General features: G+C 40.6%; 3 protein-coding genes across 3 annotated transcripts; 2 read left to right on the plus strand and 1 right to left on the minus strand.

The window, feature by feature from the left end:
- The first annotated feature begins 7133 nt into the window (after positions 1–7133).
- On the plus strand, positions 7134–13389 carry CTHRC1 (collagen triple helix repeat containing 1). The gene is made up of 4 exons (XM_065668748.1): positions 7134–7408; positions 10096–10317; positions 11552–11768; positions 12917–13389. Exons 1-4 carry the CDS (start codon positions 7271–7273, stop codon positions 13057–13059), a joined length of 720 nt encoding a protein of 239 aa, XP_065524820.1. The 5' UTR covers positions 7134–7270; the 3' UTR covers positions 13060–13389.
- On the minus strand, positions 13280–30971 carry SLC25A32 (solute carrier family 25 member 32). The gene is made up of 7 exons (XM_065668747.1): positions 30330–30971; positions 27130–27280; positions 25976–26061; positions 24758–24918; positions 18107–18220; positions 17536–17681; positions 13280–16758 (listed from the first exon to the last, which is right to left on the minus strand). The coding sequence occupies exons 1-7, from the start codon at positions 30607–30609 to the stop codon at positions 16623–16625; spliced, it is 1074 nt and encodes a 357-aa protein (XP_065524819.1). The 5' UTR covers positions 30610–30971; the 3' UTR covers positions 13280–16622.
- Positions 30583–50583, plus strand: DCAF13 (DDB1 and CUL4 associated factor 13). The gene is made up of 11 exons (XM_065668746.1): positions 30583–30744; positions 33221–33420; positions 34682–34789; positions 36501–36587; positions 37407–37562; positions 38216–38293; positions 39683–39765; positions 40302–40466; positions 42194–42329; positions 48938–49101; positions 49940–50583. The coding sequence occupies exons 1-11, from the start codon at positions 30675–30677 to the stop codon at positions 50025–50027; spliced, it is 1335 nt and encodes a 444-aa protein (XP_065524818.1). The 5' UTR covers positions 30583–30674; the 3' UTR covers positions 50028–50583.
- The last annotated feature ends 4570 nt before the right edge of the window (positions 50584–55153 follow it).

The following is a 55153-nucleotide window of genomic DNA, read 5'->3' on the forward strand; positions in this document are numbered from 1 at the left end:
ACATCAGGTGTTCTAAGTGGAGAGGAACATACTGGTATTTTAGAACTTACGCTTGGCATACAAGATGAAGAGAAATGGCAAGAAGAAATCCTACTTCCACTAAGTAGGTTTGTAAGTTACAGAGGTGGTGGTGGAATCATTAGACACAGCCACCAAAGGGATCTTAACAGGAAAAAGTATGTTTCATGTGAGTGTGTATGAAGGATGACGGGAGTATTTATATATTTATGAAGATAATGTGCCTCCCAGTTTATCTTCCTGTTGTTCTGCCTGACCACAACCTGGATCACAAGATACTACATAGGTACAAAAAGAAGACCTTGCCAGATAAGGTCCTAGAGGAAATGATTTGTAAGTTAGTTAATCAGTTAATGACATAACTGATCTGGGAAGCTGCATTCCCTCCAGCCCCAGCTCTGGTAGTATCATACCTACTGTCTGAGAGTGCATGCAAGTCTTCAATGACCCAGCCGAAGATGGAGAATTTGAGGATGCTGAAGCAGCTGAACAGGTTCCTTGGCACTGGGATTGAGTCACCGATGGTGCCCACTGGACACAGTTCTCTCTGAGACTTGCTCTCCTTCCAGATGCCTGCATGCAGGGCTGTAATCCAGACTTCCAACTAAAGAACAAATGGGTGCATTACAGGGATTAACAATCCAGATGTGTCATTCCATTGAAATGCAAAGAGATGGCACTGACAGGGGTGTGACATGTCAGTGAGAGGATGAGATGCAGATGGCTGGCTGAAGTCAGGACTCACAATGGAAATTAACTGGAGCTATTTTCCTTAAAATGGGATTTTGGTAGGCAAGATCATCCTGAGAATGGGCACTGTGAGAGAAGATGGTAGTCAGGATGAGGTTCCCTATGGAGACAAATGAGGAGTCACCAAGCCAGTACGAAAACCTAAGAGCACACTCAATAAAAACCAAGGGAGGACTTTGCCTTGTAAACAAATACAAGGCCAACCATGTTAGGTATTTTTAGGGCACACATACTGAAAGTTTGTCTACTTGGCAATGAGAAAGTGTTAACTCATAAACAAGATTTTTAACCAACAAGGGCAGAAGTAAGGAACACACTAGAAGCAAAGTCATGCATCACAAAAGCAGAGTTAGATGGGCACCTGCTGTAAAAACTGTAACTCGAATAAGGACCTGAAAAACATTTTTCTCCACAGGAACCTAGTAGGTCTTTCACTGCTCTGGCCAAACTCAATTTCATCTCCTCGAGAGCCAGGGATTCAGTGTTGTGCTTGATCCTTCATTGTGCTTGATCCTTTTCAGCACCATTGCACTAGTCAGTTGTTGCAGGTCAAATAAGATTTCTATTTTAGAAATCTTATTAAAATCTTGCATTAAAATAATCTTAATGCAAGTGTTTCTCTGCTGAAGTATCCTTGGGGCTAGCTCTGGGGTGATGCCACTGAACCGCTCATGGTGAATCTCTCTTCCTGTGCCTGATGCAGCAGCCCCTGTAAATCCATTGCCTTTTGGTGGCAGTGAGTCGTCAGTGAATAGATGATGTAGGTGCTGCCCGGAAGCTCCACAGCCCTGACTGCAGCAAGCTATGGCATTTCTTCGCTGAGGTCTGGGTGGATGTGAGAAGCCAAGTCTCAGGAACGCTGTGGATTCCAGGTTCCATCACCACCTTCAACAGGCAGAGGCCGTAACAACCATGAGTATTCAGATCTGTCAGTGCTCCTCTGTCTCTCCTCTGAGACAGGAAGTTTTGTACAGCTGTTGAGTGTCCTGGGCCAATTAATTTGTTTCTGTGGCCAAATCCTCTTGCATTCACAGGCTTCTATGTATTTTGTGTGTGCCAGCTATGGTGGCGATAGTCTGCTTTCTGTAAACTGAAATGCTACGCAGCCTTTCGCCTGCAGCTCACTCCTCATTGCTGCCTTACTTATTCCCAGGAATGCCTTTAAACAGACTTGCCGTATACAACTAAAATTAAACATAAACAAAATAAACACAAACCCAACAAACATAAACAAAACTTCGAATATCGAATTCCAAGTCTATCCCTGTAATTTTAGGATTATCGCTGACTCAAGGTTCTGTCTTCCAAAACTGGAATGACAGACCTGTGGCAATGCACTCAAATGACGTAGGGAAACCACGATTGTTCCCTTCATTGAAGAAGCTTTAATGTCTGAATGGAGCGGTGTATTTCACATCCTGATAACTATCTGCTTGTGCAGGGTTCAAGGAAAGTTAGCTTCTCAGTCCTGCAAAAGGTGTTTCTATTAACTGAGGATTCATGAGGCAAACAAGTAATTTTTCTACCATCAGCTAATCACAGGCACTCTGATGAGCGAATGTTTCCCCTGAGCTCCAGGTCTCCCCTTGCACATAGTGGTTCGCTGAAAGCCAACTGAATTTAACTAAAAGCTGATGGTCTGAATTAATTTTCCCATTCTACCCCACACACAAGTCCTAGAACAACCTGATCTAACTAGACCTGCTTCAACCTGCTTCAGGTAACCCTTCCAACCCAAACATCTCCATGTCTGCAGCCAGGGTTGCAACTGCCTTTGGGTGACAGAGCCACAGCCCAGAGTCCTCCAGAGTCAGAAATCTGCAATGAACAGTCAATGAAAACAGGGCTCAATATGGGCTTTTCATCATCAAGTTTACGCTATGGAAATGTCTGGACATCCTGTGTTATCCTTCATCAGTGAAGCAGTCCCCCAGATAGTTTTATTAAAGATTATCTAACTCTGTTGGACAATTTGTGAGTGGTGTTTAGTTTAAGATGTTCAATGCTTCCATTATTATTGTAAAAGCCACAGCTATAGGGAAACGCAACTATAAATAACTGATGACTTGGATAGAAAAAAAAGATCAAAGGAGCTGTTTCCACAAGATGAGCTCCTTGGTATCTGACGTATATCCTGGTCTGGACTTGTTGGTAACAATGTTAAAGATTTCTCTCAATAGAAAGCTTAACTAATCTGAGTAATTAAAAGTGTTAATCCTCTCTCTAGTGTTTTCTATTGTGCAAAAATACACTGTTTCTTATGGTAACATTAAGAACTGCCCTGTGCTTACTCAGAAGTAAGGAATTACACCTAGGTCAGAGCAATCCCGGGCACAGCTACAGGTTGAGCAGAGAAGAGATTCAGAGCGGCCCTGCGGAGAAGGACTTGGGGGTGCTGGTCGATGAGAAAATGAACATGAGCCGGCTGCAGTGTGCGCTCGCAGCCCAGAAAGCCAACCGTATCCTGGGCTGCATCAAAAGGAGTGTGACCAGCAGGGCGAAGGAGGTGATCCTGCCCCTCTACTCTGCTCTTGTGAGACCTCACCTGGAGTATTGTGTGCAGTTCTGGTGTCCTCAACATAAAAAGGACATGGAACTGCTGGAACAAGTCCAGAGGAGGGCCACGAGGATGATCAGGGGACTGGAGCACCTCCCGTATGAAGACAGGCTGAGGGAGTTGGGGCTGTTCAGCCTGGAGAAGAGAAGGCTGCGTGGAGACCTCATAGCAGCCTTCCAGTACCTGAAGGGGGCCTATAGGGATGCTGGGGAGAGACTCTTCATTAGGGACTGTAGTGATAGGACAAGGAGTAACGGGTTCAAACTTAAACAGGGGAAGTTTAGATTGGATATAAGGAGGAAATTCTTTCCTGTTAGGGTGGTGAGGCACTGGAGTGGGCTGCCCAGGGAGGTTGTGAATGCTCCATCCCTGGCGGTGTTTAAGGCAGGTTGGATGAAGCCTTGGGTGGGATGGTTTAGTGTGAGGTGTCCCTGCCCATGGCAGGGGGTTGGAACTGGATGATCTTGAGGTCCTTTCCAACCCTAACTAACTGTTATGAATTAACACTTCACTGCAGGATTTTTCTCTCGCACTCAGAATATGCTGTACTCCTGGGTATGGACACAGGAATCTTCTTCTGCAGAGAAACCTCTGAAGGGTTAGCTATACGCTTTCCTGACAGGCACCTTGTCTTCCACAAGCTCTGTTATTATCTTCTACCCTCTGCCTGTCCTTTCTGGCTGTCATTCAGATGATCAACTTTTTCTTTCATGGCTTGCATAGCGAACTATTAGCATGGCTGTCACCTGGAGGTACAGACTCTCAGCAAGCAGAGTATTGATACGGCTTACACTTTAAAGCTTTTCCTAAAGGCAGAAACAGGACATCAAGGAGTATCGTAATCTACTAAAAAATTTACCCCAAACTTGTTTTTGAGACTCAAACGTTTGCATGTAACTGCAAAGCTCTGCTGTGACTGCAATGCCACGTTTGTCACTCTGTGTAGAAGCTTCTGGAAGATTTTTTTTAATAGGTTTATCTGTGCTAGTAAAGCAGCAAAATAAAAGAAGTTTAGGATTATTTTAAAACATTAATGAATATGAATATATCTGAACTAAAAAGTGTTAGAAGGGATCAAGGCCACAATCCCATTGCTTTTTATGCAGTTCCAAAGTTTTTTTGTGGGAGAAAATGAAATCTGTTTCTTAAACCTGTAATAAATTTCCCCGAGAGCTCTTGTTTTGGTTTTCTTCTACAGCAGCACAGATGGCTCTTTGTCTGCTGGGTCAGACAGGCAGGCTGCAAAGAGCCATTCGAGAAAATTCAACAGTCTTCTCTGACCCCAGCCTTTTACACCAACTTACAACTCACCCTAAAATACTGGTAATAAAGTAAATAAGAGCTAATCTATGAACTCCATAATTAAAACCACAGAAGGTAGATCAGCAAGGATACTGAATGTTGTGATGCTGACCGCTGCAGTGCTAACCCTGTGCACTCTGCTTCTTGCCTTGTGGCATGCATGTGTTTCCCAATGCAATGTCTAGGTATGCCTGTCAATCAAAGCCAAAATCCCCAGACACTGCCAGGACAGGGAACTGTATAATACAGTAAGAGTTAACGGCAGAGGAAATGTCCTGGTTTAGGCACTTACCTTACTGGGCCTCATTTGGCTCAGGCTCCTCAGCCTTGAACCTTCTGTAATATTTAGACACCTAAGTCTGGTTTTCCTGGTTGTGAAAAGCCACAAGTAATATAGTTCCCATCTGAGAAGAATCTATTTCCAAGTAGTTAAAGCTTCTCCTCACTGTGTAAGGAGACTCTTCAACCAGATCTGGGTCTGTTCTACTGGATCTTGGTCTCTTCTACCAGATTTGGAATATAGACCTGGTCTTTCATTCCCAGGCTCTGCAGTGGGTTCCCATGATAAAATGCTCCTAGTCTTTCCTACTGTAGTTATTTCACTTAGTGAAGACCAGCAAATGAATAGCAATTATTTACTGGTTGAATTCAAACCAGTGCTGTAATAAATAGTATTCATAAACAAGAAGAGTTTTCACAAGAAAGGTGGAGATAGATACTCAGAATTTAAACGTTTTGCAGCTGAGATTAAATACATGTGTGTCTGATCACATCCTCCTCTCCAGGCTTGTGTTTGGGGATGCTGAGAGGCTGTGTGAGGGGGACAACAGCTCAAGTTGCAGTGGAGAGACAGCAGTCATGGCACCAGCCTCGCGGTGTGAACATCTGCTGTTTATGTTGCACTGATGGTGCCACGATGCACGTACCACATCATCCTTGCTGATGTGTCTGTAAAGCCACATATAAAAGTTATGTATCATATGGCAGTATGGGTAAGATAAAGGAATCACTAGTTGATGTAATACGGATCCTGGTTTATTACAAGTTTATTACAATAGCTCCTTTTGTCTGGGAAATAGTTAAGGCAAAGTAAATCAGTAGTTCTGACTCGAGTATTTCACCAGCATTCAACAACAGTTGCTGTCCTCAGAAGCTTTTAAATATATCAAAAGCCCACAGAGCACAAGCCTAGCAGATGGCAAGGCTTGCTTGGACTGAAGCAGGCTAAGGAGGATGTTGACATTTCTGTTTCCCAGATGGTGATGCACATTGCAAGTCAAATGAGCGCCGGGAACTGCCCAGTGCGCTCACCAGCGCTCAAAGCAGATGTTCCGTCAGCTAAGAGTTTCTTTTACAGCTCTCTCCAGTTTGCTTTCCCTGGCAAAGCCAGCCATTTGGGATTAAAAGCTTCTAGCCCAGACTCAAACTGCTGCACCATGAAGCCTCTGCTTGCACGTGATCCTCATTGAAGCTGTCACGGAAGCAATTGCTATAATTAAGAATTTACAACATTCCATGAATTTTCCCAGCTGGTTTAGGGATCCTTCCCCAGCTGTCAGTGTACGGCTGCCATCCTCACAGGGCAGGAGCCCGCACCTCAGCCATGAGGCTGGTGTTTGTCCCGGTGCCCAGGACGGTGCGCGCCAGGGCTGGTGCCAGCGCCGTGACCTGTTGTGCAAATCTCACCTCACTGCTGTTGTTCAGCCAGTACAGACATGGAGGAGGGAGAACGGCAGAAGTGGCTTAAAGCACAGAAGTAACTAACTGCAGGCAGAGCCACGGAAGAGGTTTAGTGTAAACAAAAATCCAGTCCATCGCAACTGGCTCAACGTCCTGTAACGTGCATTCCTAGAGGAGAAATGTGTGTTTTTGTTAAATACTTGAGAAGGAAAATGTACCAAAGCTTATCTCCCCCCTTCTGGAAACTTTACCTCTACAAACCCCAGGAAGATCGCAGCACACTGAAGCTATCTTTTGAATATTTGCTGTTTCTCTATTTAATGCTTAAGGACATACAGCATCCTTTATTTCATAGTGCTTTAATTTCTAGTATGATGAAAAATAAAGTATTACTTTACACGAAAACAAAATGGGACTTGGGTTATTAAATTGGGCTCTTTCTTGGGTTACTAAATTGACAATGTTCACTCAGGCAACACGGAGCTCTTGGATAAAAGCCCGAATGCCGCTGCTGTTTGGAAGGATTTTGTGCCCTTAACTGGCAGTTCTACATGGAAACCAGTGATTTCTACCCCGCTGCTGCTGTTTTACCACCGTTTCCCCTCACGGTGGAACTCCTGCCGGGCCATTGCGAGATTTCTTGGCGGAAAGGAGTTCCCAGCCGCAGGGCGAGCTCCCGGGGCTCGGGAGGGCCCGTCCGGGGCTGCCGGCGCCGCCCGGGGCGAGCTCCGCGGGGTTGGTCCGAGGGGCGGGAGCCCTCCGGCCCCTTTGCCAATGGCTGCGGGGGGGTGGCTCTGGACGTTCCCGCTCGGTTACAGGATGGAAATTCCGGGCCTCCCCGGGGAGGGAGCTCGGCCTCCGCGCTCTGAAAGGCTCATTTATCCCCGCGCTGCCGCTCCGAGCGGCCGACACGGCTCCTGCGCCGCAGCCTCCGGCCCCAGCACCGCGGCCCCGGCCCGCACCATGCCCCGCTCCCCGGGTGCCGCCGCCCCGGTGCTGCTGCTGCTGGCGCTGCTGCTGGCGGCCGCCCCGCCGCCCGGCGGCTCGGAGAGCCCCAAGGGGAAGCAGAAGGCGCTGCGGCAGCGGGAGGTGGTGGACATGGTGAGAGCGGCGGGGTCGGGGCGGCGGGGGCTGGGGAATGGGAGCCGCTCGGCTCTTTCGTTGGAGAGGCTGGGAAAAACAGGAGAAATCAGAGGGTTTCGGAGAACCTGTGTGCCGCGGGGGCCGGGCACCGCCGGGTCCCGGAGCTGCCTGGGGTCTGTCTTGGGTTGGTTTTTATTGCGCCCTGGTTGTGCCGAATGGGGAAAACGCTGAGGAAGGGTCGGACGGGCTTTGATAGAAACCGCTGCTTTGCGGCGGCTGCGTGCGTGTCTTCCCTTGGTGCTTCCAGAGCCTGCGGCTGAAGCCGGGGTGGGCTCCGCTCCCGGCCGTGGCGGGGACCCGCAGGCCCTGCACGTCGGTGGGGATGCTGTTCCGATCCCAAAGGGCCCGTGGATAATACACGACAAAGAGGGAAACCAGAGGACTGCTCCTTAGCAGCTGTTGGTTACTGCAAAAACCGTATCTGCACACTTACTGACCCCCGCTTTGCCTTGGTGTGGTGTTGATGCATTATCCCTTTTGGCACCTGGGACTGCCGTTCCATTGCAACTAGAAACCTGGATGCACAGGGACTATCCTGTCTCAGAGCTAGAAAAAAAGAGGGAGATTTTCCAGTCTTTGGAATGCAGAAAGCAGACGTGAAGCTATTTCTGTGAGTGGCTGGACTGCCGTTCACCTCCTATAGAAAAGCAGTGACGGGCCCATTTCTGCTATCATCTCCAGAGAGATCCCTTGAAGTGATGTGCTGGAAGCACCACTGGTACAAAGCTCCTTCACTTTCACACCACCTTATTACCCTGTCACTTTAATTGTGGAAATTGGATTGCATTGAGAATAAAGAGTCTGCACACATGGAGATTTTGTTGGAGCAGTGGTTTAGGATCCTCCATTCCTCTTGCATTGCTCCATGCTTTTGGGTGCCACAGAGTAAGCAGCAAAGCTAAAGCCCTTCAGGGCCACATAACTGTATGCCCCAGAGGAGATACGGCCTTCAGTGGACATTTTAAAAGATGTTTTACGCATTTACAGCATACAAAAGCATGAGTCCTGAGCCTCATCTACCCCCAGCTCTCCCCGGTTTCCACATCCTTGGCACTTCTGTGGTGAGTAACCACATGTGAAAAGCCAGAGCCAGTCACTGTTACAAATAGCATCCAATGGAAAAAGAGCAGCAAAAGCAGATAACCAGTGCTGTGTGAAACAAAAATGTCTTTGCATTATTCACATGGTCTCTGAGTCAGTGTGTGCTTTGCCCAGCAGCCTGCTCTCCAGCTAACAACCTCTAGATGTGTCCTTGATTATAGCATCTCACTCTTTCCACTGCCATTTGTCAACAGGGTTTTCTTTGGTGAAGGTACTAAGGGAATGCCAGCATAGATTAGTCCATCTCTCACCTCACTGCTTACTAGACCTCTTCATACACTCACTTGTTTTATTTGTAGAGTGGCTCCAGCCGAGCCTGTGATGCCCATGCTGCTTTTTGCACCAAAGCCCTGGAAAAGGAACAACCCCAGAAGACTAAAGTTGACCAACCTGACAAAGGACAGAGGGCAGGGGCTGTAGCTTACAGCTCCCATGGTGCCATAGTGGTATGGCTTGCAGGAGGGGAATAGTTTGCGTGGTCATTTCGTTTTGAAACGGGTAGGGATTAGGTGGTTTAAAATGGGTGAAGAGAAAGAGGTGTGAGAAAGGCCAGGAGCAGAATGTAGTTATCTGTGTGGCCTTGGGATGAGACGAAGCAGTCAGTCACCAGATGGGTAAGAGCATTTAAAGTGAAAGCCCTGCCATCACCAGCCCCTGCAGGTTCCTGCTGTTTCTTTTCCTGCTCCCCCAGCTCCACACGTGGGTGTCCTCCAGCATCCAGTGCTCAGGCTGCTGGGGAAGGAGCTCTGGGCTGCACAAACCTTCTCTCCAAGGAGGGCAACCCCAAATCTCATAAGGTACAAAGGCAACATGTGTTAACTGTGGTTTGGGAGAGCAGCGTTTGACCTTTTCCAGTACTGTGATTAGGGAGAATGATAGTGTGCTGACACTCCCACATGTGCCTTCCTACTGCTATGAATGAGAATCCTGAGTCTGGGATTGTTCCTGGGTGCAGTTTCCCACATCCACATCAACACCAACTTACTGTGTGCACTCTCGAGTCTGACTTGCGGGGAATGACTGTTGCGACGTGATTCTGTTGCAAAGAAGGGGTAACAGAAAGAAACCGGCACTAAGCTCTGCTCTCTGTGAAATGCAAAGTTTTCTTCACTGTTTGGTTTTTTGTTTTCTTTTTTTTAAAGAAAGGGAAAAATAGTAATGGAAGCCTATTGGCCAAGACAGTGACACAAGCAATGGTGGGGTAGGAGAAAGTAACTGTTAACATCCAACCTTTTTTTTTTGTTTCTGTATTGAAACGTTTCCGATCTTCTGAGGTTTTCCAGCAGGTTTGAAGCCTTGGACACAGCCACATTTTTATTCCAGGATTTATGCATCTTTTTGTAAAATAATCGGCATCTTAATTTATAGCAAATTCTGCTGACGTTGCTTATCTTTGAACTTTTATTTTTCCTTTTTTTCCTCTATGGAAGCAACTTCTTGGTGATCCAGACATCACCTGTCACAGCAGGGCGTTTGTGTTTGTGCGTAACTTGGTTAGCCTCCGAGTGTGGGACGGAAGCAGCAAGATCTGTTCTGTGTTTCAGTACAATGGCGTGTGCCTGCAAGGCCCCAGTGGCGTTCCTGGACGGGATGGAAACCCAGGAGCCAACGGGATCCCTGGGACACCTGGGATCCCCGGCCGGGATGGGCTGAAGGGGGAGAAGGGCGAGTGCATGCGTGAGAGCATCGAGGAGTCCTGGACACCCAACTTCAAGCAGTGTTCATGGAGTGCACTTAACTATGGCATCGATCTTGGGAAGATAGCAGTAAGTTAGCTTTGCCACGGATGCTGCACTGCACCAACCACAGCAGTCTCAACCTGACTCTGTGGGCTGGGTAGCACCAATCACACAGGTTTCTCCTTGGAACCTTTTTCATAGTCGTAGAATGGTTTGGGTTGGAAGGGACCTTAAGGATCGTCCAGTTCCAACCGCCTGTCATGGGCAGAGACGCCTTCCACTAGACCAGGTTGCTCAAAGCCCCATCCAACCCGGCCTTGAGCACTGCCAGGGATGGGGCAGCCACAGCTTCTCTGGGCAGCCTGTTCCAGTGTCTCATGAGCCTCACAGTCAAGAATTTCTTCCTATTGTCTAATCTAAATCTCCCCTCTTTCAGTTTAAGCCTTCCCCCTTTGTCCTATCACTTCATGCCCTTGTAGAAAGTCCCTCCGGATTTCTTGTAGGCTCCTTTAGGTAGTGGAAGGCTGCTATGAGGTTTCCCTGGAGCCTTCTTTTCTCCAGGCTGAACAAGCCCAACTCTCTCAACCTGTCTTCAGAGCAGGCGTGATCAATCACAGTTATGAAGCAATGCCCAGATTGGTTGGAGAAATTTAACTGCTATTGTTGTGCTTAGAGTGAGAATCAGCCTTTCTGAGTTGACATTTCTTATTGCCATGTACTTGCAGAATTGTCCCTAGGCTCCCCCATCCCCTGATATCCAGCATTTTGAAGACAGGTAATAATGACCTCTTGAAAACCTGAAAATGTTTCTTTTTCAGTTGTGGAGCTTTTAGCAGAGTTTAAGCCTCTCACAAATCCTGTTAACTGTCAAATCCAAGATTTCTGGTAACAGAGACAGAAATTGTCCTGTCCTCTCATGCAAGGACTTGCGTACAGCCTTCAGACAGGTCATACCCCTTTACACGAACCCCGAAATGTAACTAGGTTACTATCTTAATAGTAACACAGCAGATTATACAGAATAAATACAGCAGATATTATCTAAATAAAATTAAGAATTTCCATAATCCCCATTCTCCATTACCATTTATGAGGTGCTGCTTCTGATTTGCATCTTTGCACCATACAATATTTGCCAGGCTGTACTTTTTTCTTCTTTTGTTCAATTTTTTCTAGAGGGAAGGGACTAAAGAGAATAGTGAAACCATTCTGAAATAAACGTATTCCTAATATACTCCTAAATCTATTTCCTAAATATATAGAAAATAAATAGGTTAAAACCCAGAGGTTGCTACCAAAGCATTTTTTTTTCTCCTCTCAGGAATGCACGTTTACAAAGATGCGCTCCAACAGTGCTCTCCGTGTTCTCTTCAGTGGATCGCTTCGGCTAAAATGCAAAAGTGCCTGTTGTCAGCGCTGGTACTTCACTTTTAATGGAGCAGAATGTGCTGGGCCACTTCCTATTGAAGCCATAATATATTTAGATCAAGGAAGCCCGGAGCTGAATTCTACTATTAATATACACCGAACTTCTTCAGGTATGTATGCTGAGACTGCATGAACAGAGATGGAGAAGCCAGTAGCAAATCTAGTTACCAAGTGCCCAGGGTACAGTCTGCCTTATAAACTCAAAAGACTGAAAGGAGGAGGAAGAGTGGCCAGCTAACACCTGTTACTCCTACTGTGCTGTCTCCCAGGTGACTATCAATAGTAACAGTGTAAGAATTATTTATTAAGTGGTACTTCTTTACTGTGGTACTTTTCATGGCACTTACATCCTGCAATTCAGAAATGGAAGAGATTTCTGTCCAGACAGTTCTACTGATCTCTGCTACAGACACATTCTGTGCTCTTTTAGCATGTGGAGAAACTGCCTTTTTGCCAAGAACAGTGTCATGTCACACTGATACTTGCACATTATCTGTGCGTAAGATTTATTACTCCTGGAATTTCTATTATAATTTCAGGTGGGCACAAATGTACCTGCAAAGTGAAATAACTGGGAACTATTACTCAGTTGCTAAGCAAAAGGCAAATTAGTGAAGTTACTTCAACATAAAAGGTGATACTAGGAACAGGGGACTAACATCAAGTCTATACTTTCTCAATTTTCCTCCCTATACTATTTCATGACTGTGTGAAATCTAACATCTAGAGTTATGATAGGGTTTCTTCATTAACCCACCTCCAACTAGTGGGGGAAAAAAACAAAGGGACAGCAGAAGTGGAACTTTACACAGAAGCAATGAATTAAGAGTGGAAGAGGTTACAGGGTGGCAATCACCTTTGCAGGCCTCGGCTATGGAAGCCAGTTATGGCTGTGTGCCTATTCCCCCTCCCCATCACTGCTAAAAGGATGGCTAGATGGGATGGAAGCCATATCCCAGCTACCAGGTAGCGAATTTGGGTGTTTACAGATGCAGGTGTACCTCCCATGTAACCATCCTGTGGGTTATGATCTGCAACAGACATCAAGAAGCAGCATGGATAAAGGCAACGCATGACTCTAACCTGTGCTGCCACATCTCTGATTCATAGCTTTTATTTCAAAAAGTGCTTTTCAGGTTTAACTAAAGAGCATGAGCTTGCAATGGACTGCTGTTCTCAAGTGTTGGTGTCCCTCTTCAGTGATGAAATACAAAGCAGTTGTGTCTGCTGAGGTAACCTGATTTTTGTCTTTAACCAGTGGAAGGTCTGTGTGAAGGGATCAATGCTGGTTTGGTGGACATTGCCATCTGGGTCGGGACTTGCTCAGATTATCCGCGGGGAGATGCTTCTACTGGATGGAACTCAGTCTCCCGCATTATCATTGAAGAACTACCAAAATAACTTTCCCTCCCTTTCTATAGTTTCTCTCTTTCCACCCCCCACCCCCCCTTTTTTTTTATTTTGTACCATTTTCTTCAGAATTTATTTCTATGGAGTTGGATGCAAGTATTTGAGGGGAAGGCACCAAACTCTTGCATCTGTAGTCTTTGTCTAGCCTTTTTTTGCACATTGCAGAGGCTTTTTACAACAGTCATTTTAGAATATAAATATCAAACACAAGTTCATTAACTTTTTTAATTTCTTATTTGATGTATGAAAATATACCACCACCATTTTAAGAGTTAACTGTAACTTTTTGTATCAAATAAAGAAGACCTTTTACAAATAAAAGACCCAAGCTATTTTATTGACTATCAAAGTGTTTACATGGTGTTATGAAACAATTTTCTTAGAAGACTTCATAGAAAGTTCTAAGAAAGTAAACTCAGATCTTGGCTTTAGCCTTCAGAAAACGTATGTAACATCTACTCCTGGTAAAACTGACTACAGAATAGGATGCTCTGCTGTTACACTCTTAAGTCTCAACTAACTCCCAGTGACTTAACTGTGACCTACATGATGTGGTAAGTGTTAAATACCTTGTTCTGAATGACTTAAGTGAAAATAGACTATGTAAGCTCTCCTTCCCTCTTTTGCTTGTCAATAGACTGAATTTCAGTGTAAGCATCTATTACTGGTCTCCACTATTAACATGCAGATGCTAAAAAACTTTACGGTTACAAAACTTAATTTAATTGCTCCAGGAAAATAATTCTCCTAGATTTAGTCTTTCAGATTTGTACAATCACTTTGGTGTTAAGTAAAAGCTAGAAATATTAACTAGTTTGGAGGATATAGAACTAAGACAGGTTGAAATGCCTTGGCTTTCAAAAAGTGTATATTGGTAAAGTGAAAGAACTATGCCACAGCTATTTGACTGCAATCTCCAGCGTCCACAAATGACAATTCATCATGGCAGCACCCCATTAGCTTCAGTGCTTTAAGTATTTTCTTCCAAATGCAATAAGTGATAAACTATTTGTTTTTTGGTTGGTTTTTTTTTTTTTTTTAATTTTAAAGATTCTCGAGGGAAACAACAACAGTCATGTTTACATTACAAAATCAACTTTACATTAATGAAATGAAAAAAAACCCCAACAAGATACAGCATGTATAACATGCAGAAATCTACAGTCTTCCCAGAAATGAAAAGGAAGAAACATTAAATCTGAGATAATTAATTTATTTCAGCTATTTAGAATTAAATCTCAGCTTTTTTTCTGAGCAGGTTATAAGATTTTCCCTATACATCTAAAACTAGTAGCTCTTGTCTGCAGCTTTTGTGAAGAATGCTAGAGGAACACACCTGTGGCTAGGAGAGCATTTGGGCTTTCCCAACTGCAAGCTTATGTGTGATACTGCTGTAAACCAGCAAATTATACAGCTGGCATTTTGTTCTGCAGAACTGTACTGTTTTCATTGGCTTGGAGGATGGGTTTTAAGGTATCTGGATACAAACAAGTTACTGTGAGCTGAGCTATGGTGTGAATTTAGAGAATGTCAGTTAACATACAGTAACTGATTGTGTACATGCTTGTAGCCTGTCTATGCATTTATCCTGGAGCATGAGTACACTAACTCAGGCTAAAAAGTGCACAATTTTTATTCATGTGACTTCACAACATTTTTTGGATCCTCAGTGGCAGAGTTAACTTGGTTATTCATTCTGTGTACTAGAAAACACACAAAACCAAGTAAAAACCCTTCAAAGGCAGAAGAAGTTAGTAGCTGTTAGGGATCTACACAGTAATTTTCATGTTAAGCTTCCAGTAAATTTGATCCTCAGCTAAATACACATGGAAACTTTCATAATAAGAAACCAAAGCCAGCCTTAATGGCCCAATGCCCTTTTCAGATGAGATTATTAACTGTATCAGTAGAGGGGATGGGACTGTGGAGGAGAAAGTATAAATGATTAATAAGTATACACAAAATATGGTATGTGGCAATAGGATCAAGAGGAACAAGCAAGTGGATTTCTGAATTAAGATTAAAAATATTGATCTTAATTCAAAAAAATATTAAAATTGTTAGATTTTAACTTAAAACTGAAACCGAATCCCTAATCAGTTACATTTGGGTTTTTATGAAAATGCTTATTTCTGCTTTAGGTCAGTCTTCTGTTAAACAGGAAACTTCTCTGTATTCAGGTGTTTTGCAGGATAGTATCCTTCACTCCTTATGAAACTGATTATTTCCCCCTCTCCATGGAATGATCTTTGCTAATTTACTTCCTCCTTAGTTAAGTGATGCTTTCTACATACTTCTTAATAACTTCCTACTAACAGCAGAGGCAGTTGTTAGTAATGGCCAGTAATGCATTTTCTTAAAGAAGAACTAAAAAAATAAAACAAACCCAAACCTCAAAAAAATACATATCCTTGACAGCAATTATTGGCATACCAGTAAATATCATTATTATACAAATTTACTGAGATGTGCTGTAATTTAGTTTATCGCTAAGTTAGCAATCAATATATTCTTACAGTCCTTTCCTTAGACTACATCAGAAGACATTAATGAATAATTTTTTAAGTCCTGTGCACAGTATTTTTTTGAGTACTTAAGAATATTTCCTTTTCCCAGAGAATATTGAGAATAAGCATGTTCATATTTGTTGTAACACTGGTCTGAAAACTGCATCATTATGGGATTACTAGAAAACAAAAATGTTTAAAACATAAGCCTACATTCAAATACACATTTACTTACTAATATTTGGTCAGATGTATCAGTAACAGACAGAATCTCACAGGGTGGAGTTGAGAGAGAGGGCAGGCAGGGACGAGAGAGAAAATGAATTCAGTAAGTGGCTAGCAATGCACAGAACATATACTTTGGTCTGGTGCTAAAAGCAAGCCAAAAACCACAATGCAAGTCTGTCTGGTATGAGACAAGAACTGGGTTTCATCAGATTGGCAATTATTCAAACCTGAGAATGGACAGCTGTTTTACAAAACAATTCTGAGTTTCCAAACTGCACCCCACTAAGGCAGCATTTTTGTGTTGGACGAGCAATGGAATCTGGAGCATTCTATATCCCAAAATCTGACAAATAACACAGAGGTGGATTCAGAAGACCTTGCTTGTTTCTTCATGAAACTCAGATAAAGATTTAAGAAAGTTCTGCCAGACCCCACAGTTCTTTTATATGAAGTTTTCCACTTCTGTAGGAGTGGAATCTGACCAACAGTTAAGACCTGTCAAAACACATCAATCTATTATTCCAGGCAGGCCAAGATGAACTGAATTGCTGCACAGTTGCCTTCACCCAGTCACAGTGCTATTATTTCACAGTTGCAGAGACATCTGTTTCAAGCAGGCAGAGCTGATTCAGAGAAGGCAGCAGCAATGCAAGAACATCCAGCAGAAGAGATGTTGGCAGGGTTTTACTATCTCCATGTTCTTTCCTCAGAAGACTAGATCATTTCACAGTGTCAAAGATGTCTGCTGAACTAAATCTCTCCCAGACCAGAAATACAAAAAATAAAGGATAGGTTCCTTATGAACACAATCTCCTACCTTTAATTACTTTCTTTCCTAAAACCAAGTAAAAAACCAGACACATTTTCATAAACAACAAAGGTAATGCAGCAGGCAGGAGTCACTCTGATCACATTGGGGACAATTCCTTTGTAAAATCCATGAATTCCTTCTTTCCTTCAAAGACAAAGAAAAATATTTAGTTTTAATTAATGTATTTAATTGAAATCAGACATAGAACAAAGCCTGGAATTTTTCTTCTTGCACTCCAAGAGAGCTACTTCAGGTAAGAGTAACAATTTCAGAGTAATTTCTTCCTATACTGTTTACAGAGCCATAATATATAAAATCTTAACCCATCACTGGCCGCATACTGCACAGGTGGCCAACCTTAGTAACTACAGAATTCTGTGTGAAAACTCTCACATGCCCAGTGGAGCTGAGGGAAGGTTTATGAGAAGATATACACAGGTGTGAGGTAAAGGTTCTCTAAAGGTCCTACCAGAAGCTAGGACTAGACTACAAATGCAGTCAGGCCCCACAGTAACGCAGGGACATCCATATAAAACAGCTGTGGCTAGTTTTCATTTCCTCCTGCCAGGAATTTGGATTACCCACAACTCCCAGCAGCACATCACTGCTGTCATACTGTTTAAGAGCCCCAACACAGCCAACTCGATGTTATTTTTTAACCTGTAAGTGAAATTTGCTGAGGAAGAGAGAAGGGAGACAGAATAAACAATAGAAGACTATCACTGACCCTCTCCTATCTCCTCCCTTGTCCTTAGATTATTGCTATTAGTGGCAACTTACACAAAATGGCTTTGTACAGCTAATATTTTGTTTGCTCTGAACTGCACTGATTCTGCAAGTTGGCATGGAAGCCAGTAAACATAGCTCTGATTCTGTAAGACTCACTTTCTAAGTCATAAGCTTTTAATTCTGCATGCCTACCTCCATGTCCTGCGGATCACGTCAAACACACCAGAATACGTATTATGTTGATCTTGAAGACGAGCTCGCACAACTTGATAGGGATATGTTGCTGACACAGCAAATATTTTGGATACAGCTGCCATCATTATGTACTCCACAGTGTTCTAAAAGCAATAAAAATTACCACGCTTGCTTTAAGTATGGTTTAAATTACCAGATTTCCCCAAATCTTCTTTGATTTTTAAATGTTGAACAATACTCTACATTTTCCCCCCAAATACCTTTGCCCAGCTTGCACCTGACCAGTTTTCTAAGTGTTTAAGACAACCATCTATGGTTCCACAAAGATACAAAAAACCATTCCTCCCTCTGCAATTCTCAAAACACTTGCCAAAATAAGAAATTGGCATCCCTATAGAAAAAGAGCATTAATCAGTTCCTTGACCCTAAAAGGCGAAAACGTATTATTTCCTTCTGTGTTCTACATTCCAATTAAAGTAGCAATACTTTGTATACTTGGTTACACTACAACCTAGACAAATGGAATAAATTTATGCTTATTCATATGCCGCAACACATTTTTATGTACCAGTTTTGTGTCTGACACTCTGTTTCTATACTTGTTGTATCTCAGTTTCAAATCCTCATATGCCATGAACTGAAGTGCTCCATGTGAAGTTCCAAACAGACCAGGCACAAATCCCTAGAAAAAGGAATAAAACAAAGCTAAACAGCAATGAACAAAAACTATATAACTTGACAGAGCTTAGTTTACACACGTAAGTATGTCCTCCATCACTTTACAAATTGCGACTGCACAACTCATCATTGTGCAGTATGACTCAGAGCTGATTCTTTGTTTATATTCTTAATGGCAGGCATCACACAGAAGTGTAATAAATGTACTTTTCTCCAAATGATATACAAGCTAAAAACACCCAAGAAGTGGCTTAGGGACTCCTTCTCATAGAACACAAGCACAGGTTTTAAAAAGCTGGCAGCATGGATCAGGATGCTAAGAATATAAATCAAGCTGCAGTCGTGCAAAAGTGCTGCTCAGTGCCTGCCCCTTTCCAGGACTGACACTGAGCTGGTTCAGTTCCCACCTAAGACTGTTAGGGCAATGACGGAAGCTGGCATCTCAGTAAGGAGGGCCATCAGCAGTGGAGGTACAAAAGAATTCTTGGTCAAGTCCTGGAGACAGATATGCACATGTGTGTGTGTATACAAGTGTGTATGATACATAAACATTTCCATATTAAAAATGTGTGTATGTATAGAATCATTTAGGTTGAAAAGACCTTTAACATCGTTGAGTCCAACCGTAAACATAATGCTGCCAAGTCTACCACCAAACCATGTCCCTAGGCACCACATCTACACACCTTTTAAATACCTCGAGGGATGGTCACTCAACCTCTTCCCTAGGCAGCCTGTTCAAATGCTTGACAACCTTTTTGGTGAAGAAATTTTTCTTAATACCCAATCTAAACATCCCCTGGTGCAACTTGAGGCCATTTCTTCCTTTCCTGTCACTTCTTACCTGGGAGAAGAGGCTGACACCCACCTCACTACAACCTCCTGTCAGGTAGCTGTAGAAATTGAGAAGGTCCCTCGAGCCTCCTTTCCTCCAATGCTAAATGACCCCAGTTCCCTCAACTGCTCCAGCACCTCAATGTCTTGCACACACAGACAGAGTGAAAAGTTCAAGGGCACACAAGGACTTATGGGTGACTTACATTAAAGAAACAAATCTAAGATGCAGATCAGTTTGAGTGCATTCCTCACCCTGCTCAGAGCACATCCCAGAACAGCCCAGCAGGGTTTGCAAAGCAGTCTGTGAAATGTTCCCCATTTGTAAGAGGCAGTAATGGACAGTGAGAGTACAATATGAAAGTATTCAGAAATCTTTTCTTTCAAACAAGTTGAAATGAAGGGGAAAAGCAGGTATTTTCTGAAGCGTTTCTACAAGAAACAGAAGGTTTCTTTTGGAGAAGGATTAGCTCAGTTGAAATGAGTAAGACAGCTGCATGAGTTCTGACAAGCACTAATTCTTTTTTTGAAGAGTTGGTCACTTACACTGGAAAAATACAAATAAATGGGGAATTAATTATCTTGGCTAGAAATGACTTAAGGGAGCCCAAAACGTTCTGAAAACTGTTGCAAAGGGATGATAACAATGGAGTAAGTGATCAAAATGTGAGTAAAAGGACTCAAAGAAACAGAATTTTCCCCTAAATACTGACGTTTTATCTTATTTCCTATGATCCATTCAGATATGACAGAGGAATTAAAAGATGTGTTCAGAAACAAAACTCTGTATTAGACTAAATAGGAAGCCCAGCATGTTGAATAAAGATTTATCAATATACTACTAAAAGCCTAGAAAAGGAGAAGAAAAAGAGAAGGGATCCTGGTAGAAGTCCACTGGAACAGTGCAAGAGGACAAAATGATATATTATTCCATAAACTCCTAACTTACAGGAAAAAAAAACCCAAATCCTAAAACGACAGCAGGCATAAAAATTGCACAGACCTTCTACCACTTCAGAAATTAGCTCTCCTTAAGTTTCCAATAGTATATCCATTCAGGAAGAGATTTTCTTCTCACAGTAGAAAACAATGACAATGAATTAATAATCAGTGACCATGAAAGGATGAAATGCATTAAGGGCTGGCTAAAGTTGTTAGAAAAAAACCAAACCATTTCCCCAAATGAGAACAAATGGAATTAAACCAAACAGTTATGTTTTGTCAACTGTGAGCATAATCATAGAATTTCTGTGAAGTCCAAAGACAAAGGGCCACAGCAGAGGGAAAAGGACAAGTTTGTTTTTCAGAAAACCTGGATTAAAAAAGAAAAATTGACCAGTAACACAAAAACAGAAGAGGAGGAACAAAAAAACCAACCCCAAAATTATCAGAAGTATCAAAGAAAAAATTATTTGGGTCAGCAGAACAAGGACCAGTATGAAATTTACGTAATAGCAGGGAAAATCTTCACAAACATTTGCCTGTGAATAGACAACAAAACCGTTAAAAGACAAAGAAAGTAACTGCTCTTTACCTGGAAAGAATTAGAATGATGTATTTATATCACAGGAGAATGAGGTAATATCTCCCCAACAATAGAAGAAGAAAGTTAAACAACATTTAAGAGTGCTAAACTCTTTAAGCCAGCAGATCCGGATAACTTGCACCCAAGAGTCCTCAAGTATCTACTGATGATACTTGCTAAATGAGTACCAGCACACTCTAAGTCTTGTGCTGATGGAGAAAGCTTCCAGAGACTGAAGGACTTTTAATGCTGGGCCAATATTAAAAAATGCGTGTAAAAAACAATGTGTTCTTATGGAAAAATGTTTCAAAGCAAAACTGCTTTCCTCACAGTAAATGAAATATGTTGGCTTAGGAAGTTTTGGAAATATTCTCCTATTCTGCTTTCTCATTCTTACAATTTTACACAAAAAACTTCATTGCCACAAAATCTGATAGAATTTTATGTTTATTTTTCATCTAAAATATGACTGTAAAGGTAAATTTCGAAATAATTTAACTTTATGTACTTCTTGTTATTTTTTTGCTTTAATATTCAAAACATATCTTCAGAAGATTTTTGCCACGAGGGCTTGACAGATCAGTGGTTGCTCAAAGAAGTCCTGCTTGAATTCTCTTTTGGAGGATTAGAACAATAGACAGAATTAATTTTATAATTAGAAATTTAGATGGTAAAGCATATAATCCTGAACAGTAGACAGTGGGGGAAAAAAACTGTGTTTTAAAGTTGGCTTAAACAGCTGTAAGTGTAGAAGATTCAGGACAAGAGAGAAATGTCCTACGGTTAGTGTTTGTTTCTAAGGTTGCCAATCACAAGGAAAAGGAACATGGGCATATGTACACACTGGAAAGCCTATGCTTCTTGGTAGAGAACAAGCTTCATTTGGCCATGTGGTACCCACATCGCTGCCTGAATGGTTGGAGAGTGCTCACACCAGAGCAGGCCCTGCTATATGTGTCAACAGAATGCAGCAGATTGTCTTTGTAATCTGTTTAATATTGTCTTCATTTGGGTTCTCAGCATGCCAAAGACCAGTGCTATCAGAATGGCCTGCTCTGACAACTTGTGTAGAAAGACACCGGAATTATGTCATTATCTCTATATGTATCTTGATTCCTTCATGGTGAAAAATTCTACCATCTTTTATGTGAAAGTTACTTGTGCTTCTATCTATCTGTAGAATCTGGAAGTAAAGTTAAAATCAAGATGGCCAAATATCAGTAGATTCTGCTGTATACAAGTACAAAGACATAGAAAGTCACTTACCTTACAAGCTACACATTTGCAAGAAGAAGAAAAATAGCATAAGCAAAATAAAGAGAGCTAAGTGCCTTAGGTAATCATGGACTGGAAAAAATACTTTATCATCAGAGTACTGGATCTTGCCTACCAAAGGTGAAATGACAATACAAAAGTGTCCAATTTCATAGAATCATAGAATAGTTAGGGTTGGAAAGGACCTCAAGATCATCTAGTTCCAACCCCCCTGCCATGGACAGAGGCACCTCACACTAAACCATCCCACCCAAGGCTTCATCCAACCTGGCCTTGAACACTGCCAGGGATGGAGCACTCACAACCTTCCTGGGCAACCGATTCCAGTGCCTCACCACCCTAACAGGAACGAATTTCCTCCTTATATCCAATCTAAACTTCCCCTGTTTAAGTTTTAACCCATTACCCCTTGTCCTGTCACTACAGCCCCTGACGAAGAGTCCCTCCCCAGCATCCCTATAGACCCCCTTCAGGTACTGGAAGGCTGCTATGCTTGGTAACAAGCACACATTACTGCTAGGATTCTGTTGTTGTTGTTAGCATACTGTATTGTTACTTGCAGTACTGATGACTACATTTTTTCTTTATCTCCGTATTTTTTCTGCATTTCCTGTTTATTTTACAGTAGCTTTATTTCTAATTGCTGTTTCTACATCTTGGCTGAAACGTAAAATACAAATACAGAAGCATGGAGGCCAGGAAGAATGTTAGCTGCATTCCTGATTGATGTTTTAGTAGTTAGTCACTCCAGATCAGGCATCTAACAGTTTTCCAACAGTTCAGAATTTTTTATGTTTTTCCTAAAGTGCCATTTCCTACAATCTTAAGATTATTTTACATTTGGTCTCTCCTGCCTTACACTTGAAAAGAACCATACAGCACTCAATGTGGATGACATTTAACTTCATGGCAAAGTGATTTTTAGACCTCAGATCTCCAAGAGATCTATAGGTGTGCTCGAATTTCATAACCCAAGCTGTTTTTTTCTTAGTCTGGTATACAGCAGAGCAGCTCTGTACCCAGTCATATAGGGGATGAAGGACAAAGCCTTATGATGGAGGGTGGGGAAGATCACTGACTAGATGATTACTGGGATAATCGGTGAAGGAAAGGCTCCTGCCTTTTCAAAACCAGGCCAAGTTCATGAACAAGTTATTGAGGAACACAGCTTTAGGTGAACTACAGTTCAATGAATGAACAATACCCACAGAGCTAATACAGACAGCTTTGATCCCTGCTAGAAAAAAATCAATGCATCCTGACATTAAAAGTCTTGTGCCCCAAAGTACTTAAAGGAATTGCTCAGACCAGTAACAGCCTCTTCTGCAATACGGAGCAAGATACAGAGATGTTTGGAAAGAAATACCATTCTTTAGAAGAGTAATCTCAAATTCAGCAGAAAGAAACTACTTTCAGATTTTATTTCCAATTTGTGGTGGTATTCTCTGAGATTCCCTTATTTCCTATAAGGAACTCTATCTGCAATTAGGATTATGAGGAAAAAGGAAGACATTCATGTGCACTACAGCTGCTGCAACTTACAGAAATTAACAAAACTTCAGCTGCCACATTTCAAATAAAGCAAGAAAGAGAAAAAATTAAAACTCCCCCAAAACCAGAAAATGGAGGAAGGCTAAGGTATGTGTAAGTCAAAGAGCCACTCAAAGAGGTACCAATTTCCCTAGCATAGACAAGGTTGAGAGAATCTTGACATCTAGTCAAAGTTGCACAGTGTGCATAGATATATAGGTCACTCAGGACCTATGTAGGTCACCTGCTCTGCAGATTTAAGCAAGTAATTTGCTCTTCCAAAGGAAGTACCTGCTTTAATTCCTCACTTACAGATCTACACGACAAAGAAGTGTCTAGTGCCAAAGGCAACGCATACTACATGCATGAATAATCTGAAAAGTAACTCAATAGAAGGACGTCTTAAAGCCTAACAGATGCAAGAAAAACAAATCTATCAACATGGAACAGAACAGAAACCCAGCCAGGCAAATCAGAAATCCTGACAATTTCAATTTAGGAATAAGTGAGGTGCCTTGCTCCTAGTGTCAGAATTTGGCATTCCCTAGTATGTGGCATAATAGTCTTTCAGGATAGGAATGGTTCTGATTTTCACTGCAAAGAAAATAAGCTAATATTCAATAATCAGGACAATTCCTAACAGATAGTGTTCTATAACATTACTTGCAGGAGAGCCAGATCGAACTAAAATGGGTTTCTTCACACCTTCTGATGTCTTGATGTCATGGCCTGAAGGAAGGAGGAGGCAAAATGTCCAAATCCAGTTGCCATCTGTTTCTCTAAATTAAAGGGAATAAAAACCCCACACATACGCAGACCATATTTAGAAGTCTGAAAATGTTATGGATCTAGAGATGACAGATTACAGACCTCAATAACTAGAGGGCAAATGTGCAGTTGTGAAACCGTCCATTGCGTAATTAAAAATTAGCAACTGCTTTAGTCGTATGTTATGTTCCACAAGATGTCAGAAAGCCAGAGATGAGGGATGAAATGGAAAAAAGCACTAACAACAAGACAGATTACACTACTGCTGCCCTCCTTATCCTAATAATAATAATAGTAAGGCTCAAAAAAATTAAAAAGCAGCTTGTGGTTTACTCTCATTTTAGCATTATCATCCAATAGAAGATGGCTTAGTCATAAAGCTTATACTCTATTCTTCAGTGATTTCCTACATTTCAACAGTATAATAGCTTTTCTTCTGATTAAGCCTTTTTGCTGCAGCTCTTCAGTGGGAAAGAAGACTCACAGAATAAAAGTAAGTGAGCTAATACAGAAATGACTTGCATTTTTTCTGTAGATGAGTATTTACAAGTCTCACCATGCTACTGACTTGTGCCAGCCGATCCTGGAATTTTTCTTAAACTTTATTACCTTGTATAAGCCACGTATGCCTTCCACCTTGTATATCTTTATAAGAGCATCAAACATTCCTCTGTACTGCCGCTTTGATGGGTCGACACCAGCATTATATTGTAGCACGAGTCGTGTCTTTGTTACCCATATTGGGTTGGTAATGCAGAGAGTCATGGCTCCTGAGGACAGAAGTTAGAGTGGTTGATATGCTAACTCCGAAGCTTGTCACAGTTTGTTCAGTCCAATATAAAACAGGCTTCTACAATGACAAAGCTACTTATCTTACAAGAGTACTCACACTACTTAAAAGAGGTGATGTTTATGCCCACCATTGTTCCCTTCAAAGCTCACAATCAAGCCCAACCTACTCCTTCTGTAGAGCATACAGTTTTTTGTGTATTCCTAGTACATTCCCTTTTTTGCCTCACCGTTTCACAGTATGTAGAGTAATCTATAGGAACCTAAGTAACTTCTTAATGTACTCCTGATTATTCAGGTTATTCTTCAGGTATACAGTGGTTCAAAATTTAATGGACACCTCAGTCATGAGAAATTTGCTTAATCATATTGGTAGGTTAATAAAAGCAACCTGCTATAGCTTTACAGGTTATTGAAAATACAGCTGTAAATTATTATTTTTCACATTAAACAATATGCCTTATGTTTCAACATAACACCCTAATGAAGTCTTCATAATTGCCTAGATTAAATACAACACAGAAGTATGGACAAGAACATATTAGAAGTCTTGCAGATAGTTGTATTTTTATTTTAGATGTTTAGTTTCTAAGGAAACTTGGACCATAGGTAAAGACCAATTCATTTATTCTATTAACTTCAATAGGCCTTCTCTTTTCCAGGTCTAAGTGTTAAACATTTAATGAGTTAACACACCAATAGCAGCTACAGTTATATTTTGGGACTCAATATATTACTAAGTACGGAAAACACTTATATACAATGAAAACAAGGTCAAACACTTATATACAATGAAAACAAGGTCAAAAAGGATTTTGACAACTGCTGCTTCTAAGCAAAACTGAAGAGACTACAGTGATCCATCTGTTCATCTTAGACATCATTAATTTACTTACAGACAACAAATGACTGCATTTGGACTCGAACACTTTACATTTGCAGCACTGCAAATAAAAAGCAGCACTGACACACGAAGGCAGGGAGCAACATATGGAAAGGCTAGAAGCAAACACTAGTCTTCTCTGCATTTAAACTCACCAGCCTCTGCAGCTGACACTAGGTGTTCAGTTGCACTAAGACTTTCCAGCTTCCCTTCCTTCTTGTAAGCTTTGATGGCATTGTAACTGGGAAATGTAAAATATATTTTAGTAATAGTGAAAACAAATTTACATCACTTAACCCACAAAGAGCAAAACATCTCACGATAATGGAAAACATTAGATGGTACACAGCCTTTGAAAACAAATATGTAAGTAAACTATATTTGTCTAGTTGATCAATTGATCTCTGAGCAGTCAGCTTTTTAAACTGAACTATGGTAATACATACCTAAATTGATAAAGTATTACCACTGTTAGTAACAGTGGGACACATATTGAAGCATCTGTTGGATCTCAAGACTTATAAAAAAACCCAATTAGATAGCCTCCTTTTTATTGAGAGCAACAGTGACAGGTATCTGTCTTCTAACTTAGAAATACACTGAGCTTTTTTCTCTTGATCCAGTTTCCACTCTTTGTGGACTGAGATATTGTTAACAGGAGCTGAACCACACTAGGAACGTACAGCAAAGCTTGAGGACTGAAATAAACAATAGCTACTGATAAGGTTTTATAAGCATACCAACTAACTGTTCCCTGAAGTGTTACAATTAATAAGGGTCAGCAGTAAATCACATCACAGTTGCACAGCTAATAAAATAGAAAAAACTGACTATTAACAAATGGGTTTATAAGCAAAGCCCAACAACTCACAGAAACAGTGAGAGACCCAACTATCACTAAAAATATTAAAAATTAGTTAAACATTTAGCTCGATCATGTTCTCCAATTCTTAACACGTCGGGTTAGGCTTTTATTTTTTGTGAGGTTTTAAGCACAGTGTACTGGCACTTTTAGAGGATTCTTACTGACTGATGTCACCATCTCTCAAGTTCCTTAGTATTTTCACAGCATAAAGAGAATGCACTGTACTTGACAAAGTAAGTCAAAGTAAGGCAAAATCAGGTCTGACTCAAATTACTTGAATTCTAAACCAGCAAGACATAATTAAGGGTAAAAGTCGTGGACTTACGAAAAGAATCACAAGTTTCTAAGCCACGTAGCACATTTTTACACCCCCGCAAAGAAGATGCAGTGTATATTTGAACATTACACTGTGCAGGAAATGACACATTTTACAGTTCTACTTACAAGAAAAAGTAAAGTCCCCAGGAAGCCCCTGCTCCCAACATGTTTGGCGTTACCCCTTGATATAAGCCTCGTAGTCCTTCATGCTTCCAGACAGTGGTCATACAGTGGAGAATCCCATTGTATTTTGGCCTCAGCTCCAATCCATCATTTACTATGAAAGAAAGAAATGACATTGAAAAAAAAATGTTTCAGGATGTCTGAAGCTCAGCTGTGTAAAAGGCTCGACAGAAGTACAAAGATGACAAAGCAAGCTTCAGATGAACATGAAATCTAACCGATCAGCTGCATTTTAAAATTATCCTTTTAAAAGCATGCAAGAGTTGGGGTTTACAACTCTGTAAGTCTACACTTAAAAGTAAAAAAAAAAATGCAAAAAGAAACACAAAGAGGAAAAAGACCTTTCAAGCTCTGCAAAAGGAAAGGAAATTTCCCATTAGTCTGATAATGCTAAATAAATGCACTGCTATGCATTTTTGGTGAGCAGCAGCTTTGAAGTTGTCTCCTCTTTTTAGCACTCCAGCAATTTTACATCACATTTCAAGTGGTATGTGTGGGATCTTTGACAACACGTTTCTATAAGGAGTTTAGACAAGCCCCAAATAACACCTTTTAAACTCAATCTTCCCCTTTAAAATGTTTTCTGAGCATTTTCAATGTGTCATGCCTTACTGAGTTCAAAGTCAGTTTTTACCAGAACACTTAAAGATTATTTCCAGCAAAACTTCCTGTGTTCTTCTTCTATTCTCTTTGAATGGATTTGTGGAAAAACACCAAACAAATACACTTCTCCCCTCCAACAACCAAACAGCTGGTTGTCCAAACATTCAGAAAATATCACCGTCAAAAAGATAAAACAAGGCAAATTCTTGTTTGTCAAATTTCTTCTAGAACTCAGAACAGAGATGTTCACACAAGAGTGGTAACTGCTACTGCTCCTACTGTAGCAGCAAAAGAGTAAGCTGATTACTGATGACGTGTGATATGGCACATGGGGAGATGACAGATAACAGACACAAGCTGGAACAGAGGGAATTCGAATCAGAACATTTTCTCCATGAGAGTAATCAAATACTGGAACAAGCTGCCTGAAGAGGTATCTTTGGAGCTACTCAAAACTCCAGCACACAAGACTAACCTATCTGGCCTATACAGACTTTACCTGAGGAAGGAGTGAACTCTACAGCTTGTCTGACCTAAATGACTATGATGCCAACATAGCAGCAGCTTTCATTCTTTACAGACACAAGGATAGATTGCAGTTTCACTGAAAATTAATCGCAAAGTTTCACACTCAGCACAGTTTTTGTGTCCCAAACAAGATTAATGCTTGTAATCGTGAATTTCTCTTTTCTGTTCAGTGCCACATTTACTATTAATTCTCCTTTAAACCTGGTGTACAGTCCTGTATGTTACGACAGACTTCAGGACTAAAGACAAAATGTTTTTGCTGAGCACAGTGTGACAAGGCCTCAGTACCTTGACAATCACCCAAAATTAAAAGACAAATGCCTCCTTTCTCCCTCCTGAACGATCCCTGCTAGACCTTTCCCAACAACCTTTGGGGTTTTTTTAACCATGCTGCCATTAGGTCAGATTTATAAACACATTAAACAATGTCGGAAATCAGAGATGTTTCATTGAAAGTCTGTCTGTCAATGACGCTACTAGAATCTTCACAATGTTGCTATCAACTTTTTACTTCATTTTTTTTTTACTTACTTTTACTTTATAGTCTCATATCAGCTCTTACTTCCTGGTTTGAAGACAAAACACAAGAATTGTTATTTTCAAACCAAATGAGCAACTGACCTCCAGAGGTCACCTAATCCACTCCCCTGCTCAATACAGATGTCAACAGATCAGGTGTCCAGTTGGTTCCTGAATGTTTCCAGGACTGAAGAAATTACAGCTTCTCTGGGTAACCTCTACCAGAACTTGACCCCTCTCACAGCAAAAATCCTCTTTCCTAAAATAACTGGAATTTCCCATGTACCCACTAATGCCTGTTCCCTCTTGCCCTACACTCCAAGAATAATCTGGCTTCACCTTCTGTGTCCCCCAGCCACACAGTCACATGCTACAGTAACGTCTCCCCTCAGCCTTCTCTTCACGAGGATGAACTGATCCTGATCCTGGTCCTGGTCCATCAGCCCATTCTCCTGTCATGTGTCCCGCAGTCTGATGGCCTTCACCGGAATCATGCCGGTCAATGCCTTCCATGTGCTGGGGAGCCCCAAACCAGACACAGTACTTCAGACGCAGCCTTACAGGTGTGAGACAGAGAGAAAACTGCTGGCTACACTCTTCATAACACAGGCCCAGGACGTACCCACACTAGAATATGCAAAAGTGTTTGACTCCAATTTTGCAAAAAGCCTGTTTGGAAATATAATGCTTCTGCATTTTCTAAAACTTCTCTGTGATAGCTCGCTATTTTTGAGATCTAAATCAACCATGGATTTACTTTAAATAACGATCCAAAGACACAGCAAAATGTTTCAACCTCTATAAAAGAAAATATGACAAAAGGGCACCACATTTTCATGTTAACAGTAAAATCACTAGGAAGAAGCTGACACATTTCCCTGCAGGACACCAAAGCAGTTGGGAGTTTTCTGTAAAACAATACCTCTATTGTTAACATCCAAGATTATTATAACGCTATTGTTATGCTTTGAACATTGAGACTCGTTGGTATAAAGGTGAACTTTGAACGTTGGCTTGAGACCATCTGCCAGTTAAAAAGAGCCAATCTTGCTGTGTCCTATGGCACCGATGGCCATGAAAGAGAGGGAGAAGCCTGGCCAGTTCTCAGGTCTGCCTGAAAACAGCCTCTGAGGCACACAGCTCATATTTTATAGACCCTAGAAATGACAAGAAAATTAGTTTTTGGACTCGGGGTTGGGGGGTGAACCACAGAATATCTGCTTACGGCCTGCTTATTCAAGCCCTGGGGCTAACTGCCAGCGCCGGCCCCTCATGCCGCCGCACACGGGTCTGGGCAGAGGCGTACGGGCCCATCGGCTGCACAACCCCTCAGAAACACGCCCGCGGATCGCTGGCCCGCAACCGGCGAGCTCGGCGAGACGCGTGCGTTCGCGGCACAAAGCGCGGCGTGTGCGCGCAGCCCTCGGGCAGAGCCAGGCTCGGGCTGCCCCTGCCGGCCCCCCCGCCTGCGGCCGGGCCGGGCCGGGCCTCACCTGCGAAGCGGATCTTGACGAGGTCCAGCGGGTGCAGCACGAGGGTGGAGAGCACGCCGCCGCTCAGCCCCGCCGCCAGGTTCTCCGGCTGCACGTGGCGGAGCAGGGACCGCGCAGGCGGCGGGGCCGCCACCGGCTCGCGCACGGCGCACGCGGACCCCGAAGCGCTCATCGCCAACGGCGGCGGCGGCGCGCGGCAGGGGGCGGGGCTCCCTCCGCCCGCCCGCCGCAGGCCGACAGCCGGTTCCGGCGCCGCGCGAGAACAGCCCGCCCGGCGCATCCGGTCACGTGTGTGAGCGCGGAGGGGTGAGTTACCGGCGGTGCGGCCCGGTGCGCCGGGGCAGGATGAGAGTTAAGGTGCTGAGCCGCAACCCCGACGACTACGTCCGTGAGACGAAGCTGGACCTGCAGCGCGGTGAGCGGCGCGGCTCCCGGAGCGGAGCGGGACTCGGCCAGGCCCGGCCTCCTCGCCTGCAGCCCGAGCGGCATGGCCGGGGAAAAGCATTAAGGCGCTCAGGAGTCCGCCGGCCCCACCTTGCCCTGAGCCGCCCCCGGGAGGGGGTGCCAGGCAGCTGCCAGCCCCTGGCGGGGCGCGGGCTCCGCTCACTTCAGCCGCTGCCGGGCTCGGCCGGTCCGCGGAGGAGGCGGTGACGGTGGCAGTGCGCATGCGCGAGGGGTCGTGAGGCGGTGGCAGGGACGTGGGGCGCGCAGTGGGGTGCGGGCTGCATGCAGTGGTGCCGGGCTGCGGGGCCCGGCTGAGATCCCGGGGTGCTAGAGCGCGTCCTAGGAGTGCCGATAGCGTGGGGTGCAGGGCCGGGAGAGGTGGGGTGGGTAGGCACGGCTCCGGCACTCTGAGGTTGCTGTTAGTGTACCTGGGCCACCCCTAGCAATCTTGTGCACTTTTTGCCTTTTTTTCCTGGTACGTCTCATGCTCCTTGTGTGTCCCTCGTTAAACCTGGCAAAAATCGTGTAGGTTTTGTACTTGTTTTAGATGCAGCAGCTGTAGCCTGGTAGCTGAGATTATAGAATTATAGAATAGTTTGGGTTGGAATGGGCCTTAAAGCTCTTCCAGTTCCAACCTCCCTACCACGGGTAGGACACCTTCCACTGGACCAGGTTGCCCAAAGGCCTGTCCAGCTTGGCCTTGAACACTGCCAGAGATGGGGCAGCCACAACTTCCTTGGGCAACTTGTTCTAGTGCTTCACCACTCTCACAGTGAAGAATTTCTTCCTTATATCTAATCTGTTTCTTCCCTGTTTAAGTTTGAACCCATTGCCATTTCTGCAATTGCTACAGTCCCTGATGAAGAGTCCCTCTTTGCCATCTTTGTAGGCCACCTTCAGATACTGGAAGGCTGCTGAGAGGCCTCCATGCAGCCTTCTCTTCTCCAGGCTGAGCAGATGAGGTGTGTGAGGACTTTCCACACTCTGTCTTGCTCATCCACCACAGATCTTATCCTACACAGTTGTGGCAGTTTCACCTCTGTAATATGATAGAAATGAAGTTTAGCTTCTAACTGGTGACTGGGTTTGTGCAATGGCCCTTTGTCAGAAAGAGCCGGGCTAAAACTCTGGGCATATTTAATGCACTAAATCAAACTGTTTTGAGTAGGATAATAGACCTGTGTTATTTTAAATTGCCTGTGCTTCATTATTGGATTAAATTAGACATAGGTGCAAAGCAGCACCTCAACTAATTGCTTCTAGTTATTTAATTGTGGTTATATATTTATAACATGGAAAAATATTATTTAAGTTACCCACTGGGGTGGTAGCAGAATATATCATAATTTTCCAAGTGGGGTTTGTGTGTAAGCTGTTAAATTCTCTGTCATGTTACAGAGTGATACCCAACTCTTTTGTCAGAGATTTTAGAGGCTCTGATATGCATCAAATAGTCTTTGGAAACTGGCAGACTCAACTAAGCATCAGTTCTTAATGAGCAATCTGTTGTCAGTTGCTCTGCTGATTTTTCAGTCTTTTTTGCATGAAACAGAATCAAAGAGACAAAACCCAGAAGTAGTGTCAAAATGTGCTGTTTGTATTTAGAATCACAGAATCATAGAATAGTTAGGGTTGGAAAGGACCTCAAGATCATCTAGTTCCAACCCCCCTGCCATGGGCAGGGACACCTCACACTAAACCATACCACACAAGGCCTCATCCAACCTGGCCTTGAACACCGCCAGGGATGGAGCACTCACAACCTCCCTGGGCAGCCGATTCCAGTGCCTCACCACCCTAACAGGAAAGAATTTTCTCCTTATATCCAATCTAAACTTCCCCTGTTTAAGATGCATTGCAGGCAGATGCAGAGAGACCCTTGCTTGAAGCTTGTGTGATCGAAACACTCCTGCCTGGGAAACCAGATAGCATTAGCAGAGGATCAAGCTCATGAAACTAATGAGCCTCATTTCAGAGCCAGGGCTGGCTTGCAGCTGATTGAACATGAAGACCACTAGGGTGCCTCTCTGTGTGTCTCCATGTAGTTGTGTCCTTCTAGTGTACTGTGTGTGTTAGAGTTTAGCAATAGCAGGTTGGTATTGTGGGGTTCATTTATTTTGCCTTGTGGCTGGATGTCCTTGATTTTTTTTTTTATTTTTTTTTTTATAATAGTTGCAAGGTATCTGCAGCTTCCAGTTTGTTGTGTATGTTCATATCTTCCCTTGCAAAGGACGTAAAAATGTTTCAGGCTTCATTAACTTAGAGCTTGTTAAGTGGTCATACTAATGGTCCCACAGACCAGTTTCAAAATGGTAGGAACAGCAATAATCTCAGTGTGACAGAAAATTCTCCATAGCAGGAAAATCGAAGAGGACTTCTGAATTCAGCTTACCTTGAATTCCACTAGATACCATGGGTTTCTAATGTGTGTGTTACTCTTATTGCAGTTCCAAGAAACTATGATCCTGCGTTGCACCCTTTTGAGGTTCCACGAGAGTACATAAGAGCTCTGAATGCAACAAAGCTAGAACGTGTGTTTGCAAAACCCTTTCTTGCCTCACTTGATGGCCACAGAGATGGAGTTAACTGCATGGCCAAACATCCGAAGAATTTGTCTACAGTGCTGTCTGGAGCTTGTGATGGAGAGGTAAGCTGCAGTTGCAAACGACAGCGAGCAAGGTACCTTTCCTCTTTTCATTTTTTTTTTGTGCCTTTGTTTAATTTTGGTGTTTTCAAATGCCCCATGCTTACCTTTTTTGTCTTTTTCGGCAAGATACCGTATCTTCTCTCAGAAGGTGCAGTTTACCCAGTTTGGGGAACTGTTTCTCAAACTGCAGGTTGTAATCTGCCAGTGCACAAAGGCAGCAGCTTTCAGTTGTTCACCTGTGAGCAGAGGGTGTGACACTCATCTCCTCAGGATGGAGCAGTGTACGTCAATATTCACAGTCTGTAGTGACTGCTTTTTGCTGCCCAGGTGATGCTCTGTCCCTTGGAGAAGTTAAACTCCTGCGGATTAAGAAGATTATATGAAGTCAGATGAGCTAAGGGAAAGGGGTACACAACCAAAAATTTTCTGTAATAATAATTTTTCATATTGTCTAGAAAATGCTAACTCTGTGTTTGATTATTTTACATAAATATTACAAATAGCAAGCAGCGGCACTTCAGATGGAGTCAGTTGCCCAAAGAAGTTGCCTGTCTTCTGTCTTCTCTGTCCTCTCTCACACTTCTATTGTTCATTTCATAGTACTTGTATATTTTACAGGTGTCTTCTGGGTAGCTGGTTGCTTTGTGCTTTTTATAGAAGGTGTGTATGTCATGCAGGAGTGTAAGGGAGATTAATCGTTTCAGAGAAGAGGGGAATAAATTTATGTGAAATGTTGGCCAGATTTCTTATCCACTGATAAGAGTAAGGTACTGGGTACTATAAATACATACAAATAGAAAAACTGTCATCCATTTCTTCTTATTTTTTAAACGGGCCCAAGTGCTTTAAGACAGAAACCTCTGTGGGAGGTGGGCATCTGTATAAAAGGTAGCACAGCTACTGGACTGAAAACACTCTGTTAGTTGCAAAGGCTATTTCCCTGTGCCCTTCTCTTAAGAGATATTCTTTGCTAAAATTATGTCTGCTATTTTTTAGCAAGAAATCTGAAAAGATGCAAGTGTGGAGCTTTGGAGGGGATAAGAAGGAAAGAGCTGCACTTGTAAATTTTTTTTTTTTTTTTTTTTTTTTTTTCAAGAAGGGAGTAATGAAGTAGTTTTAACACTATAAAATCAGGCTGGTGTCCAAGCCAGCCATGCCATTTCATGACAACATGTGTGATCTCTTGTACTTGAATTGTGAGTTGCAGCTGTGGGCTGCAGAAAACATAAGTAACAACAGAATATTCTTCTGTTTTTAACAGGTTAAAATTTGGAACCTGACCAAACGACAGTGTATTCGTACTATACAAGCCCATGAAGGCTTTGTTCGAGGCATATGTGCTCGTTTCTGTGGTACATCATTCTTTACTGTAAGTATAATGTGTCTCCTTAGTACAGTGTGGCAGTACAGAGTGCCTTTTCACCATCTGGTTTCCAGTGAGCAACTTACTCTCTGCCATATAATATTTAAATACTGCATGAATATGTCTATTAATTTTTTTTTGAGAACCTGACAGTTCCATTTTTCGTGAATTTTTTGTTGATGCTGTGATATGGGTCTTATTCAAGACTATGGAAAGGATAAATACCAGAAAATTGCTAATGGATGGTCATATAATTAAGTCTTGAATAAAGTAGTTGTCATTAAAGTAGAACATAGATTATGTTCATTGAAAGACGTAAAAAGTAACCATTTACGTATACTGTGATTAAAGATAAGCTGATTAAGTCAAGATGGTGCCAGGTTAATTAAACTTTATTAACTTATATCAATGATGCCTGATTCACTTGCATGTAAAACATCTGGAAATATCATGTCTTCGTGTTTAAAAGCAATTACAAGATGATACAATAAAAAGAATTGCTTTTGAAGACTAGAGTGTCCTGAGGTTTTGCTTCTTTTGAGCTGGGCATAGAAGAGCTACTTTCACTACTATATGTTTATCTTTTCTGAAGTATATATCAGAACATGAGGACAGAAGTTAGGATGTAAGGGAAGTTGCAGCAAAAAATTCTAAGTGACTCCAAATTAGAATTTCCTTTTGACAATCCCTCTGCTTAAAAATTGAGAGGGTAAGAAGGAACAATAGTAGTGCTGTTAGGAAAGGAAGTTAAACTTGTACAACTAACATTTTTACTTGGCGAGTTTGCCTGATCCAGGTCACTGCACAGCCATGCAAAAACTTATGCTGGCATAATGCAAGACATAGCATGGCATTAGGAATAGGCAACTGGAGCAACTGAGTTGGAGAGTGCCTTTTAATTGTTTACATGCTCAAAATGACATCCAGAAGATAATTTGCAGTTTAAGGTGCCATTTGATTAAAAATGACATAATGTATTCTGAAAAAATAGTCATTGTTCCAGCTCACCTCTTTCTGTTCAACATCTCTTTTGGAAACTGGAAAGCATTTGTGGATTGAGATAAAGACAGTTGAATAGGTGGTGGAAATGTAGTGGTGGGGGCAACAGTGAAATCAGTCACCTTCTTTCACAAGCAGACAGTCTCTGAGCAGCAGCCACTTTGAAAGCTTGCCCTTGCCTCCCTTTTTAATTCCGCTACCCCAGTTTTTATTACTGAGCATGGTGTTCATGGTCTGGAATACTCCTTTGGCCGCTTCAGGTTAGCTGTCATGTCTGCGTCCCCTCCCAGTCTGTTGCCCCCACCTAGCCTATTTCTTGATGGATGAGGCAGGGATAATGACTGACAGACTGAGGGAAGGAAATGCCTTGAACACCCAGCAAGTAGTGTTCAGCAGTAGCCATGATTAGTGCTGTATCAGAACTGTTTTAGCCACAGATCCAAAATACAGACCCGTATGGGCTGCTAGGAAGAATGTTAACCCCATTTCAGCCAGCCGATGTACATGTGCCTTCTCAGTTTCTAGGAAAATAGTATAACAAGAGCTAATCTTCAAGTTGGAGGTATAAAAGGGAACAGTGAATGGGCAGGAAAGAGTGCTTTTGTGTATACCGTAGATTATTGTCTTTTGAAAGACTGCCTGTAATTACAAAATACATCTTATAAAATAAACAGAATATATTTTTGTAAAAATTTCATGCCTTCTGCAATATTTCCAGGTTGGCGATGACAAAACAGTGAAGCAGTGGAAAATGGAGAGCCCAGAATGTGGAGAAGAGGAGCCTATTCATACAATTCTTGGAAAGGTAGTAAACTGAAGTTCTGATTATATTTGTAAACACACACACACACACACACACACACAACCTAGCTTTTTGAGGAGAGAGAAACAGTTTGGTATCACCTGTTACCATAATGAGTTGTAAGGTGATGGCATGAAATTTCATAGAGGCACTTTTAAAGTTTCTATTACATTTATTTTATATATAAGCAGAAAAGAATATCTCAAATGCCATCAGAGAGTGCTTCGCTCAGTCTCTACTAGCCATCCCTTTCATGTGAATTCGTCAGATCTTTCTCAATCTCCTTCTCTTCAAACCTGTTGTCAGGGCTTAGTCTGCATTACATAGGTTTGTTTTCATGGCAATACCTTGCAGCTGTTCGATACAAAATTTTGACTTTATACCTTTCTTTTTGACAAAAGCAGATTAAAAATACGTACTTCAGCACTCTTTATTACATGCTTATTTTAAGAATATTAAATACTTGTTGTAAATAGTTTGAAACTCTTCAATTATTGTAACATCTGTGGAATCTGTTCAGGTCCCATTGAAAGTTTCTAGTACCCTTAAAATTTCCATTTGCTTTAAAGTTAACAAGGTCTTTGTAAATGGGCCTCTAGTGCTGACTGCATTTAAATGAACAAGAATTGCATGTATGCATATTGAGTAAGTACAAAGAAAGCTAGTCTTTTGTGGAAGAGTATATCTGGTAGCAGTGGTGACTTGGGTTTCAGTAATATAAATGAATAAAAACAGGCAGACTTGATATGTGATGATTTGATCTTTTTTTGTGAAAGAACGTACTTGCATATGTAAGTATACAATTACTTTTGTCTTTTAAAGACAGTGTATACAGGAATTGATCATCACTGGAAGGAAGCTGTTTTTGCGACCTGTGGCCAGCAAGTGGACATTTGGGATGAGCAAAGGACAAGTCCCATGTGCTCTCTGACATGGGGTTTTGATAGCATAAGCAGTGTAAAATTCAATCCCATTGAGGTAATGTTTCTGTTATATATTGGAAATGAGTATTTTTCTTGATCAGTGTAAGATCTAAACTCTGTTACAACCATCTTTGACAGCCTTTTCCAAATTTAGATTTTTATATATCTTTTAATGTAATATTTAGGGGGGTGTATACATATCTTTTATGGCTATATTGTTTTGGAATGTAGTAACATGTAGTTTCATCTTTTTATCTTCCGTCTGTTAGTGGGAGAGAGGAGGAAGAAAAGTAGGGTGGTCTTTATTTTGCCCACAGCAATACAGACCCCATATCTTTGTAGCAGTTAATGTGGCTGTGGAGCTCTCATCCTTCTCTGGCAAAACCATTGCATTTGATTTACTACAGTAGTTCCTATGTATCTTTTTGCTGTGCTGTTTCCATAGATTAAGTGTTTATGAGGAAATTGCTTGTTAATTTTGAAGAAGAGAGGACTGGGTAGATTCTGAATCTTACAGGAGCAGCTATTTAAACTGTGCTGAATAATTAGGTGCACAGAAAGAATGATGAGTATATTTCCTTGACTGAAAAAGGAACCATTTCACTACCAGCTTTGTGGAATTGCTTAGGTATCTAGTGTGAGCTGTTACCCATATTTTATAAGTGTTTAGAAGACCATACACACTGGTTTTGTTTGTTTGCTTTTTAGACATACCTTTTGGGGAGCTGTGCTTCTGACAGAAATATTGTGCTATATGATATGAGAAAATCAACTCCATTAAAGAAGGTAAACTTTTTAACAGAAGCTGATGGCACTAATAAGCATACTGAATATGAAAGTAGTCTGTAACTGTCGGTGGTTTAGTGGTGGTCTTGGCAGTCCTGGAGTAATGGTTGGACTTGATGATCTTAAAGGTCTTTTTCAACCTATTTGATTCTGTGGTGGTAGAGAAAGGGAAGCTCTGAACTGTGAGTTTTCCTGAGTTTTCATTGTTTGATACTGAGTCTTTTAACTGAGTTGCTGGGATTTAAACCAAATAAAGTTAGGGCCTTTTTCTGCATTCAAATGGGCTGTCAGACTCACTGTTGTAATTCTTGATAAAGTGCCTGACCTGACAGCAATTTCACAATAAGAACTTTATGTTCCTGTATTGCATTCTGTCTGTGTGTGATTTTTTTTTTTTTATATATTTATTTTTTTTCCTTCTCCTTGCCAGAAGGAAGCAAAGTAACTTTTGAGGTATTTCCTTTCCACCACTGGAGAATCTTACTCTGCTTCTGAACAGGTGTTCTGCTTTTACATGGAGATAAACCCTCCCTATGCACACAGTAAAAACGTTCAGAAATCCTTTGCAGTGGAATCAAAATTTTATTTATATGTGGAATTTACCAATGACATGAAGATTTGTCTTTAATAGAAAATATGTCTTTATTTAAAACAAGAAGTCAGTAATTCATATTGACCTTGATCAAGTTCAGTAGTTAGGAACCCCAGAACTATCTTTAACAATTTTCTTCTTGAAGAACAGTATTCTAGTTTGTGAATATACACTCAGTATCCTACTAGCATGTTATGTACTGTCGGCAGTGACGCTGATCTGATACACCCCAGAACACTATAATGGTAGTTTAAATTGCTAGCACAGTGATAATGGTGAGTAGATTACAACACGGTAGCTTCTACATCATTGCTTGGCACTAGAACAAGGAATGGCAACTGTCCTGGAGAATACATGAACTGCAATTTCAAAGATAATGAAGTGATAGTAGTAAGTGGAGGATATCACAATGTTGCAATAGCTTTGCAAGGGCTGGTTTGCATTGTCAATTAATGACTGTCTCTTGAGATAACAAATTAATTATATGTGTTTATAAATTACTTACCTAAAGGTTCCTATACATATGATGGAAAAGTGAAATTTTTCAGAAGTTCCATTTTATGTGTTGACCACTTCTAAAATTAATTACGGAGAATTTAGTAGTAGCACAAGTGAGCATATTATGTAGGACAGGAAGTTCTTGAGTTCCAATTCTAACATGAAAAGAAAATAATCTGTCATGTCACTATTCTGCTGCAATTCTGTAAAGTAGTTGTCTCCAGTGGTATAGGAAGTTTTGAACTATAGCAAGTATTTTACTGCCTCTAACAAGGTAGCAATGTGTAAATATCTTTCAGGTTATCTTGAACATGAGGACAAATACACTGTGTTGGAACCCTATGGAAGCTTTCATTTTTACTGCAGCAAATGAAGATTACAAGTAAGTGTGACAGTGATGATCCCGATCATGTTGTTTTTAGCCTGTATCCTGACGGTTTATCATCATGCTAAAATAAATACTTAAAAAAACTTTTAAATTTGGATCACTTAAGTAATTATCTGGAGAATTATAGCCTCACTTATGTGAAGAACAAAAATAGTTGGTAGTAGACTGCCTCTTTCTCTGTATTTCAGTGTCTGGGGAGAAAAAAAGCAGCTGAACCAGTGCAAGTGTAACTTGCAATGGGACCTGGAAAATAAGTACTGTTGGACCAGTCTGAGGCAATATAAGTGTTTATTTTCTTGACAGCTCTTGTAAAGCTTGGTATACTGTACCGATCAGCTATTTTGATGAGAACATTTCTTAAAATAAAAAAAACAACCCCAAACTAAAACCCAAACTTTTGTGAGCCAGTTCCAGAGTCTGCAATACTTACCCTTTCAGTGTCTCACACCAGTTTTTTACTTTTGAGCAGTACTATTCATGTGAACAGCTAATCTGATACTGAAAATGCTTTTGGTGTATTTATTTTAAAGCTTATATACTTTTGATATGCGCTTTCTTGAATCACCTGTGACGGTGCATATGGATCACGTGTCTGCTGTTCTTGATGTTGATTATTCACCCACTGGGAAGGAATTTGTCTCTGCCAGCTTTGATAAGTCTATCCGCATTTTTCCTGTAGACAAAGGTCGCAGCAGGTAAGTGATTTTACACCTTTCTCTCTTGTGTTATTCATTCCAGTAACCTTCTTTGCTAGTCCTCAAAATTCTTAATTAGTACATTAACGTCTTCTTTGGGACTTTCACTTCCCGAGAATACTGAAATATTACTCTGTGTAGACCTTGTGATTGATGGGTCATGTATTTGACAGATAATTGTGGAGGATGTATTAGAGTAGAACTTCTACTTAATGGATAGCAGCACTTAGGCAGTTTTGAATTGAAATTACAGAGAGCTACTGTTGTTGGGTGTACTCATTTGTGTTTCACCCAAATTTTATTTCCCTCGCTCTATATCTTTAATGTTTTTAGGTCACTTTGTACGGTATCTGTCACCACTTGAAGTTCACAGTGCCGTACATCATTCTAGCATTTGGCTTTCTAGGGGCTGTCTTCATCCTATATGGATGATTGCTAAAAGTGTTACATGAAAAGCATTGTTGTATGATCCTGAAGACCAGTTTGAGACACTTTTGTGATCTGTTTCAATACACTTATTACCCTTTGTTCATGTTTTAACTGGGCTTTGTCACATTGTCATGTGACAATGCTTTGAATACAGTTCACTTTGAATTAGTTTTTCATGTAATATTTCATGAGGTAGTGTATTAAATATTTTGCTGAAGTTCAGATTGGATCTACTGTGTCTTTTTTCCTTTCCCCCTCCAGTTTGATGAAAATTGAAGCCAGTTATCAGATCTGCCTGGTATCATTTGTTCTTCCTAAACCTGCCTTCATTATTCTCTGTTGTCAGTTCTTTCTCTTTTTTTTTTCCTTCATAACTTTATTTGGCTTCTAGTTGCCTTCCTCTTTCCAACTTTGCTCCTTTGCCCCCCCTGCCCCCCGAGTTACTGCTAAGTCAAGTTTATGTGGTTTAAAGGGTGATAATGTTGAAATAGCGATTGGGGAGAAGTATATTTTTATTGCAAGTATGTATGCATTATTCAGTATAGCTGTGTACTCCTATACTGCATTAAAGATTGAGAGGGGCTGTTTATGTTTTCTTTTATGTCTAATCTACAGGTAGCTTTCATTCTTCCTGTCTTGCAATAGTATTTTAAGTGTAATTAGGTATTGCAGGTTTTTTGTGTGTTTGGTTTGTACTATGGTTGGCAGCTTCCATGTTCTACAAATTTTCCTTCCTGTGGAACAGTAATATTCACAAAACTGATGATCTGCAAGGTTAAAGCACATCATTGAGGGGAAGTCTGCAGACCCCATAATGCCATAGCCTTATTTTACATTATAGTAGATTGCTGCCAAGGCCTGTAGAAGGAATTTTCTTCTTTGTCCACACTTTTCCCCCTTCTCTGTGCAATGGCTATAAATCTAGTGAGCAAAAGCCTTACATATGAAGAACTGAGCCTTGTATAAGCTGACAAGGGTTTCTGGGACACTTAAAATTCTTTGGAAGCTGGGCTTTTGCATAATTGCAAAGTTGAAATTAATCCCATGGAATAAAGTCTCTAAATGGAAGATCTGATCCTAAAAGTATCTTATCGTAGGGAGTCCTTTGTCAGTCTAACCATCACACTTTATTTGAATCTCTCTAGATAGATTTAAGATCAGCAGTGTTTTAAAAAAGTCAGATTTTTTTAAAAGCTAAAAGTAAAAAATTACTGTTGTCTTCACCAGAATGCCTTCTGCTATTTGAAAGGAAATGTTGGTGAGAAAAGTGATCACTTCAAAATGTGTCTCTGCTTTAGGGAGGTGTATCATACAAAACGAATGCAGCATGTCATCACAGTAAAATGGACTTCAGATAACAAATACATTCTGTGTGGCTCAGATGAGATGAATATTCGTCTGTGGAAAGCTAATGCTTCGGAAAAACTGGGAGTGGTAAGAGTTGCATTTTTCTTTTTTGTTATAACAAGATAGGATGTTTGGTTTTATGTTTGGTTTTTTTGTTATTGCAACTGGTTAGCCTATTCAAATGATAAAATCTTTCTAAAGGGAAAATGTAAAACTAGTCTGACATTTGTATTTAATTTGGAAACTCACATGTAGTGCAGCTCATTGCATTTACTGCAGCTTGCATAATAAAATTAAATTCCTTATTGCTACATGAGGTCACTTTCATGTTTTTTGGTCTTGTTTAATGTGAACAGTGGTCATCAGTTCTCACTAAACTAGATTTTTTACCTGGGTGCTACGGGTGAGAATTCATCTCTTTGCACTACAGAATACTTCTCATTTGCCATACAGAAGTAATTACTGAAGTTTGGAGTTACTACTTCCAAGAAGTTTGACTGGTATGGGACTGGTTCATGTGCAGTTCATACCACGATAAACATATGTACTGTAAAATAGTTGATATGCATCAATGCATAACTGAAATTGTGCTTAACCTATATTACTTTCAGACACAAAGTGGGCAAAGTAGTGTGGAGCTTGAAATCCATTTAATTGAAGTCAGTTTGAAGCGTTCCTAGGAACAGATATCAGTCTAATTAGATACATGTCTTTATAGCTACACTTGTTCAAACTTTTATGTATATGTTTATGCATAGACAAAGCCAAAATACTCTATTACAGTTGTCACTTGCACATATCCATCTGCACAGTTGTGTTAAAGCACTGAATGACTTTTGAGAATGAATTTGACACTTTGTCCGCTGAAATAATCCCCTTACGTAGCTTTGTATTGTTATGATATTTTGGAGTTGCTTATGTTGCTTTTTCTGAGCTCATCAGCATAGCTGTCAAATAATGCTTGAGGAAGTTTCTTCTTATCTTGTGAAACATTGAAGAGGAGGAATAGGGAGCTGTAATTCAAGAAAGAATGTTGTAGGGATGGATCTATTGCATAGTTATGTCTAGGGCTGCTTGTGGTTACCTGAAGCTCCATCAGATTATGGTATCTGTATAGGAGGGAAGTGGAGTGGAGCTGGGAGAGGTGGCAGGTGAATGGCAGTGGTAGGAGTACTTAGGTCTATGATGAGGAAAGGAGTAATTGGTGAACTGTTGCGCACTGTGCAGCACTGGTTATGGAGAAAAACAGCTAAACGAACATGTGTTTTTAGCCATGGCCCACCATAGGTCTCTCATCTCTGCAATAGAGCTATAGATAAAAAACCCTGACAACTTTGTAGCCTATACAATATTTGTGGTTACAGGCAACTATTCAAATTTAATTTCTATAATGGAATAATGAAATAACTCTTCTTGTTGAGGCTGCTATTATTTTTTTCTGTTCTGAATTGATTTGTGGGATCCCATGGCAGGGGTGTTGGAACTAGATGATTTGTAAGGTCCCTTCCAGCCCAAACCATTCTAAGATTTTCCCATATAGTGCTTCAGTCAGACATTTATGGGACTGAATATTGATCTAAACTTAATATTGACTTAAACTGATATTTACTTAATATTGAAATAAAGAGAATAATTAAACATTCAGGCTGCTATAGCTGTTGTTAATTATTTTTTTTTTTTTTGAAGCCCTATGAAATTTTGTTTTTCAGACTTTTAGAGAGTAAATGTTGCTAATAGGACTTAAGAGTGGAATCTTTACACCTTATGGCATTTTTGGATGTACCTTGGAAATGTTGCTTGGATTCAGGCAACTGTGCCAATCCTTGTTCCACCCAACCTGATAGTTCCTGTGATTCTTAATGTCAGAACTATTAACGGCTATTTATCAGGTTCCACTGTTTTTCTTTACCTGCACCTTCTTATTTCGGATTGGTGTTCTTATCTTCATGGACATATGCTTGCTCATTTTATAAACGTCCACTTCTTCCCTTGTCTGGGGCTATTTTTTTTGACATTTTGAATATTCAAGGCTGAACATTCGGTAATTCTGTCGGAAGTGTCAGAACGTCTTAAATGCTTAGTTGCTTAGTCTGCTGTTTTTCTTTGCTGAGACCATTTGATTGAATGACTCATCCAAAGGTCACTGTATTTCTGTTATGATGCTAACATCTTGTAATACGTTGTATTTTAAGATGGATATTTTGGGGGTGGGGGTGGATGGAAACCAGTAAAAAGAAAAAGAAAAATGATACTCTAACATTTTTTTTCTTTGCTAAGTACTTAGTCTTACTTGTTTTCAGTATTGCTGGGTTCCAAGGAAGTTACAGTAAATACATACTTATGTTGTGACTGAGGAACATTTATCCAGTTGAAAAGTTGTACTTTCTGAATTGTGGCTACCCTAGCTAGCAGTCATCAGTTCTGACACGCATGTTTCTTTTGGTTTTTAATGTATTTGGCATTGCAGTCATTATTAAAAATCAGTGAAACATTAGAGTAAGAATAAAAGTCTGGAGGAGCCAGAGGCATACTCCACTGACAATTAAGTCTGCATGGGTTTTACAGAGGGGCAGCAGAACCCAAATCTCTCTGTTGGAGGTACTACAGAAGTTGCTTTAAAATAATTTGCAACATTTATTTTCTTTTTCATAGAAGTTGGTAAAAACATAAATAATTGTTATTACATAGGACTTAAAATAGGTGTTATTTTTAAAGCAGTAAATACCTGGCTCTGCATGCCCAGAAGCAAAAGACTGAATTAAACAAGGTTTTTAAGATACTCCAGACTGTTCAAACCATAAAATATGATGTTCAGTATGTTTGAGGCTCTGGTACCTTTGTTCTTGGAGAGGTTTAAGATTTCTGAAAAGATAAATACTTCGGTTTTTGAAGAAAAGAGGAACATATAGCCTTATCTGAGTGAAAAAGCTGGAAAAGCAGCAGTAAAGATTTCAGTTAGCAGAGTAGAATTAATATAAATAGATAGGGTTTTCTGAATTGTAGTGAAAGCAATAAACCATCAGTAAAAATTCAGTAAGCTGTACTGTTCTTCAGTCTGTTGACACATAAAAAGATCTAGAGCTGCTAAGTTTAAATACTTAGTAACATTACTTCTGTGGGTAACAGCTGCAAAATTTGGCTCTTACCTTTCCAAAGTAGTTAGGAATTAGAGCACTGGGCAGCTGAAGAAGAAGAAAACTTTCTGCTTGGGAATGATTTGTATATCAGTAAGTGCAAAACTAGTGAGAGTGGAGCATAGGTTTGCTGCTTTCTTGTGGGATGCAGAAATGACAGCTTTTGAGTAAGGACTGAAAAAGACAGGAGAAAGTGCACTAATGTCTTGGTTTTGATCTAGCAAAGTGCATTAGCAGGAGTGCATCAAAACTGTGCAAGTAATTGTATATCCTTTCAGCCTGTTTCCAGTATCCAGTTCCATTTTGTGAGATAAGGCTGATAACCAGCAGTACCAGATATTGTGTGACATGGCATTCTTTTCATAGTGATTTTGGGTTTGTGATTCAATGCACATGTAACTTCATCCCTTGAACTATGGCTTTGTGCCCTTAACATCTACATTATTTTTCTTTTTTTGTCATCTGTTTAGATGTGAATAAGCTGTAAGTTTTTGGTCCGAGGAAATAATATGAAATAAACTTGATGTCAATAAATTTAGGCAGGTGCTTTAAACAGAGCAATGGAAAGAAATAAAGACATGATATGGTGTAGAAAACTGGTGGGATACATTTGCATTCTGAAAATATGTTGTATCTGTGCTCTGTCTGCCTTAAGAAAGGCAACCTGCACAGGATAGATAAACACCCATTTTGTATTCTCATGCTGAATTACAGGAGTCGACTAGTGTGGAGTTTTAAATGCAGCACAGTACAAATACAATCCTCTTTAAAAGAAAAAAAGATTGTTAAAAGAAGCTCTTCAATCAGGGCTCTGGAAAAATGCTTACCTTCCTGCTTAGATGGGGAAAAATAACCAGCCTTTAGCATCAGGAGGGAGGAATGAGACACAGGCATTTTACTCGAGGACACATTCTCCCATTGCTGACAACTTAGTTGCATTTTATAGTTAGTGTTCCCCTTTTTTCATTCTAGATCTTTGCTGTGAAGTACTACTGTGGTAATGGTACAAATCGGCTGTCTTTCTGCTGCATAATGTTTGTTTCCCTCACATAGGAAGGAAGTTGCGCATTCAATTTTGGAATGTATGAAAAAAGGGTCATGTCATCTTTGAGCAAGTCTTCCACACATGATGTCATATAAATCCTAATTTATTATATTATAGAAGTTCTAGTCCCTTTAAACAAAGTCTTTAATCCTGCTAAATCATTCTGTTTATGGCATCTTCTCCAGCTCACACCAGAATGGAAAGTAACACTGTTCTCTTCAGCTGCTTACATTGACCTTTGTAAAATGACTTGCAAGAGACAAGTTGAATTCAGCGTGCTATTGCAGTGTGCTTTCTTAGCTATCTGCCATCTCTCATAAATAGACAGAAACTTGTCATTACTGCAGAGTTTTCTCTTACCATCATGATGAGGGTGTACTTAGCACAGCCTGCTATATGGGCTGTTGGCATTTGGTGGCTGGACGGTAAGTCACCAGCTATGTGGGTTTCTATATACCTATACTTTCTATACATTACACTTAAAAATTGAATCAGACTCAAAATGGAGCTACCTTAATCTATATTAATTTTTAAAATGAGATATCCTGGATATATCTTTAATTTACAGATTCACCTCTTGTCTGTAGAATCATCAAGATTACATTAAATCAGCAGCAATTTGCTCTTCTTAAATTAAAGGAAAATCATTGCATTTAATTTAAGTAAAAGCTCTTTAATTTGGATTATGTTGGCAGTTTTCTGCAGAGTGGGAACACTTGGGATTTATTGAGAATGAACCAGCTATTTAGGTTGGCTCACTGTAAGGAATTTCAATAAAGGACAGAGGTGTGTAGTTTTAGTGGGTTAAGATAATAAAATTTATTCACTTGCCATTTGAGAGGTACTGATAAATGTAAGTAAAGAGTTTTATTTTTATTAATAAGAGAGTGTGGAGAAGCAGAGGTTAAGAGCATTATGTATTTCTGATGCCTGAATAAGAATTTTCTGAGTGATCAGCAGCTCTGCATCTGGTACCTGGGTTCTTCATTGTCTCAAAGGAGAAACTCGCTTGCTGTATTTTATTAACACTTGCTTTCAGACTATTAATGGTATTTCAGACCAATATTATCTGAGTATGATACTTATTCTTTCAGAATTCATGAGATATTCTAACAGAAGTTACTTCTATTCCAAAGTGGAGAAGAAATAGCCAGTTGCTGATTTAAAAAGGGAAAAAAGCATATTTCATAATAATGATAATAATGTAATTTCCAAACTTGTGTGTGTGCAATAAAGTTGTTGATTTTGTCACTGCTTTTTTTTTTTTTTTTGTTAGCATTTGAAACTCAGGGTCTGTTTTTCCTGAGAAAGTAAGAAATTAGTGAAACTGAGTAATTTCCAAAGCTGAATAAATAATAGTTATCTGAAATACTGCTTTGCTTTTAGTACTTTAGATGCAGGTAGTAATGGATTAAATAAACGTGGGAGGGCAAAAGACTTGTGCCACTGCTCGTTTGAAAGTATGAAGTGTTTTCAGATGTCTGAAGTATTGGATTTATTGAGCTTGTTTTGGGCAGGAGGGTAGAAGGAAGAAAATAAGATTATCATCTGTTAATATTAACAGATTTTCTGTTTATATGAAAGCTTGCTAGTCTGAAATGCAACTGGAATTCCGACAGATCTGAGTAAATCCAAAATACATGGAGATTGATGCTTCATGTGAAGCAGTGCATGCTTTAAACAGAAACACAGCACACACAGGTGGTTTTTTTGGGTTTTTTTTTTTTTATCCTTTTGATAAATGTGTGTTATGACCAAAGGAAACTGCCTGCTTGTAGAAAACAAATAAATACCCTCTGTAGGTTAGCTCTCAGCAAAAGGTGTTTCTCACTTTCAGTGTTAATGGTTGCTCAGACATATTTTTAAACATGAATAAAATTAACTCGTTTGTGGTTATTCTAGCTTACCTGTATTTCATGTGTTTGTGATACCAAGATTTTTAGCTGCATGATGGAAGTTGGAACTCCTTGTGTGCCATATAGTCCAGCTAATACTTGAAATGTAATATGTGCACTGTGGTTTCTAATGGATCAAGGCACTGGGTAAGATTTAGGCCACCTAAAGAGCTGTCTGTAAAGCTGTTCATGAAGACAGTTAATTTATAGCATTTGTACTTATACTGGCTAGTCATTAAAATGCCTGCATATCTTTGTTTCGCAGTGGAAGTTGATCATCATCGTAGGTTAGGAAAGCAGGAAGACTGATTAAAGAGGTTTTACTGTCAGCTATTTCTATTCTCTTCTTTCTCTAAAGCATGTTAAAATGTGGTTTTCAGGGAGCAAATTCAGCTACTTCACTGAACTTTGATAACGTTTTGTGTTTGATCATTGGGGTATTGTTGGAATTGTAGGGTTTTAATACTTACCTATCTTAATTCTGAAATTCCTGTGGTTCCAGCCATTCGCTAGAAGGAAGCCATCTGAGCTAAAAGTTAGAATTTTGGTTTGTAGATAAAAGCAGGACAGTTACAGCCCTGTTCTTTTATAACATGCTTGTTTGTGGTGTTTTCCCCACAGCTTGTATCACGAGAGAAGGCAGCTATGAATTACAATCAGAAGCTGAAGGAGAAGTTCCAGTATCACCCAAAGATCAGGCGCATTGCTCAACACCGTCACTTGCCTAAAAGTATATTTTGTCAAATCAAGGAGCAGCGTATCATGAGAGAAGCTCGTCGGCGAAAGTATGTCTTCTTCTGGCTTTGTTTTCTCTGTCTCTAGAAAACGCATCACTGCAGTGCTGTAGTGTGCTACGCAGAGCTACAGTGTGTGGGAGGAACAAGTTTGAGCTACTTTTAACATCTGAATAAGCGATCATACAATCATACTGGATTGATTAACCTTTGATTATAAGTAAAATGCAGACAAGTGCCTGTGGCAGTGGGGACTGGCTGCTTCCCAAAAGTATAGTGAAAAAACAGGAGCAAATACTGTACTGGAAAGAACCGCAGTGTTCTGTTAAGCATGACGTGATGCAACATTGCAAGAACGGGCTGGTTTGGTTGTGTGGAGGGTTTTTTCTGTTTTGTTTTGCTCTTTTTTTTTGGTGGGTTTGATTGTTTTTTTTAATGCCAGACTCCAGGATAAGTGTTATTAGTCACCTGGATCATTGCCATATTGGAATTTCTAGGAGCAGAAGGTGGCATGCTTTGCTGTAGCCGTTGAATTAACAGTAAAATGGAGAAGTGGTGGGTTTGAGTTATCTTTCTCGGCTGAAAGCCTCTACGAACTTGAGCAGCAGCAAAGATTGACGTGAAAACCAAGTAAGCTGAGCTCCCAAGAAAAGCCTTGATTTGAAACTTTACTAAGTTAGCCAATTTTAAAGTTATTTTTCAAAGGGACAGTCCTTCTTCTTACCGGATGAAGTAGGTGGCTTTTAGTAAAAGCAGAGCAGTTCTTAATTTCTTTTTTTTTTTTTTTTTAATTGTAGGAGATCTCCATTGGTGGCTTAAGGAGGAAGGTGGTATTGGTTAAATCTTTGTGCTGAACACTGAACTTCTTTTTCTGTTTGTTTGTTTCTAGGGAACTGAATCGTCGTAAGCACAGCAAACCAGGATCTGTGCCACTTGTGTCAGAGAAGAAGAAACATATCGTGGCAGTTGTGAAGTAATTGTTTTCACATGTACAAAATGTCGCAGTGAAAGAAAATGTCACTGTTGAATGAATTCACTGTACAAAATTCGGACATTGGTAAGACACCATATGACTTCAGAAACGTGGCTTTTCTTCCAAGTATACACATGCTCTGATTGCTCAAGTCATCTGCCTTGGGTAGTCATAAGAATTGGCCCTGTAATTTTTTTATTACCATTTGACTGTCTGCTACTGCTCCAACACTGGCTATTGCAGTGGAGTTTGTCCCTTTTGATATAAGGAGATAACATGGTAGTTGTTGGAGGATATCTGTAGTTCCAGTCCTCTTTCTCCGTACCATTCTTACAAAAGAAGAATAAAACGGATTCAGATTTGTCAGAGGCAAAACAACTTCATTCCATAGAGTTATAAAATCAGTTGTCCTTATGCTGTGGCTTTGGGTTTGGGGGCTTTTTTGTTTGTTTTTCTTTGTTTTGTTTTTGTTTAATTTTGTTTGTTTTTGTTTTGTTGGTTTGGTTTTTTGTTACTGCTTTGTTTTACATGAATCTAATAAAGTAGAGAAGTGACCTTAAGGCAATTGACTAGATTTTGATTATTCCGACTGACAAATATACTGCATTATACTTATTACAGTAAGACAGCTTTTTTACTTCTATCCAGAAAGAATTCAACAGGATTCTCAGACATCTGTAAACATATTTACAGTTTTTTTCTGTTACATGACTCGACAAAGCTTCCGACCATTGAAGTTGCTAATGTTAATAATGACATAACGAATAAATACCTCTTCTATTCAGCTATTTAATACTTCTAAAATCTGGTTGAAAGATGACATAAATTGTATAAAACATAAACTTCTTCAGGTGAGATTTATTACAAGCCCTTATTTTAAGTTTGTATAAGAAAAATAAAAGCTACATATTTCACAATGCACTTGTAGCCCAAAGTTCTTTTACTGTTTGTCTGGGAAATGCTCTGCTTCTTTTCCAGTGGGATAGGCTTCACTTTTACTGAGGATACTACAATGATCAGAAAATTATGCTGCAATTCAGCGAGGCCTGAAGACTTCTCTTACAGAAATCTGAGATAACATAGTCTTGCTTAACATCTTCCATACAAAAGGGTTTTCTGAGCCTTTGCACACTACTCTGCAGTCTGTAACTACACTCACCCCAGCCATGATTTACAAATTCAATTATAATAAACTTTGTAGTTTAATGTTTTGTTTTTCAGTCTGGAAATTGAGCACTTTGAGCACCTGCCTTCCTACAGCATCCTGTGCAGTGTATCTACTGTCACGAACATCCATATGTGTTTTTAGGTCTTAATCTTTCATTGTATCTCCCAGCACTATTTGCGCAAGATTCCTGGATCATCATAGCAAAATTACAGCTGTTTGGTCACTTACCTTACGGGGTGACGCAGGAAGATCTGAAGAGCTATAAGTAGGATGACAAGAAGCAGTGGAACAGATCAGGGAATAGACTGATGCTGGCTGTGTGCCTGTTGTACTAATACAGTGCAGTCTGTGCCAAATGCAGTTTTATTTCCTTCCGGAAGCACTGAGAAAATTGAGGGAGAATGTGCAGTCCAAAGTATGGCTTGTGACACAGCTGTAGTCGAGTCTTGCACAATTTGCAAAACCAGGCTAATCTTCTGGAATATGACTACAATTTTTCAGCTGTGACAGCTTAGCTTGAGTTGATGTAGTTGGTTGTTGATTTGTTGAGTCATGATAACCTCTGGTGTGAACAAGTCCTGCTACCTGAAATCTATTAGCTTTGGTGCAGAACTCCAAATGCAGCTAGAGAGCTTTCAGTTCTGAAGTTAAGTTTGGGTCCAGTGTGGTTTTTGGTGTGGATGGAGCTCTGCTGCATGAGCCATCTCCAGAGGCTCTCTTTGTGTTCGAAGACCTTTGTGTGCTATTGATTCAGATAGACCTGCAGGTAGAGCAACTGAAAGGATTGGGGTCAGCTAAAAATGTTGCTGTAGAGATTGTAATAACTTGCTGAAAAAGGGAATTTTAAAGTTAGGAGGGTACTTGGAGGCTGTGTATTTGGGTACGAATTCTTTTTTCCAAATTCAATGGGTATAATCTTATACAGAGACCTTAGTCTTTTCATCAAGTGTTTCACCCTCTCAGCATTCCAGGCAAAAGTCCGTTTTCCAGCATCAAGTCTTTGTTACTTCAAGACACATGTTAGTTGTAAAACCAGTGTAGGGGTGGTTGGATGTCAGTCATTTGGAATTTTGCAGTTGTTTGCAGTCTGTTCGGGGGATCTCTGGCCGTGGCTTTGCACACTGTTGGGCAAGCTGCTGTTGATTTGTCCTTTCTGAAAACCCTTACGGTTGCTCTGTAACACTTTTTGTGTCTGCTACCAAAAATACATAATTGCACAATACTCAAAGTAAGGTTTTCAAGCTTATTTAAATAGAGCAGTTACCAAGCTGTAGCTCTGCTTGCCAGAAGTGCTCATATGAGTCTGTCACCGGCCATCACTGAAGTGGTTTAGAAATTACATTGAAAGAGCTGAAGCTATTAATTTTTTTTATTCTTTTTGGTGGTTTTTATTTTTTTTCCCTTGCTGATTTGAGCTGTGTCATCAGGCTTCATCTTACCTTAAAGGAGTTACCTAGATGTATTGAAATCATTATATGCAAAGAGAATACAGATACATGCATCTGCATTTATGCGTATCTAAGTGTATGTAGAATAAAATCCTTAGCAGCTCATAAGATACTGAAAATACAAGTCAGATGTTAATGATTGCCTTAGAAATTTCATTGTGGTTGATTGAGAGGAGGAAAAATAAAAGGGGGGGAGATGATTGACAGTTTTCTACAGTGCCTACATACCTACTGGTTAAAAAAAGCTAACTTCTGTGTATATTCGTACCTCAGGAAGATCTTTAAAGACTATTTTGAAACAGAAATAACTTCTTTAATACAGAAATATTTATATCCATATTTATAGAATTGGTGAATTGTAGCTGTTTCATGATAAAGATCTATGGAGTTAACAACATTTTATTCCTGTTTTATCATAGCCAGGCTATGTAATGATACAGCTATTTCAATAGAATATTTTCTTTTACTCTGGGTATATTCTAGATACCTAAACCAAGCTAAACTGCCACTCAGGTTTCTGAGGTGTATTATGGAAACAGATGAACATTGTACACCAACTAGAAAAATTCCACAGGAGTGTTTTTGCCCGTGTCCATGTGGGTGGTATTCACTTTGTTCATGGTAGCAGAATCCCCATGCCTATGGGACTGGGGCAATTTTACTTCAGTTTGGGTCTCTGCTAAGTGCTGTAGGGCAGCCCATGCAGTGACTGGCATCCAGCCTTTCTCTTCTGGTTGCTGGCCCCCAGACCCATGAGTGCTGATGTGTGGTCCTGCTCCAGTGGCTCATACTTCTTCCTGATGTGCCACTTGTGGGCTAGTCCCACTTGAAGTTTTCTGGTATTGACATGTAGACATCTAAACATACAAGATCCGGCACACAAGACCAGTTAGCAATAGAGTGTAGTAATGTCAGATGAAATGCAGTGATGAAGTCCCAGGATAGTGTATTGAAGTGGAACTGGTAAGCTGTCTACCTGGGACTAGCCCCCTTTATCCTATTTGTCCTTGTTTTTTCTTTGCTTGTTTCTCTAGTCTACCTTAGTCCCTCCCTTAGGACACTTTTGGTGCTTCCCTTAAACATCCTTTCAGAAGTTTTGTATGTTGCTTCAATCCCCTTAAAAAAATCCCAATATAAATTTTACATGATCCCCAAATTTTCTCTGTTCTGTCCATAAATTCTCACCCCCATGTATTCTATAAGAAGTGTTACACCATTTAGGTAATCTGGCATTATAGGGAGTTTCCTACACTTGTTTTAGTGGGTTTGGCACCAGGAACAATGATCTGAATCATTCTCCTTTGATGGTTTTAGGACTAGTGAGTCAGTGTGCTTGGTTTTCACTTGTTGTTCTGATCCTTGCCATGGCTTTGTGTTTAATTTCCTTAGCTGTTAGTCAGATAACTTAACAAGCTCTGTTACCTGAAAATACCTCTGCAGAGCCTTCTGATCCTAGTTACGGACCAAGAATGTGGTGGTTGGAGTAGAATTCACCTTGTTTAACCTTGTCTACATCTAAGGTGAACAGCTTTGTGTACCTGATCTCACTCTATACTTGGTAGAGATAAATGGTTATTTTAGGGTATGTTTTTCCCATATTTCAGATATTTATATCATGATTTAAACCCTTATTTTATAATTAACATTGTGATATTAAAGGTGGCTAGTTAATGTATGAATATCTGCCTAGGTCTGGCCAGAATTCTACAGAGGTTTAATATGAGCAAAACCAGTGACAGTTGGACACCTTGTGGAGGTTCTTGTCTTCTATCCAGCATTGCAAAAGTTTAAAGGTGTTTGAAGAGAGATGAATGAGGTTCTGTAACTGAGGACAAGGAAATTTCTGCAGATAATGGTTTGTGGAAAACTTGAAGAGCTCAGTGTTAACACCAGAGAAAGATGGAAAGGTATTTGAAGAAGAGGGACTTTAATTAGAATGAACAGACAGATGTGCTCACCCAGGACTTCTGAGGCTTTAGAAGGTACGTCAAGAATTCTCGGGCAAAAAGATCATAGTTCAAATACCATCAACTGAAAGTAGTTCTCAAAGTGTCATTCCTTGCTGTATTAAATGAAAGAAAACCACACACTTCCTGAGTTGAAGATCGTGTTCTTTATACACAGTTTGTAACAAACTTAAGGACTTATTTCCAAAGGTGGTGTGTAATCACTGTTATACTGACTTTAAGCAGAGCTGCTTTTTTCAGTGGCTTGCAAGTTTGACCTGGGGTCTCTGAGATTTTAGGATATAAGGTGGAAGATCGTGGGTTTTGAAGTTTTTCTTTCATTAATAAATGTTAGTATGCTTAATGATTTCATTTTGTCCAAGTCTGGAGCTGTCTCAGCAGAGGCAAATGATGTGTTCTCAGTGGGTAGATGGGTATGATCAGGAGTTTATAGCATGTTGCATCATGTTTTCTACTTTTAGGGCTTGTGTGGGCAAAACCAAAGATCCTTAAGCAGACAAAAGAACACTGCTGATTATTAAGAAGATAAATGAATGGACTATCATTG

This window comes from Lathamus discolor, chromosome 2 (assembly GCF_037157495.1).
Source record: "Lathamus discolor isolate bLatDis1 chromosome 2, bLatDis1.hap1, whole genome shotgun sequence".
In the NCBI taxonomy this organism is placed as follows: domain Eukaryota; kingdom Metazoa; phylum Chordata; class Aves; order Psittaciformes; family Psittacidae; genus Lathamus; species Lathamus discolor.

What these genes read in the sequence shown, in the direction of transcription:
- CTHRC1 (XM_065668748.1), top strand. Translation starts at nt 7,271, where the DNA reads ATGCCCCGCTCCCCGGGTGCCGCCGCCCCGGTGCTGCTGCTGCTGGCG. An exon ending in TCGATCTTGGGAAGATAGCA is followed by an intron (nt 10,318 to 11,551) that starts GTAAGTTAGCTT and finishes TTCTCCTCTCAG; the next exon opens with GAATGCACGTTTACAAAGAT. An exon ending in TATACACCGAACTTCTTCAG is followed by an intron (nt 11,769 to 12,916) that starts GTATGTATGCTG and finishes GTCTTTAACCAG; the next exon opens with TGGAAGGTCTGTGTGAAGGG.
- SLC25A32 (XM_065668747.1), bottom strand. Translation starts at nt 30,609, where the DNA reads ATGCGCCGGGCGGGCTGTTCTCGCGCGGCGCCGGAACCGGCTGTCGGC. An exon ending in AGTGTCAGCTGCAGAGGCTG is followed by an intron (nt 24,919 to 25,975) that starts GTGAGTTTAAAT and finishes TTCTGTCCTCAG; the next exon opens with GAGCCATGACTCTCTGCATT. An exon ending in GAGTGTCAGACACAAAACTG is followed by an intron (nt 17,682 to 18,106) that starts GTACATAAAAAT and finishes TATTGCTTTTAG; the next exon opens with AACACTGTGGAGTACATAAT.
- DCAF13 (XM_065668746.1), top strand. Translation starts at nt 30,675, where the DNA reads ATGAGAGTTAAGGTGCTGAGCCGCAACCCCGACGACTACGTCCGTGAG. An exon ending in GAAGCTGGACCTGCAGCGCG is followed by an intron (nt 30,745 to 33,220) that starts GTGAGCGGCGCG and finishes CTCTTATTGCAG; the next exon opens with TTCCAAGAAACTATGATCCT. An exon ending in TTCATACAATTCTTGGAAAG is followed by an intron (nt 36,588 to 37,406) that starts GTAGTAAACTGA and finishes TGTCTTTTAAAG; the next exon opens with ACAGTGTATACAGGAATTGA.